General features: G+C 45.2%; 1 protein-coding gene across 1 annotated transcript; it reads right to left on the reverse strand.

The window, feature by feature from the left end:
- Window positions 1-8,525: 8,525 nt before the first annotated feature.
- Window positions 8,526-54,982, reverse strand: TTC12 (tetratricopeptide repeat domain 12). Its single transcript, XM_060017169.1, has 21 exons — window positions 54,913-54,982; window positions 48,695-48,858; window positions 48,109-48,130; window positions 47,389-47,466; window positions 46,438-46,559; window positions 42,104-42,163; window positions 37,750-37,821; window positions 32,775-32,835; window positions 32,157-32,345; window positions 30,960-31,029; window positions 30,035-30,123; window positions 27,752-27,920; window positions 23,238-23,330; window positions 22,112-22,172; window positions 21,186-21,323; window positions 20,630-20,728; window positions 20,086-20,154; window positions 12,178-12,279; window positions 10,748-10,847; window positions 9,665-9,890; window positions 8,526-8,639 (listed from the first exon to the last, which is right to left on the reverse strand). The coding sequence occupies exons 1-21, from the start codon at window positions 54,968-54,970 to the stop codon at window positions 8,564-8,566; spliced, it is 2,118 nt and encodes a 705-aa protein (XP_059873152.1). The 5' UTR covers window positions 54,971-54,982; the 3' UTR covers window positions 8,526-8,563.
- Between the last annotated feature and the right edge of the window lie 17,107 nt (window positions 54,983-72,089).

Here is a 72,089-nt window from a genome sequence, read left to right on the forward strand (position 1 = left end):
TGCCCTGCTATAAGTATCATAGCAGTGGATGAGGAAATATCATCCATTTTACAGTATCCAGCACGGTGCTTGGCACATAGTAGGTGCTCACTGAATGAATAAGGAGCTTATTCAGGATCAACGAGGAGATTTTCAGGATCAATCTGTCATTTAAGTGACCTTGGCTGAGGGGTTGCTTGGACAGACCCTGGGCTCCCCCACCCTGTCTGAGGGGGGACAGCAGTGTCTGGAAATCTGAGCACCTCCATTTCTCAGAGAAAGTGCCCCAGCTTCCGCGCTCATGCCACCTCACACCTCCTCTAATGTGTTTGGGAATCCGTTGGGAGGGTCCTCCTTAGTGGTGGGGAGATTTAAGCTGCTACCTAACAGACTGCTGATGGATTAGCAAGGCTTTCAGATAAAACCTTAAAGGGGTTAGAGTTTCATTCTTCCCCCATGCTGAGGGGGAAGAACTGCTGCTTCACTGTTGCCGTAGTTTGGGACCGACAATGAATGAGAGGGGAGGCAGGGCTGGGTGGTGGGCAACAAGGTTCAAGGGAAAGGCCAGATTCTGGTTCCGGCCCAGCCATGGTTTCCTCGGGAAATTCTGGACAAGACATTGAATTTCTGGGCTTCTCTTTCCTTAGCTTCAAATGGGAAATAATAATACCTACCTGACAGGGGTATTGTACACATGAAATGAGAGCAATGACATGAAAGCCCTTTAAAGAAGTTAAAAGCACTTCCCTGTGTGAGGCTATTATTTCCCTGCCACAGGAAACAGACTGCAGGGCTGAAGCCTCTGCTTGAGACACCAGGACTGCTGGGTGGGACTTTTGAATAAGGCTCTTTGGCTTACTTTTGCCCAGAGCGTAACAGGGAAGAACATATCTGACTCCATATTGGATCTGTTCCTTTTAGTTTAACCTTTGTATTCTATTGCTTTTGAGACAAGTTAACCACTAAAGGGATGTTGCCAATAACTTAAAGTATACATAATCTCTGGGAACCCTGCCTCCCATGCCTGAGCATTGAGATAAAATACCTTTGTTTAGTTCACAGGAAACATCCTGACCAGGCCCACCCAGGAATGGCTGCAGGAAAGAAGAAATTAACACACCCCCACCAGAGTCTGATTGGAACCAGGAAACAATGGCAACAACTTATTGCCTTTTAAACTTTACTTCCTCACCTCCTCCTCTTTGTTCCATAAGAGAAACTAACATCCAAAGCTGGGCAAAATGGTTCTTTGGGACACTAGTCCACCGTCTTCTCAGTCTGCTGGATTTCCAAATAAAGTCCTTATTCCTTGCCCCAACACCTCGTCTCTAATTTATTGGCCTGTCATGTGGAGAGGAGTATGAGCTTGGACTTGGTAACAAGAGGAAACACAAAGGGGGACCATCTCATTCCATGTCCTGTGGATATTATGCTGAAGAAATGTGCAGCAGCCACATACTCCTCTGAGGAGTGGGGGACCCAGTGGCTTGGGATCCAGACAAGATAATGTCATCACTGAGAGGGAAGCCACTGTCACTACTGGTGACTCACCCACATGCTCTTGAGGACAGAGCCAAGCACATACTCAAGGATGTGCCCTCCAGATGACATAGCCTTTGAATAAGGTTATTAAACGCCTTCTATTTATGCCTAACTCTCTTTTTCTTGTTCACAAGACTTCTCATGGGAGAAATCTCCCAGGTCCTCCAACTAGAATTTACATTCTAGTTGTAGAGAAAAAATAAAGACACAGAAAAGAATTTCACATTGAAGTATTTAAAAGTGCAGCACACTGAGACAGAAATTCAGAGGAAGGACAAAAAAGTGTGGGCTGGAAAGGGCTTGGCACAAATGTATGAGTGCCTGGAAGGACCCAGGGTGTTACCAAAACAAACTTGGGTCCACTCACCTGAGTGCGAATCTACTGACAATTGGATTGTAGTGAAGGAAAGTACAGACTTTATTGCAGGGTGCCAAGCAAGGAGAATGGGCAGCTCGTGCTCAAAAACCCAAACTCCCCGATGGATTTCAGAGAAGGGGTTTTAAAGGCAGTGTGAGGGAGGAGGCTGCAGGGTGAGCGATTGGCCTGTGCACAATTCCCGGATTGTTTGGCATCAAGGTGAAGTTTCAAGCATGATCAACCTTCTGGTTTCAACCAGTCTAGGGTCTGTGCCTGCAGTCAGCAGTTTCCATCTGGTGGGGTCTGCTTCCTGTAAAAACAACTTAGGAACGTGTGTCAGGCCTTTGTCTGTATCTTTCAGGGAACTGGGAGTTCAGTGGTTCTGCTGTGTGGTGGATTTATAGTCTAAATTGTTACCAGTTTTCCAGCCCAACAGCTGCCCTTTGTTTCTACATCTTCACATTTCCTAATCATTAACTCTTGAGCCAGCCTTTTGAGACTCAAGGGAGGCCTGGGAGACTAAATCAAAAGCCTTTAACTTCAAAGGACAGGGACACAGGGGTTTGTTCAATTCCCCCTTTTCTTTGATGCTCCTCAATCTTGAGGGGAACGGATTCAGGAAAAGAAAAGGAGTAAAGTTTTGGATAGAAAGGTTAATCATAAACTCAGCAGAGGAACTCAGACTTAGGGGGACTCAGTTTCAGGGACCGATCTTCCACAAGTTGCTTCACCCCTCCATGCCTTAGTTTCCTCCTTGTAAAGAGAGAATAATTATAGTGCCCACCTCATTAGCCAGGATCTGAAACCTAGTAAGCATTTAATGAAAGGTACCTGCCATTTTTATTACGTCAGGGCTTTGAGGATGTGTAAGATTTAAGGAAAGGGAAGAAGGTCTTTTGAGTTGGGGGAACAGCAGAAGCAGAATCAAAAGGATGGGAATGAGCAGAATATATGCAGACAGAACATATTAGGGAGCTGGCCTAAGAGAAAAGAGGGCATGGTGGGGCACTGCCACTCAGCAGATCTTCCTCAGGCTTCCTGGAGGTGCTGGAGCACCATGATGAACCACAAAGACGTGGGAGCCAGGGTCAGTCCTGTAACCCAGCAGGACCCTATGGGACCTTCCTGGGAAAGACCCCCCCCACCCATGTCCTCTGCCTGCCTCTTGTCTGTAGAAAAACTTTAGCCTCCTAGGCCTTCCCTGATTTCCAAAGAATAAATTGAATCAGAAAAATGAGAAAATGCAGAAAAGAAAACAGTCAAGCAAGACAAAATAATAATAGTTTAGCCATTAAACAAAGTCAAGGACCTTTATTTCCTCCTCTGAGGCCATATTCTGAGCCATATCCTTTGAGCTGTTTTACAGAGACTGAAATCCCTTCCAGGTGGAAGAGGTTAACTGCATGCTGACCACAAGCAGGTAGACCCCAGACTGGTTGGAACCAGAAGGTTGATGATGTTGACTCCGATTACCTCACCACCAACCAATCAGAAGAATGTCCATGAGTTGATCATGAACCTCACAATCCCCCCCCCCCCTCACCCTGTCTTTAAAAACCTTTGCCTGAAAACCACTGGGGAGTTTGTGTCTTTTGAGCATGAGCAGCCTGGACTCCTTGCTTGGCACCTGCAATAAACGCTGCACTTTCCTTCACCACAACCCAGTGTCAGTAGATTGGCTTTACTGTGGGTGGACCCAAGGTGGGTGGACCCAAGTTTGGTTTGGTAACAGTACCAGAATATGACCCTAAAACGAAGCCAACTCCAAGACTCAGTGAGATCACCCTGGGTGGGTCATGTGCTAAGGCCATGTGTAATTTTGGTAATATTTAAGGGGTAATAATAGATATGCTTATTTTAAATTGTACCTAAAACTTATGAATCATGGCTCTTACTCATATCCAGTGTAAGGAATATATATAAATCTTACAGCAGTTTAAGTGAAAAAATGTGAATGCTTTATCAGCAAAGTTTCAGAAAATTGAAAAAGCATTCTTCCTACCCCTTTATTCATATACACACAGGCACAGAGAGGGGGCATCCACAGAGGCAGCTGACTCCAAAGTAATGACAACAGTAGTAGCTACCATTTCCCGAGGGCTTACTGTATGCCCAGCACGATGCTGAGAACTTTACAGAAATCACCTCATTTAATCCTTACCATAAACCCATGAAATAGCTGTCATACCTCCCCCACTTTGTACAGACAAGGCAATTGAAGGTATGAAAGTGTAAGAGGTGAAGCTGGGCTTTGAACCCTGGCATCAGGATGCGGGGCACTTGCACTCCAGCCGCTGCATTTGCTGCTTCCCAGCGGCCCCCTTGGGTCCCTGCCCTTCTCTGCACCTTGGTTCAGAGGCCTCTCATACATGGAGGACGGCTCACCTGGCCTTTTGGAATCTTGATTTCCTTATTTGTAAAATGGGGGAGGGTGGACTGGGTGATACATTTTTGAGCAGTGAATTGTATTTAGCAATTGAAATCAGATGGCTTCCAATAAAGCTGATAGTGGAGTAGATGGTCCCTGAATTATTTTCAGCTTGGACATTCTAGGAACCTTTGTCCTCATCACTCATTCCAACATTTCTCACTCTCTTGCCGTGCCTTTGATCTAGCCTACATCCCCATTGCGTGTGAACTCATCCATTTTACATGGAAGTTCATCTCTCGGATGCAGACACGTGAAGTCTGCCTGTGTGTGCGTGTCTGGGTGGACTTGTGGCTTGAGGGGACATGAGGGATCTAAATGAGCAGATAGAGCTGCTGAAGATTAAAAGCGCAAATGTGAAGCTGGAGACCAACACACATGTGACGGGGGAGGAATGTTCAGGCTGAGCCAATCAGGCACAACGGGCAGACAGCCACACTCACGAGGGGACGGGAGTCCCTCTCCGGAACTGGGCCGACCTGAGGCTGGGGTGGCTGTCAGGGCGCATCAGCAGTCACTGCTCCCAAGCCCAGCTGGCGCCCAAGCCCCTCTCCCCGCCCCCGGCCAGAGCTGAGACCAGAGAGCTGCCAGAGAAGTGGGATCCTGGCCTCAGGGCCAAATCAGACCAAGGGGCAGACTGGATCCAGGGAGAACCCATTCTTCCATTTCCCCTTCTTGAAATGGAGATCAAATTTGAGGTCTTGTTAAAATAGAATGTCATCCAGCAGGCTTCAGATCACAGAAGCCCAGCTCTTCCCTGGCACATGGCAGCAGCAACAAGAGTGGGAGCTGTCCCCCGTGGGTCCTTCTGTGACCCACACCTCCCTTCCAGGGCACTCAGGGCTTGGGCTTGAGGGAAAAAGAACTCTCAGTATCCTGATGAGTGGGTACCGCAGGCACAGTCCTTGGAATCAATAGGTTTTCTTGATTCTAAACTGAGGTCAAATAGGAAGTGACAGGGAGCATCTGTTTGGGGAGGGGACTTTGGGGCACTGATCCCAGCACCTATGGCCCTTCCCGCATAGGGCTCCCAGCCCACTGTACACTGGGTCCTGCTGGCGTAAATGCAGCTCGGCCCCAGGTCTTGGAAGGCCCCAGTCACACTGCTGCTGGCAAGGAGCACCGCTGAGCTGCCGTGATCTCTACTCAGAACCCCACCCTGCCCCACCCTGGGGCTTTCAGACCTCCCCGCCTCCGAGGTAGTATAAGAAGGCAGGTCGGCAGCCGAGTCTGGAGGGATCCTCATGTTTGCCGTCAGGCATAGGAGGCAGAGAAGAGCAAACATAAGTGCCACACAGCTGCTTGCCTGCCTTGAGATGAGTACCTAGGAGGATGAGCAGATTGGTGAGGGTGCAAGGCGGCAGATAACGTGATCACGGTAATTTCAGGCTTCAAAATAATAGTCACTCTTAAGGAAATGCCTTTGCTCTTCCAGTCACCTGTGCGAGGCACTGCATATATGTTATATCCAAACCCAAGAACTCTGTAAGTAGGGACCGTTCCTCCCATTTGACAGAGAGGAAACTGAGGTTTGGAGAAACTAGATAATCTTCCTTCAAACCACGTTGAGTAAGTGGAGGTATGTTTTTAATGTAGAAGGTGTTAACATCCAGGCTGGGGTCAAATTCTGACTCCCTAACCTACCTGCTAGGTGATCCTGGGTAAGAAGTACTTACTGTCTTCACATTTTAGTTTCTTTACCCATGAAGTGAGCTAATGCCCACCCCGCTGGGTCTTCGTGAGGCTTATATGGGCTGGATCTTCAGGCACTTGTTACAGTGCCTGGTGCAGAACAGGCTGGCCAGTCGCCGCCCAGGAGGACCAAGAGCCTCTTGCCTTGGGAAAGGGAGTAACTTGTAAATGTTTTCCTCACCTCCAAATACTCTCTCCGCTTACTGGGCCCTCTGAAGAGCCCGTATTTTCAAGGCATTTAGAAAATGAGAACTTTTGCTGAAAAAAGTCATGAGGAGTAAACATCACCTGGCCTCAGGATACTTCAGGTGGCACTCTCTTCCTTTGGTTCTCCAAGCCAGGAAGGTCTTGTCCTAACAGATCCTCAGGAAAGTGCCTACAACAGCATGTCCTACCCTTTCCTCCCAGTATCTAACCTCACTCCTGCCTTGCTGCCCTGTAGAAGAGCCGGTGTCACCTAATCTAGGACAGGTGTTCACCATCCGTGACCTGACACCTCTGCTGTGGCTTCAGGATGGTTATTAAGTTCCATCTCGGTCACATCTCTTTAAGATGGACAATCCCACTGCCCGTGGAACCAACAGACCACCTTCTCGGAATAAGCCACGATCCTGAGGGTGGTTAGGAGGTGCAGGGGCTCCAGTCACGAGGAGAGGAGCCCCTTCTTCAACACGTAGGTAGTTTCTTCCAGGCTGCCTGGGAGCCCTGTATGGTAGCATGTGTTAGAGGTGACGAGGCTAGGGCGGGTTGGCTCCGCAGCGAGACGGAGACACCAGTGTGTAAACATCTCTCTCCACCTGTGAGAGGAGGGCACTCCTCGGGTGCAGCCAGACCCTCCTCCGAAGCAGAGGGATGGCTGCCCTTGGCAGGCTCTCCGAGGCAAAGCTAATAATATAATTTGGCTTTCTCCACTCTTCGGGGAAGAGATTACATGTATAATAGCCATTTCCATGAGCCGCGGAGGAGGAGTGCAGCCAAAGAGAGGGAGAAGGAGGGGTCTGAACTTCAAATCGGAGGAGACAAGCCTGCTGGCTACGTACACAGGCAGGCTTTTCCATTTTTAAAGCTCCACTGAATCTCTTCAAAACCAGCAAATTTTGCAGCCTCTAATTTTCTTCTCTGTGCTCTAGTTAGCACCAAGCCATCTCCCTCTGCAATTCAGTAGCCTCTTGAAGTGTGTTTGTTCGCATGATGGGACTGAGTGGGCAAGTCCCAGCCTCTCTAATGTGGCCTGTCACTTGCCTGCCACCCAGGGACCGTAGGGCACCAACACAGAGTACTCCAGTGAGCCCGATCCCAGAGTGAGACTCTCAGGGCTACTGATTTCCTTCCAGTCCCACAAAGTGACAATTCTCTCTCTTGGTTTCCAAGGGCTATCACACTTGCGAAGACTCATTTGTTGAAAAAAATCTCTCAGGAGGAGGATTTCCTTTCTTACATGGTCCAAAAACATCCAGTTCTGATTCCTTAAAGGACGTGTGCTTACCTTTTCCCAGCCGCCTTAAATTTAACGCAGATGACATCAAAGTCAACCCCCTCAATCTCAAGATGGAGCCTAGAAATCTCTTATATTTGTGTAGCACTTTGCAGTTCCTCGTGGCTTTACCTCCAAAACTTCATTCAATCTTCACAGTAATGTTGGAGATAGGTTGGACAGGTATTACTCTAGCCTTTCCAAAAGCAGCAACCAAAGCTCAGAGAGGTTGAGTGTCTTGCCCAAAGTCACACAGCTGCCAGGTAGCAGGGTAAGTAGGACCACAGGCCTTGGGAACTTTGGTCTGGGACACTTGGCATTCACTCTACCGTGCAGGTCCCGCCTCCTACCCTAAAACAGTCAAGTGATGGTACTGAGAAGTGGAAGAGTGGTGGCACTTATTGGACTTTTTGCTTAGGGACTTGGGGTCCAAAGGAGACCCTGTCATTTTCAGAGTGGACTGAGGGCAACTGCAAGGGAGCAGTGCCTTTCGGGGGTGGGGTGGAAGAGCAAGGTGGGTTAGAGAAATAGATTATGTCTGTATTTGTGAGCGTTCAGGACAGAAACGGATCCCCCACTGCTCTGGCACTGGAAGCAGAAGACAATTTAAGGGAAGTGGGGGGGTCACAACATCCTTGCATGGGGCGGAGGAAGGCAGCGGGTGATGCTTCCAGGACTGACTCCCTTGGACCCTACAGAACTCCCTGCTGGGGAGCCACACCCACCATTCAACCCACTGAATTCAAGACCGTGCGCCACAGCCAGGCCTGAGGAGGCTCACCACGCAGACGCCGCTGCAGCTGTGTCTTGGCACTTCAGAGCTGGAAAACAGAGGCCAAAACGCCGCTCCTGAGAAACCTGATGCTTCCAGCATGTTGCCAGCAGAAAACAGCAAGAGGGGCAGGTGGGGCGTTAGGCAGAACCTAGTTCCTATCTAGAACCGCTGCTTCCCAGAGTCTGGGGGAAGTTTTGTGACCAGTGAAACCAACAGGCGAGCACTCTGAAGATCAGTATTCAGGTCTGGGGTGGATATTCAGAAAGTCTTTATTGGCACAGGAGCAAGCCAGAGCTCACACGGACGCCACGTCTCTCAAGAACTGTCCATGTACTTCATGGTAGAGTTGAGGATCTCCATCCCGTGAAGCTCTCTCAGTACAGCAGCAAACCTGTCATAATCAGAACACAAACTCCAGGACATAAATGCCAGGGTGCAGACACCTGGCCCCCAGAGGCATCCCCCCTCAGGCAGAAGCCGGCTGGGAAATCAGGACAGGGCAGCTGCTGTTGCCCTGGGGAGCCCTAAAGATCAAAGTGGGGAGACCCTCAGGAGGCCCACAAAACACGGCGACACTCGCCGTGTGAGTGGCAGATGTGACAGGGACCTGCGGGACCTGCTCTTGGGAGCTCCCCAGCAGGTTGCCACAGCGAGCCCATCCTAGCTGATGTGCTTTGCTTTCTGTAGAAGAAAGATTTTATCCATCCCTTCCATTTGAACAATCAGACAGAACTCGAAAAGACCGTAGACGTCATCCAGGCCCACCCTCTCGTTCAGAGGAGGGGTGGCAGGGGGAGCCTGTGCGAGAAGGAAGCAGGCAGGCCAGAGGCCCTCCCCACCATGGAAGGCGCCCCCTCCTGTGCCAGGGCACCACTCTCAGCCACAGGTGGGCACCTTCCAGGAACGTGAGGACCAGGCGTTCCAGCGGCTCAGATCGGGGCAGAGTGGGGCGGAAGCCTGGGCTGAGAGAGGCGCGATACCCAGATCAAGCGCAGGCTCCTGTCCAAGCCTATTGGGTGGTCTTAATCATGCCGCTCCCCAACCTCGTCTGTTTTCTCCAGCGTAAGAATTTACCCTACAGGACATTCTCCCATACGCTTAGGTCCCCAGCAAAAAAAAAAAAAAAAAAAAAAAAAAAAAATGAAGTCGGGGAGGTCTGTTTCTGGAAAGCAGAGGAGAGAGAAAGGAGACAGAGAGAAGGGGAGATGGTGTGCGAGGGAGGAGGGGTGGAGAGAGGAGTGGCTGAAGGAGACTGCGGGAATGGAGCAGACAGAAGACGACGGCCGTCGGTGCCCGGAAAGATCCCTGTCCCATAACCAGGTTCCCTCTCCGGCTGCAGCCTGAGCTCTCCCCAGTGCCCTGGGGGTGGGGGGCACCCTCCACAGAAGCAGCTGGGCTCCCTGCCGTGCCGTGCACCTGGGCTCGGCCGTGCACAGCTTCCCCAGGGCGATGCCCGCGTTCAGCTGCACGGCCGTCTTCTGAGCATCGCCGCCCGCGAGCTTCAGCAAGACCAGCACGATGTCCGTGGTCAGCAGGGACGAGGCCACGTGTGGCACCTCCATGCAGTTCCCCAGGCAGAGGGTGGCGTTGCCCACCAGAATCTCATCCTCCGAGCCCAGCAGCTGCATCAGGACACCGAGCTCTACAGGGTGGAGGAGAACAAGCAGGAGGCTGGCAGTGGAACATGGGGGGCACAGGGAGGTGGCAGTGGATGGACATGTCACTTACTCGGCAAATCCTTATTGAGTGCTCTGAAGCTCTCTGGCTCCTGGCTGTGTCTCTGAGGGACCTCAGGAGCCCGGGGCAGAGCCTGGCAGGACTCAGTTGTCCCGGGAATGCAGGCTATGCATCAGACAGGTCTGTTCTCTCTACATCCCCAATCTGAAGCTCTCAGCTCCACCCGACAGCCCCCACCTGAGTGGGAGGCCATGGGCTGGCACCCTGTACCTGCGGGGCCAGGAACAGGTTCTACAGGAAAGGTTCCTGCCCCCCACTCAGTGGGGAACCCCGTTCACGCCTGTGCGGCCCAGAGGAGGTGGGAAGGAGAGTGTTAGCAGGACCCCTGCCCCGCATGACAGGGCAGTGACTAGACTAAAGACAGGCTCAGCCTCTCCCATTCTCCTTGGTCACTAAGGTGTTTCCCCTGGGAAGGAAGAGCACCCGTGTTAGGTCAGTCTAAGCAGAATGCTTTACAAACAATCCCAGTTTACTTGGAGTGGGGAGGTAGCTTCCAGCTTTGATTCTGTTATCTTTGAGCTGTTTCCCAGCTGAGTCTTCCAGCAAGGATGTGGTACCTGTGCGCGGCCGAATGCTAATTGAGAGCTTTCAGAGCTGGAGGTGAGGTGACGTTATCTTCATACACACTGCCTGAGTCCGGGACGGGGGTGACGCATCATCCTCAGTCTTTCCTCCCTCCTCACCGGCAGTTCCCTTTGCAGCTTCACGGCTTGACTGACCTCTGGGTTAATGTAGGCTCCACTTAAAGAAACTATCACTTACTTTTATCCAGTCTTATCAGCTCTTCTCGTGCTTTGTGATAACTATTAGTGCAGATGGCGAGTATCTTTACCGCATAACGTGACGCAGTCTGGCCTCCTGCCTAGATTTCAGAGTGAAATTAGGAAAAGAAAATCAATGCCATGGTTGCTCTCGGCCAGAAACCACAGTGAGCAGCTGTGATTGTGCTCGTGGCTTCCTAGACTTCTGAGCCAGAGCTCTGCTGACAATAGTGTGTGCTTCCTGGCAAGTGGGCCTGGTCCCTGCTGGGATGCAGTGTCACTCACATCCTCCCTAACGTGGCCCTCACTCCCGCTATGAATGTAGGCCTGTCATGTACACCTGAGTAATTACCTGTGGAAGGCTTAGGAGTGAGTGGCTGAGAACAGAATGGTGCTGTCGACTGGCAGATGTACCAAAAAGGGAGGAAAAGGCCCTCCCGTGTCATTTCACCATTTGAGAATGAGAGTTGACTTGAGAAGGCTGTCAGGCTGACAGGTCTGCATGGAGAACATTACGAACCTAGATCATTTTAAGAGGTGACAACTGTCGAATCATAACCCTTAAAATCACCCTATGTGGGGTCTTTAAAATGCATGCGTGTGTGAAAGCATGCATAACGCACATGTGTGTGCATGCAACCAGCAGGCTCCGGTGGGTGTGCAAGAGTTATACAGCGTGAATGACGGCCATCATCCACATGGCTGCCTAAACTCACACCCACCACGCTGCCCCTCAGTATCGCCCCTGCCCCAGAAGCAGCCCCCCGACAGAGCACGCTTCCTAGTGCCACTCAGCCTGGGTTTTATGAGGAAGTCTCCCGTGGGGTCACCACAGTAACGTGGGGTAGTGAACCTCACTGGGCACATGCATCGCTGGCGGGACCCAGAGATGCGACCTAGTAACTCACCTCCCCCTTCAGGAGAATCTAGTTAACTCTCGTACTAACTCACATAGATCCACTGCACTCATATTGCGGGGAAAATCTGAACATCCTTTTCAAAGCCACACGGTTACTCTGCAGCCTACATATCTCATAAATGGAGTTATCTCCAACCTTCTCCAGGTAACTGGATAAAGCGTCATGAGCAGGAAACCATGAGCAAAACCGGGACCTGAGAAACCTTGTTGAAGCCACTCAGACCATCTTTTTCGAGGACAGAGGCCATACGTTTTTTAAGTGAGGTTTAAGTGGTAAGCAGTTTTTATAGATGCATCTAATGAACAATTATTTGTTCAACAATCTTACACTGCTGGTCAGAGCAGAGTCTGGGTGGACAGGCAGAAGGGAATCTCCATTCGAGAAGGTTAGAAGCTAGCAGGGGGGAAATAGAAGAACCTTAACTGAACAAAGCCCTCCTTAGTTCTGTTCCCCCAATAAAATATGACACTCCCGGAAATTCAGGAGGTTGTAACCAATGAAGTTATTTTACCTTCAGGAATTTAACCATTTTCTTCACCACTCCCGCTCTGAGGGCCTCCTCAACAATTTTCGGAGAGGAAACAAGGGTGCGGCTAAGAACGCCAGCAGCTCTCTGAGTGAAGCAGAAAGAAAGGCTGATTAAACGTTCCTAAGTGGGGAGGGGCAAGAAAGGGGTAGGGGGTTAAGGCCACAAACTACCTTGTATACAATAAATTAGCTACAAGGATATACTGTACAGCATAGGGAATATAGCCAATATTTTATCGTAACTATACATGGAGCATAACCTTTAAAAATTGTGAATCACTGTGTTGTACACCTGAAATATATAATATTGTACACCCACTATACCTCAATAGATATTTTTTTCTTAAAATGCTGATGACCTTTTAAAGTCAACGAGTAGTTTGGTGAGGCAAAAACAATCATTAATATTAGATGCAAAATAATACCTTGACTTTAAAAACACAATGGCCAAGGAATTGATAGCAAGTCAAGTACTGTCCTTTATAATAAAGCTGCTGGGTAGGCAATTCTAAGGGCCGCCAACATTGCCCCCGGGTGCACAGAGGCCCAGCTTATTCCAGCTTCACACAGGACCAGCGTTCAACCCTTGGCAAGAAAGTCCTGCCCTGTATCACCCGTGGGGCTCTGATATCAACAGGGCACTTATTAGATGGTGGACTTCCTGGATGGATCCTCTGGGACTTTTAGCTTTTCCTTTATCTTTTCTAAATCTTTGTCTTTTTATTCTATTTTCTGGGAGACTTCACTGATTTTATTTTCCAGTTCTGATTTTTAAAAAAGTAGTTCTGTTACCATTTTATGGCCATAACACTATCTTGAATCTTTCTGAAGACACGAGTGATAGTTATTTTTTCTTCTGTTTTCTACTTCATCTCTCTTTTTTGAGAGTAAAATTTTCTGCTTACCTTGCTTTGTCTATTTATTCGAATGGCTTTCCTGATATGCCTGGTGAGGTCTACCCTTAGCTCTCCAGTCACATTTATGAAAAAAGCAGTATGTTTGGGTACACTATGTTTATGGGAAGTTTATCCACTGACAGGTGGAGAGGTGGCACTCTCAAATACTAGAAAGCAAAACTTTTTTCTCTGGTCTTTCAATTCCTTTAGGAAAAAATGGCTCATTCTATGCCTGAGGAATAGATGCCTGGCTGCCAGATGCAGTTCCCCCATCTCTTACTTCTGTCCTCTGCTGTAGCTGGCGGTTTGAATTCTCGATCTTCTCCATGGAGCTGCAAGACAGACCCGCTACCCCCCAGCTGGGCTCCCCTCGTCTGTCCTCTACACGAAGGCTTCTTTAGCCCTGCCGCAATAATTACCAGTCTGGCAGCTGTTCTCCATTTTCCAGAAACTAGCTAAAATAACTTACCCTTTGGTGGCCTCTTGCCTGTTCACTTTGTCAGTGTGCATTTCTGCCTTTTTTCCCCCTAATGTCTTTAGTCTCATTTTAATGAAGTCTCCAGAGCAAGAATGGACAAACCTGTGTATTATCATATCACCTATCTTGTTTCCCTCATCTGCTTCCTACCGGGGCTAGGATGTGACTACAGCTGACAGTACAGCTCTCTTTTCAGGCCCAAGGCAGTAGAGAGAGCACAGTATTAAAGGACCGGGTTCCCTGCTAAGGCTACTGCCCTGCTCAACAAGCTGGTGAGCACCCACCTAGCTGTGGCCAAGCAGAGTCCTGGGGACATCTACCCCAGAGTCCTTGAAGGGCCAGTGTGGAACGAGTGCAGGCCCAGCTTTAGACCCAGCAGCCAGAAAATCTCAAGTACCCAAGAACACTGGTGCTTACCACTTTTGGGGTCGTGTGTCATTTTTGAGGATCTGATGAAAGCTGTGGTGCTCTCCAGGCCCATGAAAATGCACATACACTCAGAGTTTTCTATACAATTGCTGGAGGTTCCAGGGAACCTGAAGACCTACCACATCCTTCTGGAGCCCAGGTTAAACAGCTTTGCCCTGTAAGTCTGGATTGACTTCAGAGAAGCTGTGGGCTTGCTGGCCACAAACAGGATATGCTGGGTCTACTTGGAAGGTTTTTACAACCCGGGAACCAGTCCCCCGGCTATGATCCTTTTTTTTTTTTTCAAAAAAAAAGTTTAATACAGCAGGTTCTCATTAGTTATCTATTTTATACATATTAGTGTATATATGTCAATCCCAATTTCCCAGTTCAGCCCACCACCATCCCCCCTTCACGTCCCCCGCTTGGTGTCCATGTTTGTTCTCTACATCTGTGTCTCAATTTCTGCCTTGCAAACCGGTTCACCTGTACCATTTTTCTACATTCCACATATATGCGTTAATATACGGTTATTTGTTTTTCTCTTTCTGACTTACTTCACTCTGTATGACAGTCTCTAGATCCATCCACGTCTCTACAAATGACCCAATTTCGTCCCGTTTTACGGCTGAGTAATATTCCACTGTATATATGTACCACATCTCCTTTATCCATTCGTCTGTCGATGGGCATTTAGGTTGCTTCCATGACCTGACTATTGGAAATAGTGCTGCAATGAACATTGGGGTGCATGTGTCTTTTTGAATTATGGTTTTCTCAGGGTATATGCCCAGTAGTGGGATTGCTGGGTCATATGGTAATTCTATTTTTAGTTTTTTAAGGAACCTCCATCCTGTTCTCCATAGTGGCTGTATCAATTTACATACCCACCAACAGTGCAAGAGGGTTCCCTTTTCTCCACATCCTCTCCAGCATTTGTTGTTTGTAGATTTTCTGATGATGCCCATTCTAACCAGTGTGAGGTGATGCCTCATAGTTTTGATTTGCATTTCTCTAATAATTAGTGATGTTGAGCAGCTTTTCATGTGCTTCTTGGCCATCTGTATGTCTTCTTTGGAGAAATGTCCATTTAGGTCTTCTGCCCATTTGTTGATTGGGTTGTTTGTTTAATATTGAGCTGCATGAGCTGTTGATATTTTTTTTTTGAGATTAATCCTTTGTTGATTCGTTTGCAAATATTTTCTCCCATTCTGAGGGCTGTCTTTTCGTTTTGTTTATAGTTTCCTTTGATGTGCAAAAGCTTTTATTAGGTCCTATTAGGTCCCATTTGTTTATTTTTGTTTTTATTTCCATGACTCTAGGAGGTGGTTCAAAAAAGATCTTGCTGTGATTTAGGTCAAAGAGTGTTCTTCCTGTGTTTTCCTCTAAGAGTTTTTTAGTGTCCGGTCTTACATTTACGTCTTTAATCCATTTTAAGTTTATTTTTGTGTAGGGTGTTAGGGAGGCTTCTAATTTCCTTCTTTTACATGTTGCTGTCCAGTTTTGCCAGCACCACTTATTGAAGAGACTATCTTTTTTCCACTGTATATTCTTGCCTCCTTTGTCATAAATTAGGTGACCATAGGTACATGGGTTTATCTCTGGACTTCCTATCCTGTTCCATTGATCTATATTTCTGTTTCTGTGCCGGTACCATATTGTCTTGACTACTGTAGCTCTGTAGTATAATCTGAAGTCATGGAGTCTGATTCCTCCAGCTCCGTTTTTTTCCCTCAAGACTGCTTTGGCTACTCAGGGTCTTCTGTGTCTCCATACAAATTTTAAGATTTTTTGTTCTAGTTCTGTAAAAAATGCCACTGGTAATTTGATAGGGATTGCATTGAATCTGTAGATTGCTTTGGGTAGTATAGTCATTTTCAAAATATTGATTCTTCCAATCCACGAACATGGTATATCTCTCCATCTGTTTGTGTCATCTTTGATTTATTTCATCAGTGTCTTATAGTGTACTGAGTACAGGTCTTTTACCTCCTTAGGAAGGTTTATTGCTAGGTATTTTATTCTTTTTGTTGCAATGGTGAATGGGATTGTTTCCTTAATTTCTCTTTCAGATTTTCATCATTAGTATATAGGAATACAAGAGATTTCTGTGCATTAATTTTGTATCCTGCAACTTTACCAAATTCATTGATTAGCTCCAGTAGTTTCCTGGTGGCATCTTTAGGATTCTTTATGTATAGTATCATGTCACCTGCAAACAGTGACAGTTTTTCTTCTTGTTTTCCAATTTGTATTCCTTTTATTTCTTTTTCTTCTCTGATTGCCGTGGCTAGGACTTCCAAAACTATGTTGAATAATAGTGGTGAGAGTGGACATCCTTGTCTTGTTCCTGATCTTAGAGGAAGTGCTTTCACTTTTTCACCATCGAGAATGATGTTTGCTGTGGGTTTGTCTTATATGGCTTTTATTGTTTTGAGGTAGGTTCCCTCTATGCCCACTTTCTGGAGAGTTTTTATCATAAATGGGTGTTGAATTTTGTCAAAAGCTTTTTCTGAGATGATCATATGGTTTTTATTCTTCAGTTTGTTAATATGGTGTATCACATTGATTAATTTGCGTATATTGAAGAATCCTTGCATCCCTGGGATAAATCCCTCTTGATCATGGTGTTACGATCCTTTAAATGTGTTGTTAGATTCCGTTTGCCAGCATTTTGTTGAGGATTTTTGCATCTATATTCATCAGTGATACTGGTCTGTAATTTTCTTTTTATGTAGTATCTCTGTCTGGTTTTAGTATCAGGGTGATGGTGGCCTCGTAGAATGAGTTTGGGAGTGTTCCTCCCTCTACTATATTTTGGAAGAGTTTGAGAAGGATGGGTGTTAGCTCTTCTCTAAATGTTTGATAGAATTCACCTGTGAAGCCATCTGGTCCTGGACTTCTGTTTGTTGGAAGATTTTTAATCACAGTTTCAATTTCATTACTTGTGATTGGCCTGTTCATATTTACTATTTCTTCCTGGTTCAGTCTTGGAAGGTTATACCTTTCTAATAATTTGCCCATTTCTTCCAGGTTGTCCATTTTATTGGCATACAGTGGCTTGTAGTAGTCTCTTAGGATGCTTTGTATTTCTGTGGTGTCTGCTGTAATTTCTCCTTTTTTCATTTCTAATTTTATTGATTTGAGTCCTCTCCCTCTTTTTCTTGATGAGTCTGGCTAAAGGTTTATCAATTTTGTTTATCTTCTCAAAGAACCAGCTTTTAGTTTTATTGATCTTTGCTATTGTTTTCTTTGTTTCTATTTCTTTATTTCTGCTCTGATCTTTATGATTTCTTTCCTTCTACTAACTTTGGGTTTTGTTTGTTCTTCTTTCTCTAGTTCCTTTAGGTGTAAAGTTAGATTGTTTATTTGAGACGTTTCTTGAGGTAGCATTGTATTGCTATAAACTTCCCTCTTAGAACTGCTTCTGCTGCATCCCATAGGTTTTGGATCATCGTGTTTTCACTGTCATTTGTCTCTAGGTATTTTTTGATTTCCTCTTTGATTTCTTCGTGATCTCTTGGTATGTAGTAACATATTTTTCAGCACCCATGTGTTTGTGTTTTTTATGTTTCTTTCGCTGTAACTGATTTCTAATCTCATAGCATTGTGGCTGGAAAAGATGCTTGATGTGATTTCAATTTTCTTAAATTTACCAAGGCTTGATTTGTGACCCAAGATGTGATCTATCCTGGAGAATGTTCTGTGTGCACTTGAGAAGAAAGTGTAATCTGCTGTTTTTGGATGGAATGTCCTATAAATATTAATTAAACGTATCTGGTCTATTGTGTCATTTAAAACTGTGTTTCCTTATTAATTTTCTGTCTGGATGATCTGTCCATTGGTGTAAGTAGGGTGTTAATGTCCCCCACTATTACTGTGTTACTGTCGATTTCCTCTTTTATAGCTGTTAGCAGTTGCTTTATGTATTGAGGTTCTCCTAAGTTGGGTGCATATATATTTATAATTGTTATATCTTCTTCTTGGATTGATCACTTGATCATTATGTAGTGTCCTTCCTTGTCTCTTGTAACATTCTTTATTTGAAAGTCTATTTTATCTGATATGAGTATTGCTACTGCAGCTTTCTTTTGATTTCCATCTGCATGGAATATATTTTTCCATCCCCTCACTTTCAGTCTGTATGTGTCCCTAGGTCTGAAGTGGGTCTCTTGTAGACAGCATATATATGGCTCTTGTTTTTGTATCCATTCAGCGAGCCTGTGTCTCTTGGTTGGAGCATTTAAACCATTCACGTTTAAGGTAATTATCTATATGTATGTTCCTATGACCATTTTCTTAATTGTTATGGGGTTTTTTTTGTAGGTCCTTTTTTTCTCTTGTGTTTCCCACTTCGAGAAGTTCCTTTAGCATTTGTTGTAGAGCTGGTTTGGCGGTGCTGAATTCTCTTAGCTTTTGCTTGTCTGTGAAGCTTTTGATTTCTCCATGAAATCTGAATGAGATCCTTGCCGGGTAATCTTGGTTCTAGGTTCTTCCTTTTCATCACTTTAAGTATATCATGCCACTCCCTTCTGGCTGTAGAGTTTCTGCTGAGAAATCAGCTGTTAATCTTATGGGAGTTCCCTTGTATGTCATTTGTCATTTTTCCCTTGTTGCTTTCAATAGTTTCTCTTTGCCTTTAATTTTTGTCAATTTGATTACTATGTGTCTCGACGTGTTTCTCCTTGGGTTTATCTTGTATGGGACTCTCTGCGCTTCCTGGACTTGGGTGGCTATTTCCTTTCCCATGTTAGAGAAGTTTTCGACTATAATCTCTTCAAATATTTTCTCGGGTCCTTTCTCTCTCTCTTCTCCTTCTGGGACCCCTATAATGCGAATGTTGGTGCATTGAATGTTGTCCCAGAGGTCTCTTAGGCTGTCTTCATTTCTTTTCGTTCTTTTTCCTTTATCTTGTTCCATGGCAGTGAATCCCACCGTTCTGTCTTCCAGGTCACTTATCTGTTCTTCTGCCTCAGTTATTCTGCTATTGATCCCTTCTAGTGTAGTTTTCATTTCAGTTATTGTATTGTTCATCTCTGTTTGTTCTTTAATTCTTCTGGTGTTTGTTCCTTAATTCTTCTAGGTCTTTGTTTAACATTTCTTGCATCTTCTTGATCTTTGCCTCCATTCTTTTTGCAAGGTCCTGGATCATCCTCACTATCATCATTCTGAATTCGTTTTCTGGAAGGTTGCCTATCTCCACTACATTTAGTTGTTTTTCTGGGGTTTCATTTCGTTCCTTCATCTGGTACATAGTCCTCTGACTTTTCATTTTGTTTATCTTTCTGTGAATGTGCTTTTCATTCCACAGGCTGCAGAACTGTAGTTCTTCTTGCTTCTGCTGTCTACCCTCTGGTGGATGAGGCTGTCTAAGAGGCTTGTGCCCAGGCTGTGATCCTTGAAGGGCTGGTTTCCCAGACCTGCCCTGGATGTGACATCAATTGTTTCTCTAGGTTTAGGGCCCTGACCTAATAGGCATAAAAGTTGGGGTGATTCCTAATGCAAGTGAAGAACACATCCCAGGATAATGGCAAACAGCCTCTTGAATCATATCAACATTCTCCTCCTGATACACTGTGCTAACCATAGGCATTCTTAATTTTCTTAGCCAAATGTCAGAAACAGAAGAAAGCCATTCCAGCATATATCTCCAAGGGCGCTAAAACCATTATGCATAAACAACCTCCAGAATCACTGGCTTTAAAATATGTGTCTGGCTTTTTTGACTATGGAAGAAAGATTGCAAATAAAATCATTTGGCCTGTCCAATTTGCACAGAGATGGCTCGATATAGGACAAATCAGACAGATTACCTTGGATAAGCTGTTAAGGGCCACAGTTTACAGAAAACGGATTCTTAACTGGGGTTCCTGGACTCTAGGGCCTCCACAGATGGGCACTGGTGGGGGGTGTCACCAAATCCCCTGAAACCATAGGCAAGTTTGGTATTTATGTGCTATGGGCATTGTTTTGAGGAGCATATAATCTGCCTCATATCTCAGAGAATCAGTAGAATCTGAAATGTGTGGTGACTTCAAAATAAAACAAAACAAAACAAAAGGAGAACAACAAAGGAAGCTGTTTCTGGATTTCCCTGGGAGAAGCTTACTGTGAGGATTCCTCCATCCTGGCTGTTCAGTAAAGACAGGCACTTCCGGCTCACCTCCATGGCCCAAACCTACAACAACAAGGAGCAGGAGAAGGAGTTTGCCTGTCCTGGTCATGGTCCTCTGCCTCTTCCTTCTGAGCGCTCAAGTGGAACTGACCACTCTCCACTCCCTCCCTCTCGCCACCACCACGTCTGTCCACATTTCCTTCACAACATCTTCTTCTATCGCTCTCATTTCTTCCCACGTCCAACTCCCCTAACTACAGGGTGACACCTTGAGAGCAGGGACCACATCGCATTTGACTTTGTAAACGCAGAACCTAGCACCGTGCTCAGCGCCCTGGATGCTCAACTGGTTTTCAGAATCAATACCTGACAGAGCGACTCATCCATCCCTCGGCAGCTCAGGGACAGAGCGTCCGCCCAGCATTCCCCATTCCCATTGCCAGTGTAGAAGCACTGCCATGCTTCTATCCTCTTTGCAGAAATGAGAACAGTTCTTTGCAACAGAATGGGTTAAGGTAGGGAGAAAAGAATGCGGTACCTCAGAGACAAAGGGGGACTGAAGACACAAGTTCATCATGAGTCCCAGGAGGGTATACATGACCTCTCTGAACAGGTCCACATCCTCCTCACACTTGGCCTTTGGAAATAAAACAAGGTGATCAATGATCTTCCTGCAGCTTGTCACGGTCATCTGTTCCCCTTGGCAATGGTCTCAGTATCACTCACACTCCCTAAAATTGTCAGTGTCATGAACCTAAGTGATGTGGGAAGGTCTGAGCCCGGTTTACAGCACAGAGTGTGTCGCGCCTCATGTCATATGTTGTATGCCCTGGGTTCAAGCTGCAGATGGAGCTGTTGAAATGGGTGCTCAAGCCAGCTCCACAGAAAACCCTTCGAACATCTCCGGGGTGGAAAAGACTTGATCTGGAGGACTCCGTAAGGCCAGCTGCCCATCAAACCTACTGTTACAGAAGGGGTAAGCCACTGGCCCCAGCACCCTCAAACAGAATTTTTGGAAAAGCCAGATAATGAAGAAGAAGCCAATGCCCTCAAAGCAGGTAAAAGACCAACTTTGACTAGAAAAGCTGAAATACCATGAGGCCCAAGCAGGCATCCCTGAATTCTTCAGAGGCAGACATCTGTCTTCGGGTGGCAGCCTCAGCGCTGAGGTTTCCCATAATGGCAATACACTGGCAGAGAGCTGAGGTGTTGGTGACCTTGGGATCTCTCCTCTAAAAGGGGATGAAGAGAAAGCGAATCTGCAGAGAGCAGGCAAATGATGCCAGAATAATGTCTAGGGGCATCCCTCACTCACCAAAATGTCTGGGAACCAGATAGCGTTATGCCACATGGGGACATCGGTGGGGTCACGCTGCCAGAAAGGAAGGAGGCACACAGAGGGGGAGACCCCAAATCACCTTGGCCTGGAATAGGGAGGCCTGGGGCTTAATCCCAGTCGCTCCATCAACTAGCTGGGGGCACTGGGACAAGTCCTGTCCCTTCTCAGACCTTCCATTTCCACATCTGTGAAATACTGGCGTGTCAGTATGCCCTCTAAGGTCCCCTGAAACTTCTATGGCTCACTGGGGACAGGTCTAGTCACAGCACGCTCTCCTGGAGGACTCCCAGCTTGGCAATTTTCTCCCTCATCAGCTCCAACCACCACACCTGCTCTCCTGACCAAGATGACTGCCATTCAGGGGACAGGGTTGCACGTGGTACTTATGACGGGACTTGGCTCAGAAGAAGACTGATGGAGACTGACAAACTCTCCACCTTCGCCTACTGCAGCCCTCAGGCAGGCTTTCCTCCGCTGTAACCAGCTCTGCCCGTATGCCATCTCCACCTGCCCCCACTGCAGCTGTTTCAACAACCAAGACTTGTATAAATTCCAGCTGTGAATAAATGATTACTCAACCTGAGAGGCAACAGGAGTTCTGGGGTGTAAACTGTGTTGAAACAGCCCCGCTCATGCTCCCAAAAGGGTCTGTCACAGGTGATAAAATGAGGGCTTACTCACCAGCACGCCTGTCAGTGCCAGGAGAACATCTGGAAGGCTGGCCTGGAACCAGACTTGGAATCTGTCGAGAGAACATCAGCCATGATTTATTTCTACCCCGTGCAAACTAAAACATAAATACAGCATCTTGGGTGATGGAGCAGACCGTCCAACCCTGGGCCCGTGTGATTTGCCCCTGCATGGATGATTCATTCGGAACCAAAAAAGGTCGTCACTGGGCAGGTAATGTGGCTTTACTTTTTCTTAGCCTGGAGACTTGCTTTTGATGTTAAACAACAGATCTCAGAGGGTGGCTCTCTCATGCAGAAGCTGCTGGAATCCTTAGGTTTCTGCCGAACTGACTTAGCACCACCCCTGCCCTCCCCTTGCTTTGAGTCTACACGCTGTGCGCCGTGCAAACAGGAGACACGGTGTAAGCATGTTTACGTGTCACAGCCGTGAGGAGGGCCCCGAGGCACACACACCTCCACCAGCTAGAGAGGCGAGTACACCCTCCCAGCCCGTGCTGATGGCCGGCTGCCAGCACAAACAGCTCTCTCTCATTGTATGATGCTTCCTAAGTAAGACGCCCCAAAGTTGATGAGGAAATTAAAAACAAAACAAGATGCAGTTTTTAAAAAACTGAAAAGTTATGAAAATCTAAGACCTTCACTGTCTTCCCCAGCAGCAGCTAAACAAAGAAAAAAAAAATAGCGCGGGGGATGGTTACCCATACTGCCACTGGCGGCCCGGGAGGGCTCTACTTTGTTACTGTGTTTCTCCTCCCTCCCCCTCCCTCTCTCCCTCTCTTTCTCTCTCATTTAATCAACACATGTCTACCAGGCAGTTCCTATTAGGCACTGATTAGGGGAAGAAGCCTCACTGCATAGCGGATTTGCTTGCTGGGAGAGTTACTGTTCTAAGTATTTTAATGCTTCCAAGCTCATTGAGGGCCGGGTCGCCCCCTGCACCTAGAGGGACTGGAACGGGAGTGGCTGACCACGGCCCCTGAAGACATCAGCTGTCCTACGCAGTGAATCTTGTGATGCTCAGTTGGTCTAGCCTCCCGCGTGCCTCACGTTTTAGAAGATCAGACAGTTCAACAAAGGCTGAAGAAGAAATGTCAATTTCTGGAAACAAAAATTACCTTTCTTCCAGAGCCAAGTCTGTGAGCAGTCCCATGGCTGAGTTGGCCTTCTTATCTGAGAAATCAAGAAACGACACGAGGGCTTCCAACAACCTGCAAAAATCCATAACACCCTCAGGGTGGGCTGACCTCCAGCTGACAGCATCCCCAACAAGGAGGCTTTGCATGGAGGCCAGGAAGGAGTCAGCACCTGAGTGAAATAAGCTGAAAGGGCCTTACTATGCCCACCAGGAAGCCCAGCCCCTGCCCACCCCAATGAGGCAGACACCCTCCCGTGGGAATGGCTCTACCACTTTACATGAGGGCCCAGGGGAATTAACAGTTTGAACCAAAGTTCACTGATTATCAGATGCTGACTTGGAAGGAATCTCTGGTGCCTCTGCCCTGGGACTCTGGCTTGGCCAAGTTGGATCACACAAATGACATCTAAATGGCACCCTTACTAATCTGCTGATGACTAAGTGGGAAGGCCCCCTAATGAAGTGGGGGATGGAATCAAGATTTAATGAGATTTTGACAGGTTGCTGAATATATCAGATGAAATTTCAGAGAGTTAAACTCAAAGTCTTTCACTTAGAGCTGGAAATTCTGTTTAAGTAACAGAATTGGGAGACCTGGTTTATACCTGACTAATGTGAAAAAAACTTACAAGTTTTTAGCCAGTGGCAAACCTGGTATACGAGCAAACAGTCCGGTGCAGCTGCCGAAAAGCTAATGCAGTCTCAGGCTGCCTTAACAGACTGACCGGCACCAGGACAATGAGAGCAGAAGGCATTTGTCCATCCAGCAAACCCACACCAAGCACCTACAGCGTGCTGAGTGTCGTGCTCAGTGCTGGGACACAGTACTGAGCTCCTGTCTCATACAGGGACGTGTGTCAGAGGATAGGTTAGAAACAGACACATGTCAAGTGGGCACAGGGTCCCCTGGCAAGAGCTGTGGGAGGATGGAGATGAGGGTGACATTTCCGCATCACCTGAAAGTGCAGCATTGGCTACGTGTCCCTTTGTCCGTTCAGTCAACAACACTTACTGGCATTACGTGCCAGGTGACGTGGTAGGCTCTGGAGCCACAGGGATGAAGCAAGACAAGGCCCCAGCTCCAAGGAGCTTGTAGGCCAGCGTCAGGCACGTGGGGACAGGAGCAGAGCATCTGAGGCAGAGCACACAGCCGTCTCAAAGGTGATGAGGCATAAATCGCAGAGGCACACTTGGGGACTGCTAGCGGTTCCTCACAGCTCGTGCTTAGGGAGCGGGGAGGACAGAGAGCTGTGAGGCTGGGGGGCTGGGCAGAGCCAGCCTGGGTCACGGCGGGCCTTCTGGAATGTGTGTACTTTCCCCTGTTAGCCTGTGTCCCGAGTGTGGGCAGTGGACGACTTGCTTGGTGGGGGTGTTAGGGGGAGGGCTGAAGGCTCTTGAGCCCCTCTCAGTCTCTGAGCTAGAGGAGGCCCCAGGAAGCTGTATTCTAATAAAGCCCCCAGGTGACTCCTAAGCGCTATATTTCTCAGAAATTCAAGAACTAGTCTTAGAGGCAGTAGAGTAATTACGGCATTTTAAGCAGGAAAGTAACAGGACAGATGTGCATTTGGGACAAATCCCTTTGGTGGTGTGCTGCAGGTGGATCAGAGCAGGTAGTACAGGAACCAGGGAATCCGACGGGGGGAGAACCGGGGCTTTCCAGACAATAAAGGTTAAGGGACTGCGCTGAGACGGGGCAGAGTAAGAGGCACAGTTGAGAAGAAAGAGGCCTCACAATGACCTAGAAGTAATGATGGGAGACGGTGCAGGAGAGCCAGAGGAAATGAATCCAGGAGATGCAGAGGAGATAGGACTGACAAGTACCATTTTCTCAGGGATGTGGGCAGGAGCCAACCAGGGAGCTCTCAGGATTCTGGCCTAGGTGACAGGGTAGATGGAAATGCTATCTGTGAAGACAGAATATTCAGCTAGAGGCTCTGGTTTGAAGAACCGCTTTTGAAACGCTAAGTTTATGATACTTGTGACGTTGCGATGAAGGTGCCGAGTTGCAGAAGGATGTTTCCTTGTAACATCTGAGAGGGAGACTTAGACATGACAATTAGGGCCATGGACAAGAAGAGGGCCGAGGGTAGGATCTTGCGGTCCCTGACGTGGAAAGATGACAGCATAAAGGGGGCTTGCAAAGGGAGCCGAGAAGGAACAGCAGGGAGTGGGAGTAGGGCCAGGAAGAATGATATCATTAGGACCAGATGCCATCAGGCTGTAACAGGAGTTATAGATAGAAAAGAGCCCATCAAACTGGGCTCTTAGATTCAGGAGTACGGCCTCCAGTCACCCACATTTATGGTACTGGGTTTATTTAGCAGCTTGTTCTGGGAGGAGTCTGGAAGTCGAACTACCTGAGGAACGGTTGAGGAAACCAGGATGCTTGACCTGGAAAACATCGATGTCTTCAGACATGTCAAACGCTGGGATGTGGGAGAGTTGCATTCTAACCTGCCTGCCTCTACCACAGAAGCTGGAACCATCTTCCCCACCAGGGTGGCATGTGACACAATTCTGACCAAAGAGAAACAAAAGCAGTAGCTCCTCTTGATAAAAGGGACAGACCCAGTTGGTGCTAACCTGTCTTAAAGAGGGATGTGATGCTTGGAGTTGCAGCAGCCTTGTGTGACCATGAGGGAAAGGTCAAGAGGACAGAGACCTTGACCCTGCCATCGTTAAACCACCAAACAAGCTGTTAGTCTTTTTGTTATGTGAGAAAAACAAGACCAGTTCTCTTGGCCAAGTAATCTGTCAAATGCAGCAGAAAAAATTTTACCTAGCATACGGGTATCATGTCTCTGAAGCTTCACCGTAAGTCTGTGATACAGATGAGACACCAGGCACTTCAAGGCTAAGCAGCTTTCCTGGGTCGCACAAGTAGAAAGAGACAAGCAGGGGATGTGGGCTCCTGACTGCTTGAATCTAAAACCCCAGAGCTTTTCACAAAGGGATACTGGCCCTCACTCGGCTCCTGTCCTTGCACATTTGTCCCTTCACTTTCTCATTTGGGGAGGAATGTGAGGGTCATGGAACCTGTGTGCAGCCCTGTCCTGTTTCAGACTATCTCATTTCATTTCAGAGAAGAGTGGGCACACAGGTAACAAACTGAGGTTTCTTTGACTGTCTAAGGAAAGTAGGCAGGACTACACAAGATGATCACAAATGCCAAGACACTGGAAAAGTTCAAATGAAACTCAAGCAATTCAAAGATAGCTGGGGAGAAAGCTTATGATAACTATAGCTACATTTACTCAAAGAGACCAAAACCAAATGAAAAAACATATGATGAAGGTATTGAGGAAATGACTGCAGAGTCATTTGAAATGTGAAATGCGCTTTTGAGGATTTAACTCTGCTAACGATCCGTTTGCCTGTGTAGGTTGAGCTTCGGGGGCTGCCAAGGCCTTTCCTGTGAGCCATGGGGCTGCTGAGCTGGGCTGAGAAGGGGAGAGTCACAGCCAAGGCTTATCCTGTCCTCAGCGCACATGGACTTCCTCACTGACATGGGACCAGCCCCAGAGGCCTCGCTGTGGTCCAAGAAGGTCTGACACAGCTTCATATTTGATTGCTTTCCTTTTGGGGAACAGAGAGCAGGAGAGAGGCTCCAAGGCCTGGGAGACAGCTGGCTGAGATGTCCCGAGTCACTAGCTGCACTTTCTCCTGCCACACCTGTGAAATGGGGTAATGACACTTATCTGGCCTCCCTCCCAATGAGATGATAGTGAACAGAATCGGAAGCCAACTTCTGTTTTTAGGTTACATAGGAAGCATTTATAAAGCAAAGGTAGAATCACTGCTACTATTTCTTTTCGGTTGAACCACATGAAATTGCCAACGTGCAGCCTTTTGTGACATAAAAAGCGGCAATTTCACATATTCGAACGAATAATCTTTCGAAGGAAAAGCACTGGGCAGGATCACTGTGCTTCAGCCATTTTTAAAAAAAGTTTACTTAGGAGAGAGGAGCATTCCATTCCCATCACCTGAAGCCTCGGAAAGACCTACATGTAACAGTATTTGAAATGTGTTTTATTTACTTATACCCTACCTTGCTCCAGAAAGGGTTTAAGGATATGCAAAATCGGATAGTATTACCTAAAACAGGAATAAATGAAGAAAAGTAAGGACAGGAACAGGGTAGAGCCAGGACTGAGGTTAAAAGGGCAGAAACAAATAGCCTGTTTTACAGTTGGGTTCCCAGTTGCTGGCTTTGGAAGTGCTGCCATATTTACAAGGTCTGCAGTGTCTGTGAGATGGAAACAGGCTCAGGAGAAGTGACACTGTCCATGGTACCAAGTTCAGACAGGAGCGTCCTGAAGGTCCTCATGAGGGAGTGTTCTTCTCAAAGGCTCTTTCTGTTTCTGATCCTTAATCTGGTAGGCTGGCACCTCTCACATCAGAGATGTGAGACAGGAGCCAGGCAGGTGTTAATGTGGCAGGTAAGGTCTGAGATGCTGCCGGGAAGCTCCCACCCACAGCGCAGAGCCTTACCCGGTCAGGTCAAGGTGGCCCATGATCAGGCTCCGTCCATTCTCTGTCTGGGCGAGCTGCAGCAGCAGGGCCAGGGTCTGCTGCCGGATGTTCGGGACCCTGGAGGCCAAGAGGGAGGGCAGCAGCTGGCCCGTGTCGGGGCACAGCACAAGTAGGCGCTGGTTCTCCTCTGCAAAACACAGGGCACGTCCGTCTAGCGCAGACCATGACAGCAGTCACGCCAGTTCTGTCTCCCCACATCTCAATGGGAAACCCAACTCTTCCCCATGCATTTGAGAGGCAGGATAATGAAGGGTAAGAGCACGGATTCTAGAACCAGACTGCAGGGTCTGAATGACCAAGAAACGACCTTAGCCGAGTCATCAACCCCCATGCTCCTTATCAGTGGGACGAGGAAGGCGACCAACATAACAGAGTTGTCGTGAGGATCAAGTGAGTTAATACGTGATGGTGCGGAGAACAGGGGCTGGCACACATACATTAGCTATTACCACTATTCTGGCCAGAGGCCTCTCGGCGTACGGTGTTCAGAAATGTGAGGAAAGGAAAAGAAATCAGCTAAATGGTGGAAGAGCTTTAGACCATCGATTTTCATATAATGGCCAGAGCAACTATTTGAGTTTTTTCTAGAAAGCTAGAATGATCACATGAGAATGTTAATTAATAAAGAATGCTCCCCTTCCTAGACCATGAGCTATTTCCAGGGCGGTGGCATCAGATTTGCCCGCACCCCACTTTCGCCTGGTGCATTTTCTAACGAGGTACGTGAATTTGAGAGCAGGCAGAGGTACAGGCTGGGGTATGAGGCTAAGCTATGAAACAGAGCAGAGTTTGTTTAGTTTACATAAAAATGAAAAGTAGCTCAGTGCAAACAATTCAAATAACACAACGTGCATACAGCTGAAAATGAAAGTCCTCTTCTCTCGTCCGTATCCCCTCCAGGTAAGCCCTTTCCCTAAGGGGGCTAGTATTCACCCTTCTTATGAACAATGTTAAAATATGATACATCCTACCCTGAAACTGGCTTTTCTCTCTCAGTCAGCACTATATCACAGACATATTTCCACGTCTTTACTTTTAAGCATTCCTTTGTCCTTTTTAAAAACTGCTCTGTATTTATTGAATTGGATATACCAAGATTTCATTGATCTGAGATACAGCATGTATGTCACAGGCTGTGTCCGACAGTATTTTTCCAGATACTAAAGAAAGATGTGACCCCAAGGTTCACAGAAACCAAAGTGGGCTGCAGGGTGAGGAAGTTGGGCTGCACGGAGAGAAGCATGTCCAATTCATACTGAGGAAACGCCCGGTCACCAAGCCTGCCTCCCTAACCCTTGGGCAGGGCGATTTGCAAAAACACTGCTCGGAGCCGGTGCAGTGTTCTACAAGTAGCAGGGCACCTTGGTTAGGATATTAGTCTGAACGTAATTCCCTGCAGGGAAGAGTCCCCCTGATTCTCTAGAACTTAAGAATTCTAGAATTTAACATGATTCCTCCACCCTACTAAATCAGGAAAAAAATCATGTTACCTCATATTCAGCATTTAATCGTTTACAAGCTGCATTTACAAGCTCTCTCGACAGCTCCCCACAGAAGCCTGTGCATGGCATACACAGCTGTCACTCTTCCCATTTTCACTGTTTCGTGTCCAAAGTCAAACATTTTCCCCTCATTAAAAAAAAATACAATTGTTTTAAAAAATGAGGGAAATACCTAAAATTTTTATTGAGGTCACTAAAGTGATAAGATTGTACAAAAACTCAGTGAACCCCGGAAGAGGCTAATATGCAAAAAAGGAAGAGTTACGGTAAATAACTCCCCATAGCATGTAACTGTCCCAATATTATGCATTAAGTAATCAGTGTCACAAGAGGCCGGCAGGGATGGTTGTAAATCTCATGATGCTGAAACCGGTACTGTGGTCAGCAAAAAGGGAGCACTATTTTTCAGCAGACAGAAAAGGAAAAACTCTGCCCGCCTCACTGCCAGTGCACGAGCTGAAATCACTAGTCTGCAAAGAGCCAGGGCAAGTGCCCAGGTGATGAGACCACGCATGATGCTGACCGTGACCTTGCCCACTGAGGAGGCAGCTGCGAGGTTGCCGGAGACACGACTGCAGCGCAGGTCTCGCTTTGATCCATATGCTTTTCCAGGGAAGGGTCTAGACCGCCATCTCCAGGGCCTGTCCTAGAGGAACAATCCTGCCTGCCCACACCCCCGCCCCGTAGCCCTCCCATTACCAGCGCATTAACGATAATCGATGGTTATTCCCTGGCTTACCGTTCTCACTGCACACCGCTTGCCAGAGCCTGAGAACAGACATGCATACTGTCTCTTCCACTGCATCTTTTCCTGCTGTGGAAAAGCACCTACAATGGGCAAGGGAGAGCAATATTAAAACTGCAAATCAGTCTTGATCTTCCTTTCAGTTGGTTTTATTTCACCTCCAGACTCCTCAAATGTGGGTTTAAGAAAGTCACTTCCTGGCTTCCCCGGTGGCGCAGTGGTTGAGAGTCCGCCTGCCGATGCAGGGGACGCGGGTTCGTGCCCCGGTCCGGGAGGATCCCGCATGCCGCGGAGTGGCTGGGTCCGTGAGCCACGGGAGCAAAAGGGACTGCTAGGACCTCAGCTGAGAGCTCCAGGACAAGGATGCAGCCGAGGAAGCTGGGTCTGCACAGAGGGAGGGTGGTGAGCCAGGGGCCAGGGCGTTGGCTGCAGCAGGACCAATGAACTGTGATGGGCCAGCAGACCACTTAGGGCTCGTGAGCCTCATCACACACACAAACGTGTGCCGGTGACTCCAACCCACACCAGTGTCCTAAGCCATGGGAACTGCACCAGAACAATTGAAATACAAAATAAATTTAGCAAACTACCTCCTGCCATAGGGGTCTTTCTTCAGATACAATGATAGATGAGATCAGCCAGGAACCAGCTGATCTCATTTCCTGTTATGATCAGCAAAGTCCAAAAGAGGACAAGAACAAAGAGCAATCTTGCAAAAACTGGTGGGAAACCAGCAAGAGTGGCCATTTCTCTGACTCTGAAGTGCTTGGAGGAACCCTGGGAAGTTTTCCTAACCCAGTATTGACTGAAGGTAGTACCATCCAGTGATCACGCTGCCTGTGTGATGAGTGTCTGATTTCATGAGAAATGGTTGTCTTTCCTTGCTTTGATGCCAGGCTGTCTTTACAAACATCCCTACCTTCTTATGACCTCATTCTCACTGATGATACTGAATCCATTGTGTGTTCTGAATAAAGTTCGTTCCGTGCCTGAAACAAGTTCAGAGAAAACCGTGTCATCAGACTCCTGAACGGTCTGGCTGATGTCTAACTGTCACAGAGCCAGATGATAACAGAAACCCAATATGGAATGTCTAGATCACAAAATCCACAGTCCTGTTCAGAGAAGGAGAGCTGAGCCCGGGGGGCCCCAAGAGTGATCTGACAACTCATCATTCTGTAATCTCTGGAGAGTCTCCAGGAGCCGCTTAACCTCCTAGAAGAACAGGCATATCCATCTGTTCTTAATAAATGTTTATTTCAGAGCTGTTTTCAGGCTCTAGAGAGGAACCTATAATCTCCAAGAAACTACTGCAGGGGTGTCTGAGCACCCTCCACTGTACACTGAGGGAAATCAGACTCCATCCATTTGTACAAACATCATTCTGTCACTGAGTAACAACACTGGTTTCAGCCCTGAGATCAGTAATTACAGAAACTATAAAACAGAGCACTGTGGCTCTCATTAGCAGGAGGACAGCTGATGTTTGCTCTGAAACTGTCTCCACATCCTAAGCAGCCATTAAGTGTAACTGGGATGAACGTTACAGTTTATCCTACAAAATTCTGTCTTCCATTCCTCTACGGTTGGGGGGAAATTTGTGGGGCTGGTACAGGGTGTTGGTGGTGTATACGGGGTCTGTGTGGGGTATGCAAAGGGTGTGCGGGTATGTGCAGCATGTGGGGAACACCCGTGAGGGGTGAATGTGTGTGGTGTGCTTGTATGTGATATAAGCATATGTGGTATATTTGTCCCACACGCGTGGTGTGTGTGTGTGTGTGTGTGTGACGTATGTGATATAAGTATACATGATAGTGAGCACATGCTGTGTGTGTGTGTTGTGAGTATATATGGAGCGCGTGCCGTCTGTGTGTTTTGTGTCGTATTGTGTGGTGTTTACAGCATGTGTGTCATGTGTCAGCATGCTCTGAGGAGGGGATGGAGCTGGGATGGGTTATGTTTCTTAAGCACCCCCTCTAGCACCTACATTATAGTAGACCTTCAATCAATATTGGTGGAAGGAAGGAACAGATTCTTTGCCTCGTGAGGACAGACCTCTAAACTCTGTCCCCTTATACTGACAATATTCACGAGATCACACACATCGCTGGCTTACAGTCCTTCATCATGTCAGTCAGGATTTCAATCCCCCCTGCATAGAACAAGGGGATCTGATCAGGCTTGGAAAGAATTTCCAGAAGATTCTTGGTCGTCACGGCCGTATTCGTGCCTGAATCCAGTGCTTCCTGGGCTTCCTTCTCTTGAAGGTCTGCTTTCTCCCGAAGATCTACCTGATTCAGGTAGTCTAGCAAAACAAGAAGGAAAACACAACAAAACACTAACAATCAACATGTCCACACATGGAGCAACCTGTTTTTGAGGATGGGAGGCTGAAAGGCAGAAAGCATTAAAATAATTCAGACTCATCTTCAGCAAGGAAAATTTTAGGAGGCGTGTACAGTTTCTACCAGGAATCTTAAGACATCTTGGGAATTATTCAAGGACAACACTGTTCCTTGTCTAGAAGGCTTGGAGGGAGGATGGTGGAGAAAAGGAGGAAGGCCAAGAACAGAGGAAGAGGAGCAAGGCTGGGCTGTTATGAGAGGATGTGATTGTGCAGGGCTGGGCGTGGCTGTGCTTGCGGCCAAGTGCAGAGAAGGCATGGAGGACACCCCAGGACCGGGGCACAGAGGGGAGGTGCAATTTGAACAAGGACATCGGCAGGAAGTCTCACCTTTCACCTGTGTCTGCTGCTGGGGGTTTATTTCTAAGATCTTCTGATAACACTCTCTAGACTGGAAGAAAGAAACAAGGTCTTGAAGAGTGGTTAGGGGCGAACGGTGATTATAAGACAGGCACAGGGTATCATTATCTCCTCCCAGCCTCCCCTGCTACCCGCGTCAGAGGCGGGCATGGGGAACGCAGCATGCATTTGACATTTTGTTTAGGCTTCTTTGGTTCTGTGGGGCAACAGGTATTGTTTCAAATTTTATTTTAAAAAATAGTGTTGTCAGATACAGCCTGTGATGGAAAATATCCAGTCCTCAATTCTCGTGGCTCATGTCTGGCTGGGATAAGAATAATCATAAGGTAAATGCAAAATTCAGATATGATATTTGCACTGAGAAAGAACAGGAGGCTACCTGTCAGATATGCTCACAGAGAATAAGGAAATAAATGAAGCTAGAAACACTGTTGACAGAGACTTGGGAACAGGAAGCGAGAACTGCCTATTTAAACGTACAGGCTGCAAAGAGCTGGTAAGGGGTCTGTTCACTGGCCATGGAAGAGTCAACTAGAACACTTGAGCGTGAGAGGCTCACTGAGGACACTGTTAGATAGAAAGTTTCTGGAAAAGAAAGATTCTTGTTAATGGGGCATGATGATGGGTTTAGGGCAGTACAGTCCTCAGGGCTATCAATGCGACCAGTCACTGAAAGAAAAGGCTCAGAAAAAAAAACCAAAAAAACAAAGAAACATTCTGAGATAGCTTAAAAGCTCAAGGCTCATCTAGAAGATTAGGATTAAGAAATGAACTGAAGAAAAAGCATCACATTAAAACAGAGAATAGTGTTGCAGGATATCAAACATGGTAACTGTAATAGACTGCATGTTTGCATCCCCCCAAAATTCAGATGTTGAAAGCTAACCCCCAACGTGATGTATCTGGAGGTGGGGACTTTGGGAGGTGATTAAGTCATGAGGGTAGAGCCCTCATGAGTTGATTAGTGCCCTATTAAAGAGACCCAAGAGAGCTCCCTCACCCCTGCTGGCTGTCTATGAACTAGGAAGCAGGTCCTCACCAGACACTGAATTTGCTGGCACCTTGATCTTGGATTTCCTAGCCTCCAGAACTGGGAGAAATAAACCTTTGTTGTATAAACCACCCGATCTATGGTATTATGTTATAGCAGCCCAAAAGGTCTAAGAGAGTAACCCTGTATCCAACTTCTTTTTAACCCTAGCTCTAATCTATCAGCAATTCTTGTTGGCTTCACTGTCAGTATAGAAGCAGAACCCCAGCACTTCTCACCACCTTCATCATCACCAACGTGGTCCAAGCCATCATCATCTCTCACTTGGATAATTTGTTGCAATAGCCTTCTGACTGGTTCTCTCTTCTTACATGTCAAGATATATTCTCAATACAGCAGAGTGATCCTTTAAAACATGAGTCAGATCATTTCTCTCCTTTACTCAAAACCCTCTGATGGCTCCCAGCTCACTCAAAATAAAAGCCAGTGTCCTTCCAAAAACCTGTAGGGCCCTAGGGGATCAGTCCCCCACGTATCCTCCCCAACCTGCTCACCTCATCTCCTCTCACTCCCCTCCTTGCTCACTCCATTCTAGCTAGCCCTCTATCTGGACCACTCTTCCACTGTATAATATATCCACATGGCTTGCTCACTTCACTCCTTCCCTTCCTCCAGAGAAGCCCTCCCTGACCACTCTCTGTAAAACCAATCTCACCTTCACCACTTCCTGATTTAGTTTTCTCAGTAACACTTATTGCTACCTAACATACTACACATCTACTTATTTGGCTTCTATCTTGGGACAAGTCGCCCCTACTACAAGAATGTGAGTTCCCTTAAGTCAAGGATTTTGTCTTGTTTGCTACTGTATTCCTGTTGCCTAGGACAGTGCTTGGAACATAGACGCATGCATTAAATATGTGCTGAGTGAATTAATTAACTGAATGAATGAATAAGTAAATGGAACTTGGTGGAGGGGGGAGATTAATATTTTCCTTTTTACTTCTCTATTATTTGACCTTATTACAATAAGTCTGTATGACTTTTAGAATTAAAATCCAACAAAGAATAATTTTTTAAAATGTACAACGGGGGCAATTTCTTTTTAAAAATAATATATCTTGTAAATGGAAAGACATCTCATGTTCATGGACTGGAAGCCTTAATATTGTTAAGATGGCAATAATCCCCAGGTTGATCTACAGATGCAATGCAATCTCCATCAAAATTCCATCTGGCTGAGTGATATTCCATTGTATAAATGTACCACATCTTCTTTATCCATTCGTCTGTCAATGGACATTTAGGTTGCTTCCATGTCTTGGCTATGGTAAATAGTGCTGCAATGAACAATGGGGTGCATGTATCTTTTTAATTAGAGTTTTCTCTGGATATATACCTAGGAGTGGGATTGCTGGATCATATGGTAGCTCTATTTTTAGTTTTTTTAAGGAGCTCTTTTTTTAGTTTTTTTAACATACTGTTGTCCAATTTACATCCAACAGTGTAGGACAGTTCCTTTTTTCTCCACACCCTCTCCAGCATTTATTATTTATATTACTCAGCCATAAAAAGAATGAAATAATTCCATTTGCAGCAACATGGATGGACCTAGAGATTATCATACTAAGTGAAGTAAGCCAGACAGAGAAAGACAAATTACATATGATATTGCTTATATGTAAAATCTAAAAAAAATGATACAAATGAACTTATATACAAAACAGAAATAGATCCAAAGACACAGAAAACAAACTTATGGTTACCAAAGGGGAAAGGGGGAAGAGGGATACATTAGGAGTTTGGGATTAACATATACTCACTACTATATATAAAATGGATAACCAAAAAGGACCTACTGTATAGCACAGGGAACTATTCAATATTTTGTAACAACCTATAAGGGAAAAGAATCTGAAAAAATAGGTATATATATATGTATAACTGAATCACTTAGCTGTACACCTGAAACTAACACAACATTGTAAATTGACTATACTTCAATTAAAAAAAATTCCACCTGGCTTCTTTGCAGAAATTGACAAAGCAGATCCTGAAATCTGTATGGTAATTCCAGTAACCCAGAATAGCTAAAACAATCTTGAAAAAGCAGAACAAAGTTAGAAGACTCACACTTCCCAATTTCAAAATTTACTACAAGCTGTAAGAATCAAGACAATGTGGCATAGGTATAAGAGTAGACATAAACAAATGGAATAAAATTGAGAGTCCAGAAATAAACCTATGCATTTATGATCAATTGATCTTTGACAAGGGTGCCAAAATCATTCAGTGGGAGACAAGACAGTCTTCTCAACAAATGGTGCTGGGACAACTGGATATCCACATGCGAAAGAATGAAGCTGGATCCCTTCCTCACACTATATACAAAAATTAACTCAAAGTGGATCAGACATCTAATGAAAGAGCTAAAGCCATAAAACTCTTACATCTTGGATTAGGCAACGGTTTCTTAGATTTGATATCAAAAGCACAAGCGACCAAAGAAAAAAACAGGTAATTTAGACTTCATCAAAATTAAAAACTTTTGTGCTATGATGTGAAAAGACAACACAGAGAATGGCAGAGAATGGGAGAAAATATTTTCAAATCATTTATTTGATAAGGGAATTTATATTGAATATTATATTACTATATATAATATTTATTACTTTATATTGAATATTTATATAAATATTCAATTTATATTATATTGAATATATTTATACTCAATATAAAAAGACAAATAACCTAATGAACAAATGGACAAAGGATCTGAAAAGACATTTCTCCTAAGAAGATACACAAATGGCCAATAAGCACATGAAAAGATGCTCAACATTATTAGCCATCAGAGAAATGCAAGTCAAAATTATGAAATACCACTTCATACTCATCAGGATGGGTATAACAGAAAAGAAAAATAAATAACCAGTATTGTTCACGATGTGGAGAAACTGGAACCATACACTACTGGCAGGAATGTCAAATGGAGCAGCCACTTTGGAAAACAAGACGGAAGTTCTTCCAAAGGTTAAACATAGAGTTATCACGACTCAGCAGTTCCACTCCTAGGTGTATAGCCAAGTGGACTGTAAACATGTGTCCACACAAAAACTTGTACATGGATGTTCATAATAACCAAAAGTGGAAACAACTTGAATGTTCGTCAACTGACAAATGGATAAATAACATGTGGTATATCCATACAATAGAATATTGTTCAGCAATAAAAAAAAAAGTACTGTACATACTACAACATGGATGAAACCTGCAAACACTGTGCTAAGTGAATGAAGCCAGTCACTAAAGACCACTTATTGTATAATTCTATTTATATGAATGGTCTAAAATAGGTGAATGTATAGAGACAGAAGTAGATCAGTAGTTGTCTAGGGTTGAGGGCGGGGTGGAGGGGAGGGGAGTGACTGCTAATGGGTATAGGTGTTTTTGACAAAGTCACAAAAATGTTCTAAAGCTGATTGTGGTGATGGTTGTGCAACTCTGTGAATACACTAAAAACCACTGAATTGTATACTTTCCAGTAGGGGAATTGTTTGATACGTGAATTATATCTCAATAAAGCTGCTATTAACAATATCCAATATCTTAGTGTGTATATCTCTCTGTATGGTTACTTTCAGGAGATGAGATTACAAGTGAATTTTGTTTTTTCATCTTTTTGCTTATGTCTTTTCTCTCCAGAGATGCTCATCCCGGGACTGGACGGACACTGGTAGAAGATACTGCAGAAGAGATTTCTACAGCAGGTGGGGCTATTATCAGATGACACTCAACATCCTTCCCAGCTCTAAGATCTTAAGATTTACCCTGGAAAATACTAAGAAGTGGATTAATATCTCATCAACTTGGACGAATGTGGTTCTTCTCTGAGACAATCTGAAGCACTGCTCCGAGATCAAACATGCCACTTAAGGTTCCTCTAGCACTTACCACACTGTAGTTCTTTAGGGCCAGGTGGGCTTTTCCCATGTGGAAGTATGCTTTTGTGCATTTTTCATCACACTGCATAACAGAGAATCACTGATCAGATGTTCTGGAAGATTTGAAGTTATCAGCCCCTCCCCCAACCGCCCAGCTAATAGGGATAGGGCAGTGCTTTGATTCTCAGGACAGCCACCAGAGTTGACAATTAAGACTTTTCTGTGCATCTGTAACCAAACTAATTGATGCCTGCAAGGAGCCTGGATGCACAAGTAAGCTCTCTATTGAATTAATTCACGATACTTGCCAGTTTTCATTTCCATCTAATGAGACAACTAGGACACAAACCAGAAACCTTTAGTTCGGAAGAGCTCTTGACCTTGGCTGAACACTAGAATCACCCAGGTGCTTGTGGAAGTCCTGATGGCCCAGCTGAAACTCACATCAATTAAATTATACTAGTGGGTAGGACCCAGGCATCAATAATTTTTTAAACTCTCCAGGTGATATAAATGTCAACCAAGTTTGAGAACCACTGGTTCATTAAAAGGGAGGAAAATTTACGCTGGGTAAACAGCTGAGGTTACTATTATATATTTATGTTCCTTCCTTGAAATAAACCATGACATATAGACTAAGAACTTGCGTTCCTATCACTTACGATCAGGAGGGATGCCCCCTTCAAAACTTATGAAACTTATGGCTGAAACAATATCGCTTGCACAGGGGGCCCTGCACCTGCCTGCTTCAAATTATTATAACTCCAGAGGGAATGATGTGGCACAAAGACATAAACTATACTTTAAAGCATCCAGTTAATTCATTGAATCCCTTTTATGTGCCAGGCATTGTGCTTGGTTGGATGCCATCAGGGGTATAGATGTAAAGAGGTTAAGGGTCCAAGCTCAGGCGTCTAGAAAGTCCTGGGTGAAGCCCTGTCTGCCTCTCACCAGAAGTGGCACGCTGGCCAGGCCACCCAGCTTTTCTGAGGCTCATTTTCCTCATCTGCAAAGTGGAGATCATAATAGTGCCTCTCTTGGGCCACTGTGAGGAGGGAATGTGTGTAAAACACTGTGGTACCAGGTAATAGAGGATTAGCTGCTGTTGTTGCAGTTACAGCAAAAGCAATCCATCTCAGGGCAAAAAGGAAAATTTAAAGAAAAGCTAAAGAATAATAGAAGGGGTAACAATAATTGTTATATTTGGAGAGGCCTTTATAGATGCATTTTCATGAATATCGTTTCCTGATTCGTTGCTAAGTGAATGACGGTAATAATATTAGTGCGTTATTGTTCAGTCCTGACCATATGGTTCACATGAATTACCTCATGTAAACTTTATAACAACTCTATGAAGTAGAGATAATTATTAACCCCATTTCACATATGAGGAAACTAGGGGTTGGAGAGGTTCAAGGTCACATAGATAACTAAGTGGAAGAGCTGGGATTAAAATCTAGCCATTTGACTCCAGGACCCAAAGGCTTAAAAATGACACCAGATCTCCCTCAGAAAAGTGCTATAGCAGTTGAGTAGAAGGAAATCCACTCTGAAGACATACAGTCTAACAAAGACATACTGTGTTTCAGAGGATGCAAAGACAATCACATGGAAACCTGCGGGGTGGGGGGCAGCTGAAATACAGATGTGAGAGCCATTTGCAAGAATGACAGTTGACAGAGGAGACGAGAGCTTTGAGGGAGAAACTGTAGGAGGAAGAAAGGCAGGGAGCTGTGGAGTGAACCCTGGAGAACTCACAGAGAATGGAACTGAGGAAGCAGGAAGGGAACTGTCAAAGGGAACGGAAACTCTGGCACCGCAGCTCGCAGAAGCCACCTCTTCACAGCACCTTCACCGGCAGGGCGGCAGGGTTCCAACAGGGGAAAAGGAGCCCCAGATCGCGTCCACGTCCCACTGTGCCATCGCGAGGGGTGCATCGTGACCACATTTACTCAGACACTAACACAAAGGGCCACTAATGGATTTTCTCACTAATAGGCCCTTTCTCCTTCGATGAGGTACCAACCCTCACCAGGATTCTCTCAGTTGAACCCCAGGTCCCCTCAAAAGGAATCCTGCCTTCAGAGGAAGGTGCAGTTTATTGTGCAGGAAGAGTTCTGCCAAGAAAGAAATGATTCTTATCCTAATTAAAACCAGCTTTGCTGCCTTATCTTCCCTGACTAGGAAGATCAGTCTTGAAATGTCATCACATGGGCTTGTCTCTGCCAATTCACAAGTGTCAAAAATATTAAACCGGCATGAAAGTACTAATACTACGAATAATGCAGTGCCGCTGACATTCACTGCTAATGTTTAAAAGGAGTGAAACTTTTTCTTTTAATTCACAGCTTCCACGTAGAGCCAATGATTGTCAGTTTTTAGAATTCCTTATACATTTTTTTCCCATCCCTCCAAGTGTTTACCCGATCGTCTTCAACGGGAGCCTTGCTGGGCATTTAACAAGGCTGGCTGCTGGGTGTCAGCACTTTTTAATGTCAGCTGTGCTGGGCCTGCTTTGCCTCAGTTTCACCGTTAATAACATCGTGTTTCAGTGAACATTTGGGAATGGGCCAGTGCGTCGTCCTGAATCAGCACGAGGCTGTGACTACCTCTTTGGTCCTTTTCAGATCAGAAAAGATGCTCCTGGAAGCCCCACAAGGAGACCTTGTTTCTGCCACAGAAGGAATGAAAGCCACACCCAGGGATGATGGGGTTTCCTGGATTCTGTGGAGAAGCTGTTTATAGTCAACAATTCAGGGCACCAGCCTACAGTTAGGCCAACGTTAGCTATGTGATCCCACACAGTTTACTTAGTTAATCTCTGAGGCTCTGTTTCCTTGTCAGAAAGATGAGGATAACTGTGGAATTGACCAGAACAGAAAAGAAGGCTGTGAGGCTCCAATGAGACAGCTCACAGCCAGCGTGCAGCGAACGGCAGCTTTTGCTGAAACATCAGAGAAAAACGCCCTTGCCTTTCTTCTCTTACAGATGATAGTAGAAAAAAGTCATGATCATATAAGGTGACAAAGCAGGCTAATGGATCTCCACTGGAGCTGTGGAGAACCTAATGGCGCCAGTCTGGGGCAGTTCTCATCACTTAAAGACTGTCACGATGCAATGGGACAAGGTGTCCCCCACACCGTATCTTCTAGGGGGTAAAGAAATCAGGCACTCCAGATATCCATTTTGGTGGGATGCTCGTGTTTTATAAACCGTTGTTAGTAAAGGTGAGCTTCGAATTCCCCTGTTTTCTTGCATACCCTTTCAATAAAAAGTGATGAAGCAGGTGTGGCCAATGTGCTGCTGTTGCGATGTGCTCTTGTCTGGGGGCCACGCTCACTAAGCTGGGGTAGGCAGTGCTGGACCAGGGGAAGCTATGCCACAGGATAAACCTGGCACGTTCTCCCGGCACTTCAACTTTACTTGATTATAAATTATTTAAAATAACATGGCTATATTAAGACAAATAGATAACATCTTATGGCATGCAATGCAAAATTTGCAAGGATTTTTAAGATAAAACATGTGTCTAAAAAGAAATTTCATGCTCTCTGCTTCTAGACCCTCCAGGGGCTCATGTTTATTCTGTTAGCACTTCAGCAAGGAAGGCTGAGAAGCACTGTTTTTGGTTATTTAGTTAAGCCCCTGTGACAGAGTAACTTGGGGGAATGTGGATTAAGGGTTATTTAAATATTTAGTCATCTGAAATAATGTTCCTATGAAGTGATCATGACATTTCTCTTTTAAAACCCTTCTAATGTTTCTACCAACAGTCCTTCCTTCTCTCCACCTTTGATTATCTGTTCTGTCAGGTTTCAGAGGAAATACATGCACAGTATTAGGCTATCAGCCTGAGGCCTGACTAGTATCCAAGCTGAACGACAGGAACTCTTTCTTTTGATTATTCCTCTACAAAGAGGGGGTGCTATGATACATTTCCAAATTATCAGAACCGGAGAGGAAAAGCCCGAACTGATGAGGAAGAATGGCAACACTGTGGAAAGAAGCCCCCGAGGTCAGCTCTGGAAAGAGAAGGCGGCGTCTCCACTACCACGTGGAGCAAAGCACCTGATAACACAACAGTGAAGGGTGAGCCATTGTGAGAAAACCCTGAAAAACCAATATTAACAGCAGCTTCTCCAGAGTACTTCCCACGGGCAAGGCACCGAGTGCGTTATCATAGCCCTCACGACAATTCTATTCGTTCCCATTTTACAGATGAGGAAACTGAGACTCTGACTGCAGAGCCTACACCCTTTCCTGCCATAATACACTGGCAGCTCCCCTCTATTCACTTCAGGACTGAGACATCTGGCCCCAGCAAGCCCAGCTCCATCACGTGGAAGAGGAAACAATCTTCTTACCTTTAGAGCCCAGTCACAATCCACCAGTGCCTTCTGGTAGTCCCCAAGTTTGATATAAGCCTGTAAGGACACAAACAGCTGCTATTCATACACAGCTCTGTAGCCGGCAGTCTTCCGTCAACACAGAAAGAGTAGTCGGGCAGGAGAGTGGTGATGAGAAGTAACTCGTCCCTACCTGTACCAGTCAGGGTCCCAGCAGGAAACAGATGCCACTCACAAGGGGTAACCGGGGAGAGTTTAATAAAGGGACTATTCACAGGGTGAGGGCAGGGTGGAGGGAGACCAGCAGTGGATAGCCATCACGACTGCCAGACCTGAAGAGGCAGAGGGAGGAGCAATGAACAAAATGGGAGAGGGTCGCTTTGTGAAGAGCGCTGCTTGACAGGAGCTGAGACCTTTGGTAGAGCAGAAGCTGGGAGAATAAAGCCACAGTTCACTTTCCTCCTTCTTTCTCATCTCGTTGGCTGAACCCAAATGGCAGTTAGAAAGTTGGGAAGCCAAGAGGGCAGTCCGCAGAGGTCAATCTCCCAGGGCACAGAGCAGGGCAGAGGAGGATGTGGAGGGGCAAACAGACAGTACCCAGCGCACTGACCACCCCTACAAAGGAAGAGCTAGCTTCTGGAGGCTACCCTGCTGTGAATGTTCCAGAAGGAAGCCAGATGAGGAAGGGAATCAAAGAGACAGGTAATAACAAGTGTTGGTGAGAATGCAGGAAATCAGAACACTCATACACTGCTGGTGGGAATGTGAAATGGTGCAGCGATTTGGAAAGACAGTCTGACATTTCCTGGAAAGGTAAAACACAGAGGTACCATAGGATCCAGCAATTTCACTCCTGGGTAGATAGCCAAGAGGACTATAAACATATGTCCACGCAAAACGCTGCACACCAGTGTTCATAGCAGAATTATTTATAAGAGCCAAAAAGCAGAAATGACTCAAATGTCCATCAATTTTTGAATGGATAGCCAAAATGTGGTAGATCTAGGCAATGAAATATTATTTGGCAATAAACAGGAATGAAGTGCTGACGCATCTACAACATGGATGGACCCCGGAAACACTGTTAAGTGGAAGGATAAACATTGTATGATGTCATTTATATGAAAAGTCCTGAATAGGCAGATGTATAGAGACAGAAAGTAGATTAGTGGTGGCCTAGGGCTGGGGTGGGGGAGGGGGGAGGACTGGGGAGCGACTGCTTAAAGGGTACGGGCTTCTCTGGGGGATGATGAAACTGTTCTAAAATTGGCTGTGGCGAGGGTTGCACAACCCTGTGAATACACCAAAAACCACTGAATTGTACATTTTCAATGGGTGATTGTAGGTTATATCAATTGTATCTCAATAAAGCTGTTATGGAAATACGCTTAAGAAAAAGTTCCCCTTCTTTCCTCATGAGTGCAGCAAGCAGGAAGAGAAATAGGAAATGAGCTGACATTTAAGGGTCAGACCACCCCCAGGAGCCCTCGGTTTCAAATGCCTTGGGGCTCTCTTCCGGGATCTCCTAGAATTGGGGAAAATCTTGAAAATCAAGAATTAACTCAGAATTCTGTGATCCACTCAAACTAAACCGAATTAAGAATCTAGTTCATTTATAGTTTCAAAGAGGTGTGATCTATAAACAAATGAAGTCATTTAACAGCAAGCACCATGGCTACTATACCCTCTGTATTTAATTACTGGACATGAAAGGTGCTTAATAAATTCTTATCAAGTTGCACAAAGTAGACTTTAAGGGCTCTTCTTTTGGAAAGTTCCCTAAGAAGCAGCAATGATCACCCTGTTGGAAGAAAGGAAAACCAGGCACCAGGGTCCCATCGGTCACCAACAATAGACCCAATACCCCATGGAGGTTTGCCCATGATCAAAACTGTACCAGGGCACTGTGACACTCTGAACAATAAATCTGATGAGATATTTACATGGACAGGCCAAATATGAGGTTAGTGTTATAATTCATGAGAAATCTAAGCATTCAACCAAAGTGAGGAGAGAGCAGGCAATAGCCAGCTAATGGGATTTCTGCCGGGCAGCTCTTCGCACCAATACATAGGAAGCTGCTATGCAGTGCTTTCATTAACAGGGCTTCAGTACTAATTGAAGGCAACGCCTCTTTGAGCCCTCTGTTCTATAAAGCACCACCCTTTCCTCTGGGTGTGGGGTTTCATTAGAAAGTCAGAGGATGTGAGGAAGAAACGAACATCCTTCTAGACCACCGTAGTCATAATTTCACGACACTGTTATTCAGGATACAGACTCTGAAAAATTCTATATGGGCTTCAACAATTTTTCTACAGAGCCTTTCACTTTTCTTTCTTTTTCTTTTTTTAAAGCTTGGACCCAACACCCTATAAATTCCCTGTTCTCTTTTGTTTTTCCACATTTTAAAAAGAATGACTTTTCCAAATGGCAATTAAACTCCTGATTTATCTAAATTACACCAGCAATTTATTGATCATAACATTAGCTCCAGGAGAAAAACATGGCGATGAAAGGGTAGGTTTTCTCTCCAGCAAGCAGCGACTCTCAGTTCACAGGGTCCTTATTAAGTGTTTTCTAACACTGCGTGCAAACAGGGAGGCATTTTAAAAATAGTCAACGGTTCAAATGATTCTTAACACCAGGCAGCACATTTTGCATTTATTTGTCTCTGAATAAGCTTTCTCTTTGGGAAAAGTGGAAGGAATTGCCTTCCCAAAGCTTTTCATTGCATTTACTTATTTTTATCCACAGTCATTCTTAATGTGATTCTCCAGAACTAATCAAAGTGCTGCTTAAACTTGAGTACAGTAAAAATGTAACTAATTTAGATGAATCAGGGTATAGACCATCTGAATTAGTATAAGTCTGAATTACATAACATTTTAAAGGCAATTCAATTTTACAGCTTTCAAATAACTTCAGAGTAACAAGACTGAATAAGCATCAGTAGGTAAATGTTCTGGAAACCAAAGTTGGTGATAAATAAAAAGGAACTGTGATTATTCTATTAATTGTTTGCATTTAAATGTTCCTTTTGATGTGTCAACAGAAACGCCATTCCCTTAAATGGACTTATTATGCCTCCACCCAGTGTTATGTAACGTAACAAGGATTTATTGAACGTCTCTTATAAGTAAAGCATTAGGGGGAAACGTACATGGCAGTTTTTACCTTCAAAAAGTTTATAATCTTGTTAGGGGGATAAGAAGTACATGGCAAAATCAACCTCTGGCCATTTTGTTTACTGATTCTCTTCTTTATTACAATTTTTCTCCACAAATGGGGCTAGGTAAATGACACCTCAACTCGAGTCCGATTTATCCAAACTGCTGAACTAATGAGCTTATGTTGTGCTTGGATTTATTTATCATTAAATCACTGTCACTGCCCAGACTTTCTGGACTGCTAACGTCCTGTTTCTTGCACTCTTCCTCAACATACCACAGCAGGATCTTCTTAATCTTGAGTTATAGAAATTGGAGCTGATGAATCTCTCCCTCTTGTAAATGACATGGTGTCAAGTTCATCTCACCCAGGTCCTGCTGACATATCCTGATCATTGGATAATCATGTCCATGAATCTGCCAACTTTTCAGGCCTGAGCAGCAGAGAGTTCTTCCATACACAAACTCAAGTACTTTTCAAAGATAAGGTCACAGGTGACATTTTTGTTTCAACTGAGAACTATTAATTTTGCCCTTCATTAAGTAATAGATAATAAACATCTGGGTGATGGTTTTTACCTGGTGTTCCAGGAATCTGAGCTCATCTGTGATATGAAACGGAGGTATGAGGGATTTCAGAAACTCAAAATTGGCTCTAGGCCCATTAGCTCTCCAGTATACCCCAGTCACAGAAGCTTAATCAAGGAGGGATTGAAACGATGGGTAAGAAATTAACAGGAGAGTAACCCTTAGGAGCGTAGACTGGCATCAAAAAAAGAAGCTGAACAACTTCAGTGGTGGCAGAATTCCAAGGTCTCATAGACTGTCTCATTCCATTAGATTTCTTGTCTATACACGAGGAAAAGTGCCTGGGTACCATCAGTGATATGCTGGAGCTGACTTCTACTATGGAGAGAACTGATTATGTGTAGCTGTTCCCAAGCTCTCCTTCAATGATTCCAAGCTGGTAGCTTGAGATTGAACCACAGCGTAAGTATCTACACCATGGAAATTGGCAAATACTCCACACAAATCAGCCCCCACCCCCAACCCGGCCAGAGCCAGCCGTTACACAGTTACGAGCACAATGCTGGCGCCGTCTGGGCTCATCTTTCTCTGCTTTCACAAGGTTAGTGGCTACTGTTCCCTGAGGAAAGCCCGTGGACACATCCTTGGATCACTCACCTGGGCCCGGTTGGTGTACAGTACTTTCATGTCCTTCAGCTTCTCCAAACCCTCACTGTAGCACAGGATGGCTGTTTCATAATCACCTTTGACAAATGCTTCATTCCCCTTTTCTTTTAGGGCTGTGAGAATAGAAGTTACACAGGTGAGCTCTCCCCACACACTGGAAAATTCTTTCAGACTTCACTGTCCTGATTTTCCAACTCTACTTCGAAGGTCAGAGCTTCCATGCATCCAAAGGGGGCCTGTCACTTACTTCGCTCTGCAGATAATTCCAGGTCGGTTTCTGTTCTCTCAATCGACCCGAAGTCTTCTAAGCAGCTTCTCAGAACAAGTAAAGGTCTCTGCCTCAAGGCTCAGAACACCCCAAACTTGCCACAAAGGGCAAGTCTACACATTCAAACGTCTCATAAAGAGATTCAAACAACGAATTTTCTAGCAAATACGGAATCGTTCAGATCTGCAACACACACACCACTGAGTGGTATAAAATAAGTGCTGAAAGCATTCCTCTGTCATGTGTATCTCCCTCACCACACACACAACCCCAGTTCTTTCTTTTCCTTTATTTCCCCTCTCCCTTCTCCCAGCTTTGTTTGCTTGTTTCACTTTTCTTTTTCATTCCTTCATCTGTGCCTCAGGCTGGACAGTAGTACCTCACTCCCATCCCTCCCTACGTTCCAAGCATCACTTAGTGCTGCTACATCCATCCATGTGCTTTAGAAAGGTCTGACTGTGGAGGCTGACTCAGGGCTGTGTCTGACTCCCTGCTTACTCCTGTGGGAACAGGAAACAGACTAGTTTCTGCCTGGCCACGTCCCACTGCCTCAGGCCCATCATGGACCCACCCACTGGGAATCTTGATGTCCTCAGACATTAGCATAGAGACTTCCTTGCTCTTTCTAGCACAAAGCACCCTGGCTGTTGAAAAGTGAAAAGACTGACAATTACCATCTGCTAAGACTTTGTTTTCCCTTCTTCTTTTGGCACGTTCTTTTGCATCCTTCTCCACAGATGCCAAGAAGGCCTCTGACAACAGCGTAATTTCAAATATTAAAAAGAAAAATCCAAACACTATAATCAGTTCTTTAGCTCAAATTCAGAAAAAAGCTACTTTAGAGTTTTAGAGCCACACTTTTCATGCATTCACATGTAGGCACATGTACACGCGCACGCACACACACACACACACACACACACACACACAGATTTGGAGACAACTAAAATGACATTTTCTTAATTTGACAGTAAAAGGTAATCTGTGTGATGTATTATTATACACGGTGACTATGTCTGTGCTTCAAATTTGAATTATGCCTCTTTTAAAAGAGTTTTTCTTTGAAGACAGACTTTTTTGTTCCACTTAGCATAATGAGCTTCTGAGCTGAGCAACTGAGAAACTCTCTGGATCCCTTTAAGCAGCTAAGAGTAAATTGGATGAAACAGAATAACTGAATTCAGTTTACAAAAGACTGGCCAGGAGAATGTAGGAAAAACCCTCTGAGTACTGTCCCCTCTGACTACTAGTAACAGAGTTGAATGATCAGTAGGTTTTTGTTCATGGGTTGTTTGTAAGCCCAGAGGCTATAATTTAAGGGTCTGGAAGCTACAATCAATAAACACTGATCCTAAAGGAATAATACACATTGGAAAGAGAGATGCTGTACTTACCTGTGTTTATTTCATCTGTATTCTGCAGGGCACAGGTTATCATAAAAACAAAGACACAAATTTCAAAAACCACTCCCTCATTCATACATCTATGAAGCAAGAAGGCAGATCAATTACAAGTGGGGAGTAGGGTCATTTCCTTTAACCATCGATACTGAAAGGCTCAAAATTCAGGGGGCTTGCTGTAAATCAGGAGATCTAGTTATGGGCACAATTGTTACGGGGCCGCATCTGCAGAAACAAGGGCGAGCAGGTCATGGGACCGCCGCTGTGGCTGTATGAGCTGGAAATACGAGTTAGTAGAATATATTACTTAGCGGCTTAAAAATGGTCACAAGCTCAGTGGGTAGAGAGGCCAAATTTTCATTAAAACAAACCCAAAGGGTTGTTTAAGGATGACCCAGAAAGATCAAGAAAAGAAGTCAGAGTTTATACTTCCTTGTGGAAAATAAATCTAAGTGAGTCTAAAAATCAAAAGGCTAGTTCAGCCTCACCAGGCAGTTGAGATTAAACCACTACTTCCTCTGCTTTATGCAGACCTTCTCACTCTGTCTACTTAGATAACTCCACCATAGGGAAAGGGCACCTTTGTGGGAGCTTGTGGAGGACTGATCATGGTCTTGTTCACGGTGGTCCTGCACTCGTCCTCCTCTTGGTCTTCCTCTGTAAACTTCAGTCTCTTTTCTGTCTCGAGAACAGCTTTCTCTTGTACGACTGGGTCATCAGAATTCATCTCCTGAATTAAATTGGCTAGAGGAGAAATCAGAGGTGAATCATTCAAGCAAGGTCTTCAAAAAGAAAGACTCCATTCACTTAAAAGGTGGTGTAGAAACTTTCATGGGGAAGGACTTTTATTTCTCCAGCTTTACCGAGATACAATTGGCACATGACATTGTGTAAGTTTAAGGTGTACAACATGGTGATTTGATACACGTATACACTGAGAAATGATTCCCACACCAAGGTTAGTTAACACACCCATATCCTCATATAATTTTTGTGTGTGTGTGGTGAGCACATTTGAGATCTACTCTCTCAGCAACTTTAAAGTGTATAGTACAGTACTGTTAACAATAGTCACCATGCTGTATATTAGATCCCCAGAACCTATTCACCTACTAGAGAATTTGTGTATATGTGTGTATTTAAACATCTTAAATAAATGGTTTTTACAAAATGTGCATTCTTTTGCAACCTAGTTTTTTCTCCTAACATGCTTTAGAGATTTGTTCTTGATACTAATGGTTGCAGTTGGTTTATTTTAATCACTGTATATACCATAGGAAATCCATTCTCTTATTGATGGACATCCAGGTGTTTTTAAATTTTTTGCTAGTGAATAAATGACGAATCGAATATCTGTGTACATATTTCCCCATGCACACATGTGACATATTTCTCAGGTTACAGCTGTATCAAGGTTTATTCCTATAAGCTGTGACAAGAGTTCCCATGCCTCCACATCCTAGTTAACGCTTGTCAAACTTTTAAGTTGTTGCCACTATAATGCATTTATCTCCTCAATGCTTTCATTTGCATTTTCCTGAACATGATTGGGATCACCATCTTTTCATTGGTTTGTAAGCCATTTGGATTTCCTTATATGTCAACTGCCTGCTCCTATCCTTGGCCAATTTTCTATTGGGTTGTTTGTCTTTTTCTTATTATGATTTCTTTATATATTCTGGACTGATATGTATTTGTGAACATCTCCTTGTGTATGGTTTGTCTTTTTATCTGTTTTTATGGAAGCTTTTGTTGAAGAAATTTTCTATGTGTTAAATGTACCAATATTTCCCGTTATGCTTTATGCCTTTTGTGTATATTAGGTTTACAAATATACTCTTATATGTCTTCTGTATGTTTTAACGTTCTGTTTTTCTCATTAGGGTATTTAATCCACCTGGAGCTGACTTTTTTTTTTTTGCCACACCGCCTGGCACGGGGGATCTTAATTCCCAGACCAGGGATTGCAACCGTGCCCCCTGCAGTGGAAGTGCAGAGTCTTAACCACTGGACCACCAGCGAAGTCCCCTGGAGCTGACTTCGCATAGGGCACGAGCACCATTTGTTGAAGAGTGCCTGCCTTGCCACCGATGCGTTGTGCCACCCCGTTACATGCGTGAACCTGCTCTAGGCTCTTTATCCCATTCTACTGGATGACATCTTTTTCAGCACCAAACCTTCCGTGCGTAATTACTACAGCTTTATAATGAGTCTTGAACATCGGATAGGGAGATCCCACCTTCTTATTTTCCTGCAAAATTTTCTGGATTAATTCTTGGCCCTTTGCTCTTCTGTGTGAACTCTGGAATCAGCTTGTTGAACTCTAAACAAAACATTTTTGGGATTTTGATCTAAATTGTGTTGAACGTAGAGAATAATTTGAGAAGAACAGATTTCCTTACCAAACGTGTCTTCCCATCCATGATAAAATATGCCTCCACTTATTTAGATATTTTATGTCTTTTAATTAAATTTTTTATTCACTAAACTCTGAACTTTTTTCTAATTTCATTAATCTCTCTGTAATATCCTTTTTCCATTCCAGGATACCATCTAGGATATCACATTACATTTAGTCATGTCTCCTTATAATTCTCTGAGCCATGACAATTTCTCAGACCTTCCTTGTTTTCCTTGACAGCTTTGAGAATTACTGGTCAGGTATTTTTTGTAGAATAATTTTCAGTTTGGGTTTACCTGATGTTACTGTCACAGTCAGACTGAGGTTCTCAAGATTTGGGGAGGAAGACCATAGCACATATTAAGGGTACACGTTATCAATATGATTTATCATGCTGTGAACTTTGACCACCTAAGGAAGAGTCTGTCAGCTTTTTCTATCTTAAAGCTACCTTTTCTCCTCTCTTCCTGTGCTGTACTCTTTGGAAGCAAGTCAGTAAATGTATCTCACTTTCAGGGGTGGAGAGTTATGCTCTACCTTCTAGAGGCAGGAATATCTACATAAATTGTTTGAGATTCTTCTGTATGGGAGATTTGCCTTACATATTTATTTACTTATTTATCTATTCATCGTTTATTTATATCCATATAGACTCATGGATATTTATTTTATACTTTGGGCTATAATGCAATACTGTTTGCTTTCTTGCTCAAATTGTTCTAGTTTTGACCACTGGGAGCTCTTTCAATTAAATTTTATAACCTTCCCCATAAAGGTCTTGCATATATTTTGAGGGATTTATTTTGGTATTGTAAATGAAGTGCGGCTGGTATATAGGAAGTATATAAGAATGCAACTGAATTTTATACATTAATCTCGTATCCAAAAACCTTGCTCGATTTCCTTCTTTACTTTAATAATTTATTTATAGATTTTTTTGACTTTTTCTCTGTAGACTCTCTGCCCGAGCCCTCTTCTCTTTTTCTACACCTTTCCCAGGAATTCCTGTTCCCTCCTACGGCTCCAAATACCATGCAGATGCCAGTGCCTCCTAAGTTGACCTCCCCAGCCACTCTCTCTCGCTTAGGCTCAGACTCACAAAGCCAGCTGCCTTCTGAACATCTTCACTGGGATGCCTTACTCATCTGCCTATCCTCTTTCTCCCCAGACTGTTCCTCCTTCAAATGCCCCTATCTCAGCAGATGGTCCAACCATCCACTTGTCATTCAATCAAGACTCTCAGGCTCATCCTTAAGCCTTTGTTCTCCCTCCACCTTCACAGCCATCAACACTAAAGCCTGTCAAGTAAGTTCTGAATTATGTCTCCAATCTGTCTACTTGTGTCCATTCCAGCCACAGTCTCTTCTCCCTGGAGCACTGTAACAGCCTCCTAGCTGGCTCTCAGCACCTGTTTGCTTCTCCCCTCCAGTGTACCACTGCCAGAGTGACTTTTCTAAGGTGTAAATTTGACCATGTTTCTGCTCTGAGTAAACCCTCCAAAGGATTCCCATTGCTCTCAGGATAAACACGAATTCCTTACTGTGGCTTCCAAGGTCTTTCCTGACCTGGCCTTTCTGGACTCAGATGGGACCCTTCTCTCCTTGATCTATTCTCTCCAGCTATACTGAGCTTTTTAATCTTTCCGTTTCTCAAAAGTACCACACTTGCTCTTAACTTCCATCTTTCCTACGTACTTTCTCCCCATTTAGAATACTCCCCTACCCTCTCCCCAGTGGCCAACTCCTACTCAGACTTCAGATTTGTGCTTAAATCTCATCCTTTAGGGAAGCCTTTATTTGTGGGCTGAATTGTGCCCCTCTGCCCCAATTCATGTGTTGGAGCCCTAATCCCCTCAGTGTGACTGTATTTGGAGACAGGGCTTTTAAAGAGGTCATGAAGGATAAATGAGGTCATAAGGGTGGGGCCCTAAACCAATTGGATTGATGTCCGTATAAGAGGAGGAAGAAACACCAGGGATGTGCACACACAGAAAAAAGACCATGTGAGGACACAGTAAGAAGGGGGTTGTCTACAAGCCAGGGAGAGAGGGCTCAGGAGAAACTAAACCTAATACCTTGATCTTGGTCTTCTGATCTCCAGAACTGTGACAAAAATTAATTTCTGTTGCCTAAGCCCCCCAGTCTGTGATATTTTGTTACAGCAGCCCATCAGACAACTCCCTAATCTGAGTTAGAGTCTCTTGCATTTTACCAATCTCTCTTTGTAGCATACATCACCCTTGAAATTACTTGTTTAATATCTGTTTTCCCCACCAGACTGTAGGTACCATGAAGGAAAGTAATTCTTATTCATTGTTACTGCACTCTCCAGGGTCTAGCAATGCTCAGTACACAGCAAGAGCCCAAGAAATGAATGTGTAGAATCTATACACATGTGGCTATATAAATTTAAATTACTTATAAACGAAATAGAGAAATTCACTTCTTTAGTAGCACTAGCCACATTTCAAACCCTCGATAGCCACTTGTGGTCACTGGTTACCACAGTGGACAGTGCAGATTACAGAACATTTCTATCATCACAGAATGCTCTATCAGACGGCACTGATATAAATGATATGGAAATGAACTTGGGGTACAAATGAATGGTAGCCAGGTAAAGAAAGACCGGGAGGCAGAGGGAAGGACAAAGGCAGCAGGCAGAGGATGAAGGGTCAGGGGGTGTGTGGGGAACCAGAAGCAGTCTGTAGCTCAAGTGTGAGGTAGGGGGAGGTGAGAGGTAAGGCCTAGGTCACGGGAGGACTTAGGTCCTGATGAGAGCATGAAATTTATTGGGACTGCGGGGAGAATGCAAGCAGAGAAGTAGCTGGGTCAGATTTGCATTTTAGATACATTACCCTGTGGGGAGTGTAAGCCTGAAGGCTGGGAAAAACAATCAGGGGGTTGTTGAAATCGTCTGGATAAGAGAACCAGAACAAAGGGAGGTTGGAGAGGTGGGAGCTGGAGGGAGAAGGCAAACCTGAGGGCTGATTAAATTAAGGGCTGAGAGGTGAGAGGAGGCCAATGTGACTTGTAAACCTGGGGACAGCAGTGCCACCAAGTGAGACTAGAACGAATGGGAGAGTAGGAGAAGAAGGTTTTATTTGGCACTGGGAGGGGACAGAGAAAGAGATGATCAACTAACCTTCGGACTTATTAAGTTCATGGTGCTTGAGGGATACAATGGGTGTGACAGTTGGCATAGAGGCTGAGGCTGAAAAAAAGTGGTTGGTGGGCTTCCCTGGTGGCGCAGTGGTTGAGAGTCCGTCTGCCGATGCCGGGAACACGGGTTCGTGCCCCGGTCTGGGAAGATCCCACGTGCCGCGGAGCGGCTGGGCCCGTGAGCCACGACCGCTGAGCCTGCGCGTCCGGAGCCTGTACTCCGCAGCGGGAGAGGCCACAGCAGTGGGAGGCCCGCGTACCGCAAAAAAAAAAAAAAAAAAAAAAAAAGTGGCTGGTAGCAATTGAGATGTGGGGTCATCACAAGGGTGGTAGCTAAAACCACGTGCTTGGGCTCGATCACCTGAAGAGAAAGGCGAGCAGTGGGCCAGGCCAGAACAACATTTGGGGGATGGGCCAAGGAGAAGAAGCCCATGACAAACCCAAAGAACACCCTAAGGATGTACCATCTATGAAGTTGCCTGAACTATTTTTAAAACCATTTTATTCTTTGGACCCATACAGCCTGTGAGAAGCAGCAACTTCAATATATTTCTATTTGATATGTAAGGGTTGTTTCACTGCTGGTTTTCTTGTCTCTATCCTCAAACAAGCTCCCTGAAGTCTGAGCAGGGACTGAGTGCTTTGGAATCTCCTGTGTGTGATCTGTGTGGTCAGAGTATGTCCTTTGAGATCCCACCTGTCTAAGTTGGGGAAGGGTCTTCCTGCCTAGAGGAAGAGAGACAGGAGTATGACAGCCAGCAGCCATCTGTGTAATGTGATGGACCCTGAGGGAAAGCCTTCTGACTTTGCCTCTGCAGCTCAAAACCAGGAACGGCTCTCCCCTAAAACAAGAGGGATTTCAGACCAATCAGTGGGGCTTCTGAGTGATCTTCTCCAAGGGAACAGTAGGCTCATTGGTGATGGGGAAATAGAAGTTCCTTTTGACCTGATTCTACACAGAAGGGGAGAAAATACAAGGAAGAGCTGTCAGCCTGAATTCAATCAGAATGTTAGCAGCTTCTCTGATACCAATTAACAGCCAAAAAATATTACCCCCAGGCTCCAATATTACTTGCTTCTCAATACCCCTTCTGTTTAATCTCAAGAACATTTTTTTCCTTAAGAGTCATAAACCTGTCAGGCAACCCATGAACTAACTTAGAGTAATCATCTCTCTTTAACCTCTCCACCTCCCTAAAGTAAAATTTAATTAGTATATGATTTACTGGTACTTACTGATTTCATCTACATTTTTAAGAAATTTCTGCAAGTCTTCCTCTTGATAGTCAGCCATTGTGAACCAGAATCCCTGAGGGAGGCAGCATAAATGATGAAAATTAATAATAATAAAACTCTAAACAGAATTTGTCAGACTGATTAGCCTTCTAAAACTAAGAGCCAGGTAATTATTTTCAAGATGGATTTGTGTTTATAAAAGTCATGAATAACAAGCAGGGTGATCTATTACACTCTGACTGCTGTTAAGGCCAAGGGACCCTCATTATGTGTGGCGATATTTCTGGAAAGCTGCCAGCCTCCCTCCAATGGGGAAAGTGCTCTGCAAAATGTCCCTACAAAGCCAACATCAGCTGCTGTGAGTCAGGGACCCGGCTTGAAGGAGGCCAGGTGGAGAGCAGTTGACAGGCCACCAGAGATGGAGGAGGGCACTAACGCTTGACTTTGATCATGATAGGCTGGCCCAGCCAGAAGCTTTGGACCTGGCTGTGTGACAGGTAACCAAAAATGGGACAATTTACATCTAAATGTCCAAACTATTTAAAATACAAGCCTCTGGCTTATTTCTGAGGAATGAAGAGAAGCTACAAATTGCATGGAGGGATTCGAACTTGACAGCCCTGCACGCCAGCCTCTCTTCTCCTCTCCAAGTACTTTAGCTGGATCACCACTCTGTTGTTTTTGAGTGAAAGGCCTCATGCTACAGCCAGTGGTTCTCAAAGGTCCACCCACAGACCATAAGAATCATCCAAAATCTGGTTTAGCATAAGATTCTTCAGCCTTAGCCCAGAGTCCCTCAGTTAGTAAGCCTGAGAGAGTACCCTGGAATGTACAGTTTTAAACACCCTCCAGGTGATTCTGATTTACAGCTAGGTTTAATAACAGTGTAGCCAAATAAGGCACCTTTAACTGGAAATTTGAAATCTGCCAGGAACATGCTGTGAGTTATTTGATCTCTCTGAGACTCCACCAGTTATAAGCTGTGCTACCTCAGCTAAAGTCACAACCTCTCTGACCCTCAGAGGCCTCATTCGTTCTATGGAAACTATAATACAAACAGAGGGCTGGGGCTTCCCTGGTGGCGCAGTGGTTGAGAATCTGCCTGCGAATACAGGGGACGCGGGTTTGAGCCCTGGTCTGGGAGGATCCCACATGCCGCGGAGCAACTGGGCCCCTGAGCCACAATTACTGAGCCTGCGCGTCTGGAGCTTGTGCTCCGCAACAAGAGAGGCCGCGATAGTGAGAGGCCCGCGCACCGCGATGGAGAGTGGCCCCCTTTTGCCACAACTGGAGAAAGCCCTCGCACAGAAACGAAGACCCAACACAGCCAAAAATAAATAAATAAATAAATTTTAAAAAACAGAGGGCTATCTGGGGATTAATTTAAAGCACCAGGTTGGCAATGAGTGGTTACTGCAAGACATCCTTATCTATAAAACAGGGCTGGGGACCTCTGGCTTAACTAAATGATCGCTAGGTTTCTTTCCAGCTCTTAACAATTCAGGCTACCATGGAACTGAGGCCTAGTCAAGTGAGTTGACTTGCCCAAGGTTAGGAGAGGCAGAAGGCAGGCTCAGAACTCCCGCCGGCAGGCGCCAAGTCCTCTGCTCCCAGGCCAGGGTCTAAGGGCGCGCCATGCCCGGGCAGCGAACCCACGACGGGACGAGAAGGCCAGGGCACGGTGATGCCCAAGGCGTCCAACGGTATCCACTTCACCGGGAAGGAGCCTGCGCCCCGCCTGGAGCCAGAAGACCCGCTCGCCCCAAACGCCCCCTCCCCGGCCGGCGCAGAGGGGCGGGGCCGGCGGCACCGTTGCCCGGGCAACCGCTCCAGAGCGTCCATCGGCTGAGTGCCCGCCGTGGAGGTCCCCGCGGCCCTCAGCTGATACCGTCCCATCCACCGGGGCCCAAACCAGCGTCCTCTGCTTGGCTCTGACGGCCAGATCAGGACCAGCACCAGGGCACACCCCGGGCCACCCCTCTGCACTGACCTGACGCGCCCAGAGCTGGACAGGAAATGGCGGTTGTGGGCGGGCGGTGACCGACCTAGGCTGAGGAGGGGCGGCGCCAAAGGCCAGGGGCTGACTTGGCCCCGTGCTCCGACGCGCCCTGGGTTCTAGTTCCGGAGCGGGCAGCCAAGTTCAAGGCCGAGCTGGAGCGTGGGAAGCCCACTGGGGACCGGGGAAGCCCGCTGGGGACCGGGGAAGCTGGGGGGAGCAAAAGAAGCCCGAGTGACCTGCGCTGATCCCTAAATCAGCGCCAGGTTTTGGCTTCTTCGTTTTCTGGGGTTGGAGGGTGTGTCGCTTGCATTAGCTTAATATCCCTGGCCCGGAAGAGGGAAGGTCTGCAGCGTACTTGGGAGAGGCAGGCTTGGGTGTGAATACGATTTTACTTATTAGTATACGCGAGACCTTCGGAGAGGAGAATTATGTGATTTCTCTGATCTTCAGAGTTGTCCTTTATATAAAAAATGGAGAAATGGTACTTTCTCATAAGATTTACGGTTAGGGTGCCAGGCACCTAGTCAGTAGGGGTAAGTGATGGTTATTATCCAGGGAATCATAGCATTTAGAGCAGAATGAGACAATGGACACATTCACGGAGAGAGAGAGAGAGAGAGAGAGAGAGAGAGAGAGAGAGAGTGATTTATTGTAAGGAGTTGGCTCACATGATTATGGAGGCTGAGAAGTGCACCAGCTGCAGCTGGCAAGCTGGAGACCCAAGGAGCCAATAGTGTGAGTTCCAGTCCAAGTCCAAGGGCCTGAGAACCAGGAGAGCTGACGATGGTGTAAATTCCAGTCCAAGTCTGAGTGCAAAAGCAGGAGAAGACCAATGTTCCTGCTACTACAGTCAGGCAGAGAGAAAGCATTCTATTCAGGCCTTCACCTGATCGGATGAGGCCCACCCACAGTGGGGAGAGAGATCTGCTTTACTCAGGCTATGGATTCAAATGTTACTCTCATCCAGACACACAGACAAACCCAGAATAATATTCAAGTATCTGAGCACCCTTTGGGCCAGTGATCCATAAAATTAACCATCACGAGTATCCAGACCGAAAGAGCTTGTCACGTGAGGGGGTTAAAGGTCAATAAACAAATAATCACTTAAATTCTCACGGTGGTAAGTGCTATAAGAAGTAAAGGGTGAAAAACAAAAGTAGCAAAGGGTACCATGAAAGCTGAGTCTCAAACCTTGGAGATATTCCCTGAGGATGTGACGTTTACACTGAGACTTAAGGGATGAGTGGGCATGGACCAGCTGGAGAGGGAGGTGGAAGCAGAGGGGGCAGGGTGGGCAGTCAGGAAGGAGCCTGGCAAGGACAAGGAACCAACAGGAAGCCAAGCTTGGCTGCGGCCTAGAGAGCAAAAGTAAGTAGTACAAGGTGAAGCCAGGCCCAGGTCACACAGGGCCTTTGAAAAGTTCTGGGTCTGTCTCCTAAGTGCCACAGGCAGCTTTTGAGGGGTTCTAGGAGAGGAGTGACATGCTCGGATTTTTCTTTTTAGAAAATCATTCTGGCTGCAATGTGGAGAATGATCTGGAACGAGGCCAGAGGGACACTGGGAGACAAGTTAGAGATTGTCGACAGCATGTATTGGTAGCGGGAATAGAGAGGATTAGATGAATTTGTCATGTATTTTGGAGAGGGAATTGACAGCAGGGAAATATTAACAATGACATTAGGTTTCTGGCTTGAGCCAGACTAGGGCTCTCCGTTGGCTGAGATGGAGGAGAATCAGGTGTGGAGAAAGGTGATGAGTTCAGATTTATATTCAGTTCAAGATGCCTGTGAGTTATTCAAGTGGAGATGTTGAATAAATTAATTGTTCTTTAATAGTTACTCTCCTCTTCTTCAGATTTTCCAAGTTTTAGCAAAGCACAGTCACCTAGAATAGACTGTATTTCCCAGCTTTCCTTACATATGACTATTTCCTTACACATGACAGTCCAATTAAATATAAGCAGAAGTGGTGGGTGCTACTTCTAGGAAGTGTCCTAAAAAAGGATTCCCTTCTTCTTACCTTTATTTCTTGTTGGTTGGAATGTGGACACAATGGCTGGAGCTGGCTCAGCCATTTTGGACCATGAAGTAGAAGCAGTATATTGAGGATGGAAAGCCACAGGTAGAAGGAGCCTGTGTTCTAATGATCATGGAGTTAGCATACTGGATTTTGGACTACCTAACTCCATATTTCTGTATAGGAAAGCTGTTCAACCCCAACAATACATCAGGTTCTGGGAATCTAAAGACTTCTATCTTGTTAGAGTCACTGCTCTGTTGGGTTTTCGGTCACTCCCAGCCAAACCTAACGTTAACTGATATGGAAGACGCTATTCATTTATTCAACTAACTGTTTTCAAGTTGATATCAATTTTTTTGGTGATAAGTCCTTCCAAATAGTCCAAATGATGTTATGCATAAAAATAGAAATATTGATATTTTAAAATAAACATGTCAATTGTAAATAACTTTTGTCCGAAGGACTCTAAACACCAGAGAAATTTGACATTGAGATCACACAATTAAAAAGCACATGAATAATGTTTTATGTCAGAAGTTATTTTTGTAGTTAGAAGTTATTTTTTTCTCTTCAGTCATATTTCCATTTTATATCCCCCCCCACACACACCCACACTCAGAATACTATCCTAATATAGGATGTTTTTATGCTTGAATGTCTTTCGCTGATCATCTCATCATAATTCTCTACCACAGTAGTATCAACAAATATTGTTGGAGTATTTGCTTTAACCAGATACCATACCATAAGTCAGAGGCCCAGCCCCAGTCCTCACACAGCCCAATGAGGAAGATAGATGCATAAACAAATTCTTCTTTTTTCAGTATTTTTTTAATTGAAGTATAGTTGATTTACAATGTTGTGTTAATTTCTGCTGCACAGCAAAGTGATTCAGTTATACATATATACATTCTTTTTTTTTTTTTTTTTTTTGCCGTACGCGGGCCTTTCACTGTTGTGGCCTCTCCCATTGCGGAGCACAGGCTCCAGACGCGCAGGCTCAGCAGCCATAGCTCACGGGCCCAGCCGCTCTGCGGCATGTGGGATCTTCCCGCACCGGGGCATGAACCCATGTCCCCTGCATCGGCAGGCGGACTCTCAATCACTGCGCCACCAGGGAAGCCCTACATTCTTTTTTTTTATATACTCTTTTCCATTATGGTTTATCATAGGATATTGAATGTAGTTCTCTGTGATATGCAGTAGGACCTTGTTGTTTATCCATAAACAAATTCTTATAGAACCATGTGATAAGGACAGTGACAGTCTAGCGCTTAAGGAAGAAGGAAGGAGGAAGAAATGGTGTCAGGCAAGTTCCCTTAGAAATAGGAATTGGCACAGTTAATGTGGAAGCTGAGAGTGTGCAGAGTGCTCCAGGCACAGGCAACAGACTGAGCAGAAGTTTGGAGTCAGGAAACACTGTGCTGTGTGTGAGAAAATAGATAAGTTCAAGGCGGGAGTGGTAAGAGATGAGCCCAGAGGTGTGGGCAGGGCACAGGGTATCAAGGAGGGAAGCCACAGGAAGAGTGTGAAGCAGGGAAGAGACAAGGGAAGAGCCCAGGAAGAGCCCAGGCTCAGGGCGAGATACCTGAGCAGGAGGGATACAAGAGAGGGGGCAGATGTGTGTGCTCTAAGGTCAGGCTGGAATAACAGGACTCAGCAGGCACAGACACTTGTGGCATCTTCGAAGTCACTTCCGTCCTAATGCCTCCTACATGGATGTCTGTCAAGCCCACACTTCACTCTAAGCCCCATCCTGATAAATCCAACAGGATAACTAGACTATGAATCTCTTGAGAGAAGGGATTTTTTTTTTATCTTTTTTCCCCAGCACCTGGCACTTAGTTGGAGCCTAAAAGAAAAGATGTGTTGTGGAAGTGAGTTCATCTCTTGCCCTGCATGGAGGAAGGTTCAAATCTAAGTTATTCTAGATGGAAAAGGATTACGAGTGCTTATAGTTTCCCTACCCCAGGCTTCCCGGAGAAGTCCATCCAGAGGACAAACATTGCGGCAGTCACAAAATACATCTTAAGGTGAACTTCATACTTGACAGATTGATCACTTTAAAGTCAGAAGTCCTAGTAAGGCTGGGTGGTGATAAACTGTCCACGAAGATGCCAGTTTTCCTCCTTTCAGGCACACAGTAGGATCTCACCTCCCTGTGGCCAGGTGACTTGCTTTGTTCAGTGCCATGGTGGGAAGAAATGAAATGGGCAGAAGACTTAAGGGGCCAGAGTGTGACTCACCATACATAGCCAGCCCTTTCCCCTGCCCCGCAACTAGAGGGTGGAGTCTGTGTCTGGTGGAGTCTGTGTCTGCCTGAGTCCCTGAGTGAAAGGACATGGACCATAGTTGCCCATCTACCTTTGATGGACATGCAGCTCAAGTGAGGAATAGACTTTTCTTGTGATTGGCAAACATTTTGGACCTGCTTGTTACACAGCATAACATAGCCCTTCATGTCTAATAGGCCCACTCAGACCATTGTTCTTCACTTGCTACAATGACAAAATCTAGGGACCTTGTGCATGAACATACATAGATTATGATCACTGTGATTTATATTTTAAGTGTCAATGTCTGCCAATATTCAGGAAAACAGACTTAAACTGTGTGTGACACATTTCAAATATATTCCCCCTAGAGAACCTGCTATTTTCATCCTACCTAAATCCCTTGTGAGGTACTTAAATTTTACTTTTTCTTTATGTCCTCAGTAAAAAGTTGGAGAACATTTGGTCACTTTCCACTGTGTAATAAACCTGGACTTGGAGATCATTTAAGCTGGTTCTCCTCTCTTTTACTCTGCTCTCCTTTTGTGTAAATAATTCTAGCTGTTTGCCTTTTCTCATCAATTATAATTTATAAACTTAGGAGAAATAAGGAAGAAAAATTTTTTTTTTCCTGAGGACAACTGCATGAGGAATAAAAGGAATTGTACATTTGCCCGCTGGATAGAAAAGTTGCAGACAAGGTCAGCCTGGAGCCAGGAGCCAGACAGACCACAAAGATGTCTGTTGGGCAACCCCATCACCATGGGTGCTGGGACTACAATTCACTTTGTTACTTTGGCTTCAAGTAACCAATTCACTTGGTTACTTTGTCTCTTCCCTCCCTAAAGAGAATTCAAAAATCACATTTGATTTTTTTCCCTCAAACTTATGTCCTTTATTTGAAAAACAGCTAAAATTCTTGTCTCTTGGACACCCTTTGCTCTCTCAGTTCCCACCTTATTATAGATGAAGAAATCATTTCAGGATCTAGTCACAGATTTAGTCTGTGTGCCCATAGGGAGCAAGAGTCTTCTTTGGGATTTCTATGCACAATTAATGACATTACAGTTACTAACAACAGCAATTACAGCAGTGACGATAGTAACTGACACTCGCTGAGCTGCAATGTGCCAGGCATCTCACTCAATCCTTTGTAGGCATTATCGAACTTCAATCTCTCAATAGCCATACATTCCTATTTCCATTTCACAGACAAGAAATGCAGCCAGGGAGGTTGTATGGTTTGCCAGAGGCGGAGCCAAGATGTGAAACCTGGTCTGAGTGGCCCCCTAGCTCACACTGTCCCGTCTCACTACGCTCCCAGGTATCAGCCTCCCCTGGAGAGCTGGGTTTTTTTGGCGGTGTTATGCTGCTTGCAGGCTCTTAGTTCCCTGACCGGGGACCGAACACATACCCCCAGCAGTGGAAGCACAGAGTCCTAACCACTGGACCCCCAGGGAAGTCCCTGGAGAGCTGTTTTAAACTTGTATCATCAAGGACAACCCCGGAAGCCTCAGGCCCTAGCTCTGTCTCATGGATGTATAAACCTCGGGACAGGGTCCTCCAGGTGCTTCACAGGCTGGTCCAACCCTCCACAGGTGATGGATGTATGCTTTCTGTAGCCAGAGGGCCATGTCTCCCAGTCCATTAAGAAAGAGAGGGGGACTCCAACAGTGTCCTTCTTTGGAGCCTTTTCGTGTCTCGTGGGACATCTCTGCCTGAAAATGGAAGGGGAGTTGAGTGCCAGATGGAAAGTGTATCCGCCCGTCTCTACCTAGTGTGGAGCGGCACTGCCACCGTGTGGAAAGACTGGCTGCGCCTGGACAAACGCGGTGGTAGAGAAATCAGGGGAACTCCTGAGCAGTCAGCCCCTGTTCAGGCATTTATTTGATGTTTGTTGAGCACCTAATATTGCCACGTGCTCGGCTAGGCTCCTTCTATTGCTGCTACCGCTCCTGCTGTGGGGAGGTTCCTTCTCTGGGTAGGAAATTAAATGATGTCAACGATTTAGGCTGTAGTGAATGTTTAACATTTATTCATCATTTATTTGAGGGTACTTTCATCTAGGGCTGATTTGCACCACTCAGAAATTATAGATACACCCCATTTGTGCAGGGCGATTTTCTTTGCCTCCAAGGTTTTGGAGACAAGAGACAAGTGACTTACTCTATGTTGATTGTTATGAAAGGCGAATATGTATTTCTAGCAAACACCTTTGCTTCTTTTTGTCTTAACAGTTTAATAGCATATTAAAAGCATACCATAGAAACAGAAACTAAAGAAAAACAGAAAATCATTCATGATCTCTTTATCCTGACACCATCACTATTAACATTTTGATATATTTCCTTTTTAATTTTTTTCTGCACTTTTGGGCATCGATGTAACCATGCTTGCATATGATTATGTATTTCACTTTATTGATATAGCACAATATCATCATCATAATAACAGCTGATACATTCTGATCACCCCTGATGTCCTAAGCCCTTTATCAGGGGCTTTAAGTGTCATCTCATGAGCCCATATAACAATCTTAGGAGATGGTATTATTATCCCCCTTTTAATAGAAAAGACAACTGAGGCTCAGGGGGGATCGATCTAGCTCTTGCCTCTCATAAGGCTGTCCCATGTTATGCATTGTTTTAGTAACAATCATTTAATCTCTGCAGTGCGTTCCACTTATCCATGCACTGCACTTCGCCTATCTACTTGCCATCATTTTAGATCTTTACTTGCTGCTAATATTGTTTGCTGATGTAAACTTTGCTGCAACATGCATCTCTAAATCATCTTTTTACATAGCTAGGATGAATTTCTTAGGGTAGCTTCTCAGAAGTGGGTTTCTCAATCAAGATGTTGAATCTTTTCATGGCTGTTGGTGTTTACAAATTGATCCTCAGTGGGGTTGGGCAAGTTTGTGCACATCAGCCTTACCATGGGTGATGTAGGAGAGTGCCAGTTTTGCAACATCCTCACCAGCACTGAGTGTTAATTTTTTCCAATCTAAAAGATGATAAATGGTTTGATAAATAAATCTGTGATAAATGGATTGTTTTGCCTGTCATTTATTATCAGAGAAGGTGAAGTCACTTTTACTTTTTACCACCTGCACAGGTACTTTCTACCTCGTTTTGCACAGTCCAAGAAATCTCTGAGGTCTTGGACCCTCCTAAACCAGGAGTTTTAAACCTAGGGTCCGGGGTCCATGGATAGAATTCTGGGGCCTGTGAACTTGTCTGGGAAATAATTATACCTTTATTTTTACATACCTGTCACTGAAGTAGTACCCCTTTCATTGTTAATATAGGCAGCAAATCTCAGTGGTATTAGCAGTAGTGTGTCATCATTTATGCTCAGCAACAATTTGAAATCAGTTATTAGACATGCTGCTAGAACTTGTGTTTTGATGTGTTAATAAACAAACACATTTATTAACATACCACACATTCATTTACAAAATATTTTGATAGTTGTATTTCAGTATAATTCTTTTCCTTTGTAATGCTGTATTTTATTTTTATTTATTTATTTATTTATTTATTTGGGGTACGCGGGTCTCTCACCGCCGTGGCCTTTTCCGCTGCGGAGCACAGGCTCCGGACACGCAGGTCCAGCAGCCATGGCCCACGGGCCTAGCCGCTCTGCGGCACGCAGGACCCTCCCGGACCAGGGCACGAGCCCGTGTCCCCTGCATCGGCCGGCGGACTCCCAACCACTGCGCCACCAGGGAAGCCCCGTATGTTTTATTTTTAAAATAAAAAAGTTAAATTTAAAAATGCTATTCTGAGAAGGAGTCTGTAGGCTTCACTTGACTAACAGTGGTGTCATAGCAAAAATAAAGCTTAAAATTCCTGTCCTACAAATCTTCATTATAGAAGAATTCCAAATAACAAATGTAAGTACTACCCCTCCAGGGATAGAACTCAATTCCTTTCCCCTTGAATATCCACTGGACTAAGTGATTCACTTCTAAAGAACAGCACCAGGAAAGGGAAAACAGTGACTCCACAGTGGAGAAGCCTGTAGACACCACCTTACCCAACTGACAAACGTCAACACGACCAGTAGATAAGTCAGATGTGGTGCACTCCTGATGCGATGAGAAAGTCACTTTACCTCTGTGACATTCTTTGCCCCAAATCCATAACCCTGGTCTAACCATGAGGAAACAACAGACAACCCAAATTCAGGGACATTCTACAAAATAACCAAAAGGTACTTTTCAAATGTCAAGGTTATAAAAAATAAGGAAAGACTGAGAAACTGCCCAGACTGGAGGAGACTACGGAGATATAATGGCTAAGTGTAAGATGGTGCCTGGATGAGATCCTAGTGCTGAAAAAGGATGTTGGTAGAAAAACCGGTGTAATCTAAATGAAGCCTGTTTCTGTCTTGGCATGACAAAGAATGTTTCAATGTACATCCTCATTTGTGGCCCTTTATATGAGAATTCTTTGGGTTTAAGAACCAGGAGTGGAACTGATATCTGTATTTATAATTTGACTAAATTTCCTGTCCAAAAAAACTAAACAAAACAAAACAAAAACCAAGCAAACAAAAATGAAGGCTGTAGTTTAGTTAGTAGCATCGTACCAATGCTAATTCTCTAGTTTTGGTAAACCTATTCTGGTTTACAGGGATTCTCTGTACTATCTTTGCAATTGTTCTGTAAATCTAATTTATAGAACTAGCCCAAACCAGTCTCTCCTCCCAATTTCCAGCTCACCCATCCATTCATTCATCCATTCAACAAACGCACACTGAGCAGCCTCTCTGGCGTGGGGATCGGGCAGCGGTGTGAAGACAGTGATGAGAGGACAGGAGCTTGTAGTCTTTCGCGCAAACCTCCAAGACCTGCAGGCAGTTAAGGTGCAGTGGGACGGATGAGTCAGTGGAGATTTGCACAGTGTGCAACACAAGCGCAGGGGAGGAAAGAGAAGCAGAAATGTGCCAGGTGAACCAGGCCCTGTGGGCAGAGTGGAGAGCAGGTGTGAAGGGTGGACGTGTGAGAGTGTGGCATCACCCGGAAACCACGAGCACTTCAGTCTTGCAGGAGCGTGCAGTGCAGGGGTGGGTTGTTCTCTGTGAAGGCAGAGAGGGAGGTCAGATGCAACCAGTCTAAGGACTTAGCTTTTATCCTGTACGTGGAGGGGAACAACTGGCATGTTCTGAGCAAGTCAGTCCCAGGTCTGCGCTGGAGAAAGATAGTTGTTACTGTGCAGGAAGGATCGGACCGACGTGCGGCTCCCTCACTGTGGGCAGAGAAATGACCCAGGCTCTTCAGCCGTGGGTTCTTCCTCCTGAGTCTATCCTCTGGCTGGCTCTGGGCCTCGTGGCCTGCACACCCTCACTGTCCTTCTCTGCCTTGCTACCTCAGAGCATATCCAGAGCCTCAGATTGGGCGCTTTCCCGTGGAGATGACTCCGTAGACACAACACTCATGTCCTTTACTCAACTCTCACCTCCCGACTTAGTCCTGCAGCCGGTGCTGAGCCTCCAGGCCTTTGCTTGTGGGGAAGGAAGTACGTACAATTGCAGAAGCACATTCGGGAGGTGATGAGGGCCTAACTAGGTCTGTGGTTGTATGGACGGAGAGAAGAAAATGCATACGAGAGATGTTTAGTAGGGCAAATCAGTAGAGAACACTGACTCATTGGAAGTAGGAAGGGAGAGGAGGAAGGATTTGGGGATGATGCCGGCTATGGAATTTAGGGAAGTGAGTGGATGACCATGTCCCCCTCTGCAAGTGGGAACAGAGGAAGAGGAAGAGGAGGAGAGATGAAGGAAGGGATAACAAGGAGCTCTGATGGGTTGAGTTCAGGGTGCTGGGGAAAAGAGCTGTCTATTCACATGTGGGCTCTGGAAGAAAAGTTTGGGATGGAGATAAAGATGCGAGATTATTATCATACTTTCAGCATCCTGTATCAATAGGTTACATGTAGGCATCCACATACATATGTATGACTGTTTTTATTTTTTTTAATTTTATTTTTTTATTTTTTATACAGCAGTTTCTTATTAGTTACCTATTTTATACATATCAGTGTATACATGTCAATCCCAATCTCCCAATTCATCCCACCACCCGCCCCCACCACTTTCCCCCCTTGGTGTCCATATGTTTGTTCTCTACATCTGTGTCTCTATTGCTGCCCTGCAAACCGGTTCACCTGTACCATTTTTCTAGATTCTACATATATGCGTTAATATACGATATCTGTCCTTCTCTTTCTGACTTACTTCACTCTGTATGACAGTCTCTAGATCCATCCACATCTCTACAAATGACCCAATTTCGTTCCTTTTTATGGCCGAGTAATATTCCATTGTATATATGTACCACATCTCCTTTATCCATTCATCTGTCGATGGGTGTTTAGGTTGCTTCCATGACCTGACTAATGTAAATAGAGCTGCAATGAACATTGGGGTGCATGTGTCTTTTTGAATTATGGTTTTCTCAGGGTATATGCCCAGTAGTGGGATTGCTGGGTCATATGGTAGTTCTATTTTTAGTTTTTTAAGGAACCTCCATCCTGTTCTCCATAGTGGCTGTATCAATCTACATTCCCACATGACTGTTTCTCTTAAGCAGCTTTAATCGTGAGAAGTAAAGAGCACTGGAATTAGAGTCAAATGGATCTGGATTCAAGTTCCAGTTCTACCACTTACCATCTGTATCAGGGCTCTCCAGAGAAACAGAACCAATAGGAGGTAGATATAGATATAAATATAGATATGATTACAGATTAGATAGATAGATGATAGATAGATAGATAGATAGATAGATTGATAGATAGATAGGTATTGCTTTAAGGAATTGGTTCACACAACTGGGGGTTTGCAAGTTCACGTCCAGGCCGGCAGGCTGCAAATTCATGTAGAAGTAGATGTTGCCATTTGGGGGCAGAAATTTTTCTTCTTCAGGAAACTTCTGTTTTTGCTCAAAGGCCTTTCAACTGATGGGATGAAGGGACTCTCCTTTACTAAAAGCCAACTGAATATAGATGTTAACCACATCTACAAAATACCTTCACAGCCACACCTAGATTAGCATTAGGTTAACCGGGCACTGTGGCCCAGCCAAGTTGCCACATAAGACTAACCATCACATTGTCTATGTGACCTGTGGCAAATACTCAGCTTCTCTGGGTCTCAGTTTCCTCATCTGTAAAATACTGTAAAAATTGCTCCCCAAAGAATTTGCCTTAGGACTCTTTTAATGAAAGTAACAGAAATCCATTTAGAACTCAAATTAAATAAGGAATTTACTGGCTCATAAATGAAAACTCTGTCTGTGGTCATGATAAGATTCTAGGTCTCAAATGACATCATTAAGGCTTAAGTTATGTTCCCATTTTGGCCCTGCTTTTCTCTGTTGGCATCATTCCAGAAAAACAAAACAAAACAACCCTCAAAACCCAGAATTGTCTCTCAGTGGCTTGATTGGGTAACTTGTCCACACCTGAATAATCATGAGGTCAGGAATGGAACATGCTGACTGGCCAGGCCAGGGTTCCATGGCTATCCCCAGAGCCACGGTCCGCCCTACCCAATCCATACAGACAGAAAGTGAGGAAGGGTGAATTCCCCCAAAGGAAACCAAGGTGTTGTTATGATAAGAAAGGGAAACAGGTGCTGAGCAGGAAAAACAATTCCACTAGGGTTCATCATTTGTCTACCCAGCACTCTACACGTCTTTCTTCCCAAGTAGTAATTTTAAAAATACTCCCCCTTATACCACTAGACACCAACTCATTCACTTCTGCCCAAAGGAAGACGGTCCAAAGCCAACTACTTCTGGGTTTAGCCCCAGGTCAGGGCTCTCTGAGTGATGTATGCACCCTTTTGTCAGGTCCAGGTGTGAGTCCTCATGGTCACACAACCTGTAGCTAAATAATAAATGTCATCAGCCCTGTGTACCTGGTGTGTCACAATGATCGGAAAGTCATCGGGTAACTGCAACTGAAAACCCTCATTGATAATGTGTGACCCCACTGTGGTCACTGGTCCATACACTATATCCCACCCTGCAGTTCGGAAATGTGATGTCATCCCTTCCTGGGGAATGGAGTACATTCCTCAAGAAGCGCCCAGTCACACCCCGTGGAAAGCTATCCCTTGTCAACTCTGCACCTTGACCTCATCCAGGAAGGGCATCAGAGGACTTTTCCTTCCTGGGGTCTGTGCACATTAGCAGCTCATCAGCCATTGTTACGGTGGGGCAGGGCTGGGGCTGGGGCTGGGGAATCTAGAATTGGCCTAGGGCTTCAGCAATCACAAGCCTTTATTTTTTCTGGACTTGAAATTTCTCTAGCAAAGCAGCATTCTGGAAACTTCCAAAGGGCTTTTACCCTTTCCCCTCCCTTCCTGAACGCTTCATTGCTGAAGCCATTAGAGGTAGACCCATTGCAGTGGCCCAGAGAAAGGTGTCTGAGCCCCAGCAGTTGTGAGGAAGGCATCCCTGGGAAGAAGCAGCCAGAAGTAGGGAATCAGCCTTCGAATGAAGAAGGCATGGCACCAGCGGCACGCAAGGGCATCCACCCCAGGTCGGGGGATGACCTGCCAGTGTGAGAGCAGAAGTCGGATGGAGAAGTAGGGTCCCTGCTGCCTGCGGGAAGTGGCCTGGCCTGGGCTGTCAGAGCCTAAGCGAGGTCAAGGGCATCTGGCAGAGGGATGGGCCAGTGCAGGGTATCAGAGCTTGTGCCGAGTGAAGAGGGTGTGGTGGGGATCGGTGTGGCCTGGTGAGGGACGTTACATTCCAAGCAGGATAACGAGGACGTCCGCAGGCGGAGGTGGCGCTGGAGAAATGAGAGGAAGGCATCTGTGTGCGTGTGTGCGTACGTGAGCATGCACGTGTGTCCACTGAGAAGGCCTGGGAACAGCAGCACCTCTTGCCTACAGACCTCGGAACCAGGGTTCCTTGGAGAAATGGCTGCTTCCCATTCTCAGGTGGAGAAAGTACAAGATGATCCCGGAACGCTTTTTTCCAGAAAGCAATGAGGTACTCAAAAAATGATGGGATCTTGTAAAAACTGATACAGAAGCTAGGTTGAATGTGCTCCCAGACAAGGGAGCATCAGAATAAATAATGAGAGCAACAATTTGCTGAAAAAAAAAGAAAAAAAGAAAACCACTAGTCTACGTGGATACAGATAAAGGGTAAACCTATAGAAAGTTTGATGGGGCATGGGATATTTACAAATGTTTAAAGTACCTCTCCACATAGTAAGCCCTCAATTAATGATATTTACCACAAGGATGAGCAGATGCTTATCAATTACAAAGGGAAGAAGAGGAACTTTGCAGTGGAGAATCCTGGCAGACACCCTCTTAATCCAGTGATCAAAGTGGATACCATCAGATACAGGAGAATGGAAATAGTGTGTCACCTTATAGTGTACAATGAGAAAACCAATTACTTCCTCTGTGATGTTCCTGTCAGAGGGACTGCCTGAATTTAATTGTGAGAAAATTTCAGACAAACCAAAATCAGGAGACATTCTGCAAGAGAAATGGACTGTACTCTTCAAAAATGTCAAGATCAGACTTCCCTGGTGGTACAGTGGTTAAGAATCCACCTGCCAATGCAGGGGACACGGGTTCGAGCCCTGGTCCGGGAAGATCCCACATGCCACAGAGCAATTAAGTCCGTGCGCCACAACTACTGAGCCTGCACTCTAAAGCCCGCAAGCCACAACTACTGAGCCTGCGTGCTGAAACTACTGAAGCCCGTGTGCCTAGAGCCCATGGTCCGCAACAAGAGAAGCCACCACAATGAGTAGCCCCCGCTTGCCGCAACTAGAGAAAACCCGCGTACAGCAACGAGGTCCCAACGCAGCCATCAATCAATCAATAAATTTATATTTTTAAAAATGTCAAGATCATGGCAAACAATAAAGGTTGAATATACTGGATTGAAGGAGACTAGAGAAGCAGGAAACTAAATGAGATGTGTGTTTCTGGAGTGAATGGTAGACACACCAAAATTATTATTTTTTTGCCATAAAGATCATTATTGAAACAACTGGGGAAATTTGAATAAAGACTGCAGATTAAATAGTAGTATTGTATAAATATTCATTTCTTGATTTCTGTTTTGATTGTGGCAAGGTAAGGGAGGGAAAGTCCTTGATTGTAGGAAATAGTAAAATATATGCGGATAGTGGGGTACGGGTCAGAAGCTTATCTTCAAATGCTACAGTAAAGAGAAAGTTCTTTGTAACTTCTGTGTAAGTTTGTGATTATGATTGGGAGAATCTGCAGTCATTTTTTTGTGGCCCTTTTTTTCAATCAAATAAAATATCATGGCTGTTTTTTTTTCAGTGTACCACAATGTCCAAAATAGAACTCTTATTTCCTTAGATATACTCCCTCCTATCTCAGAAAACGGCCCCAAACATCCACCCTCTTGCTTAAGGCAAAAGCCTAGGAGTCATCCCGATTCCTCTCTTTCTCTCCGCCAGAAAGTCCTAGCAAGTCCACCTCCAGAGCAGATGTTAAACCCTTTCACTTTCCATTACTGCTACCACCTCTCTAATACAAGCCACCACGTCTGTGGGTCTGTGAAGGAGGTGTTCATAGAGAGGTCAATGGGAGGCTATTACCTTTGTGTATCCTACAGCCAAGTGTCAGGCAATGGGCTTGAGGCTGTGGTTGATCAGAAGGACACTGACGGTCAGCGGGACTTGAGTGTAGGAGAAAAAAGACGTGATGAACTCGCCCAGCCTCTCTGCATTTGTCCATCCCTGCAGCTGATGGCAAAAAGTCCTCAATAAAGCAATGAGCACTGCATCACTTCTGCCTTCAAATCTCATACAAGTTCTTCTTTTGGCCAACTCTAATTGGAACTATATATAGAAGGGAGTTCTGCGAAACAG

This window comes from Delphinus delphis, chromosome 8 (genome assembly GCF_949987515.2).
Source record: "Delphinus delphis chromosome 8, mDelDel1.2, whole genome shotgun sequence".
In the NCBI taxonomy this organism is placed as follows: domain Eukaryota; kingdom Metazoa; phylum Chordata; class Mammalia; order Artiodactyla; family Delphinidae; genus Delphinus; species Delphinus delphis.

Coding starts and splice junctions, on each gene's coding strand:
- TTC12 (XM_060017169.1), bottom strand. CDS start 54,970: ATGGCTGACTATCAAGAGGAAGACTTGCAGAAATTTCTTAAAAATGTA. Junction 22,173..23,237: donor GACTTGGCTCTGGAAGAAAG/GTAATTTTTGTT, acceptor TTCTCTCGACAG/ATTCCAAGTCTGGTTCCAGG. Junction 20,729..21,185: donor ATGCCTGCTTGGGCCTCATG/GTATTTCAGCTT, acceptor TTATTTCCAAAG/GCCAAGTGTGAGGAGGATGT.